Below are 72089 nucleotides of genomic sequence, written 5' to 3' on the forward strand. Positions count from 1 at the left end.
TGCGAAGGTCGAAACCGATTTTGACTGTATATATAATTATTTGTCAAAAACATTGCAGGAATGTAGCATATTATTTGTGGAACAATTATCTTGGAGGCCAATCAAACACACGTCCACTAGGAGATGCAATTCTAGATGGAATTGATTTTGATATAGAAAAAGGGACAACACAACATTGGGATGAATTAGCAAGAGCTCTATCACAATTTAGCCAACAAAGGAAAGTATACTTAACTGCAGCTCCACAATGTCCATTCCCAGATACATGGTTAAACGGGGCACTTTCCACTGGCTTATTTGACTATGTTTGGGTTCAATTTGACAATAATCCACCGTTTCAGTACTCCGGTGGGAGCGCGGACAATTTAAAAAATTACTGGAATCAGTAGAACGCGATTCAAGCTGGGAACATTTTTCTAGGATTGCCAGCAGCTCAAGGAGCAGCCGGAAGTGGTTTTATACCATCTGATGTTCTTGTTTCTCAGGTTTTACCATTAATTAATGGTTCACCAAAGTATGGGGGTGTTATGCTTTGGTTTAAATTTTATGACAATGGTTATAGCTCTGCTATTAAGGCTAATGTTTGAGATATATGATCATAGCTAGTCAGCTTGTATTAATATGATGACGTCAATAATGTTATATTATAAACTGTATAGTACTCAATAATAAGGCTTTGAAAGTTACTTATAAAAAAAAGTTACTTATTGTGTGGTGTGTTTTTACAAGATTGTGTTGTGTTACTTGTCTAAGTGTATGCATGACACACAAAAAGAAGAACTAAAAGAATTACCAAGTGTAACAAAAATCTCCGGTGTACGAAGCATCCCGAGTTCACACATGTCCGGAAAAGGGCGCACCCTAAGGGGTGTAATTACCAAGTGTAATAAATAATAATATAATCAAACCTCTATGTAACAACCTCTTTTGTTTCGGATTTTTTTGGCTGTTATAGTGAAGTGTTGTTATAGAGAGTATATATTACTCCCTCCTTTTCAATTTAGATGATGTAGTTTGACTTGACACAAAGTTTAAAAAGAAGAAGAAAAAAGACTTTTGAAACATGTGGTCCTAAAAGCTTAATGAGTAAAAGTTTGGGGGCCATAACATTTTTGTGGCTATAAAAACTTATCATTAAAGGTAAAGTGAGTAAAAAAAGTTAAATTGTTTCCAAATATAGGGTGTGTTTGGTATGAAGAAAAATGTTTTCCTAGAAAATAGTTTCATGAAAAATGAGCGATTTTATGACTTATTTTCCCTTGTTTGGTTGGTGAGTGAAAAACTTTTTTCGGAAAATATTTTCTAGTGTTTGGTTAGAGAGTTGAAAATATTTTTAAAATATTTTTTTATGCTACTATCCTCATTCACCCCCTTCCCCCAAGTCCTTATGTTCCTGTGCTCTCCCCCGCCAAATACCCAACGTTTTCAAAACTCTATTTTTCTTCAAGAATTTAATTATTCTTCTAAAAATTCACACAAACTCAAATACACTAAAGTGTTGCATTACTTTTTTACGCAAAAATAACGTCGAAATTTGTGCTCCATAACTAAAAAATAAAATACTCTTTTTTGGTTCAAAAAGAAAGTACTCTTTCTATAACATAAAAATAAATTATTTATTTTGTTGAAATGAAAGAATTATTTTTGTATCATGAAAAGAAAATACTCATTTTGTTTAAATGAAAGAAAATAATTTTTTTACATCATGAAAAGAAAATACTTTTTTTTGTTAAAATAAAAGAAAATATTTTTTTATACATCATGAGATTTTATATTTGTTGAAATGAAAGAAAATACTTTTTAGTACATCATTTTGTTGAAATGAAAGAAAATATTTTTTTTACATCATGAAAAGATAGTACTTTTTTTGTTAAAATAGGAAAACAAAAACCTATTTAAAAAGAAAGTACTCTATCTATTACATAAAAATAAAATACCATTAAGAATATTTCTATTTAGGGTAGGGTTAATATTCCTTTGCCTAGCTGCCCATTGCTGCGAGGTAGGGGTTGGGGCGAGGGTGGGTGGGGGTTGGGGCGGTTGGGTGGTGGGATGGGTGGGTGGGGATGACAAAGAGGGTGGGGAAGGTTAAAAAATAGTTTTGTAAAATATTTTCCCTTCTTGTGATAGAGAAAATATTTTTCTCCAGTTTGAGAAAAATAATTTCATAAAGAAAATATTTTCCAAAACATTTAAGCCAACCAAACATGGGAAAATTGGAAAATATTTTTCGATAAATATTTTCCTTCATACCAAACATATCCATATAAATATGTTATTATTTTGGAACGGACTAATAAGAAAAGTGTGTCATTTAAATTGAAACAAAGGGGGTATAACATAACATAACATAACAATTGGTTCCATAAAAACTATTCTTTTATAGTGAACAACTGTTATATAGTGATGTTGTTATAGAGAGGTCTCACTGTATAATAACTTTCAGGAGCAGAGCCAGAGTTGGAGTTGCCGTCTAATGATTGCTATTTTTTTTATTTTGATTTTTCATCAAGTGAGAACTAAGATGTTGAAGGCTTTAACAGTCCTCTGCCTATACTCATATACTCTTAGAGCTCGTTTGATTCGTGAACAAGTGTGATGACCCAAAAGGTTATCTTTAAATTTAATAATTTTTTATGTGTTATGAGACCTCAAATAGCGCTATTTATCATTCCTCGACTTGCGTGCGTAGTCTGTTTAATATTTCGGAAAGTTTTTATGTGAAAAATTGATTAAAATGTGAAATAGAGTCTTAAAACTCAATTAAGTTGACTTTGGTCAATATTTTTAGTAAATAGACCTGGATCAGTATTTTGACAGTTCCAGTAGGTCCGCCTCGTGATTTGGGACTTTGGCGTATGCCCGGAATTTAAATTGGAGTTCCCTAACTCAAGTTATAGCCACTTAACGGAAATTAGAAATTTAAAGGCTAAAGATTTTCAGTTTCACGGAGTTGACTTTTTGATATCGGGATCGGAATCCGATTCTGGAAGTTAGAATAGCTCTGTTATGTCATTTATGACTTATGTGCCAAATTTGAAGTCATTCCAGATTTATTTAACATGTTTCGGCACAAGCTTTGTAAATTGAAAAGTTTAAAACTCAAAAGTTCGAATCGAGAAGTGAATTGTAATTTCAGCGCTGTTTGACTTGATATGAAACCCCGAGTAAGTCTGTATTATGTTATGGGACTTGTTGGTATATTCGGACGGGATGCCGAGTACCCCGAGTGTGATTCGAATCAAAATCGGAATAAAACTTGGACTTAAGCAAAATCTGGAATTTTGCTGCTTCTGGTGCCGTCGCTTCTGCGAAGCCTTGGCCGCAGAAGCGAGAAATCCCTCGTAGAAGCGGCCTAGGCAAGCTGGGCAAAGAGCCACAGGTGCGGGACCTCGAACGCACTCACGCGTCCGCAAAATCGGACCCTTCGATCGCAGAAGCGAAAGGTAGCGCAAATGCGCATTTGCTTTCGCAGATGCGAGACCGCATGCACGGTCAAATCCACCGCAGAAGCGAAAATCCCTGGGCAATGTATAAATCGAAGAGTCCGAGATTTTTTCTTATTTTTAGACATTTCAAGCACGGATTTATGCGATTTCAAAGGGGGGTTTCACAACTTTGAACTGGGGAAGTGTTCTATAACCAAAAGTGATTACATTTCATAAATCCATATCTATATTCATCATTTTTTTCGGATTTAGATGGAAGAATTTGAAATTTTTGTAAAACTTTTCAAAAACGAAAAATTAAGATTTGAAAGTCTATTTGACATCGGAATTTGGTAATTTTAGTATGGTTGGACTCGTCTCGGAACGGGTGTTCAGATTTCGTAAGTTTTTTCGAGATTCGAGACGTGGGCTCCACTGCTGATTTTTGAGATGAATTTCAAATTTTAATCCGGAAAATTAGTAAATTCATATGGAATTAATTTCTACGATTTATATTGAGTATATTAATTGTTTATTAGTAGAATTAAGGATTTTGGACATGAATTCGCGAGGCAAAGGTTTATTGGATTCTTGAATTTGGTTGCAAAGCGAGGTAAGTGTCGTGGTTAACCTTGACTTGAGGGAGTAGGACTTATTTGTCTATTTGCTACGTGATTTAATGTATGGGTACAATGTATATGTGAGGTGACGAGTACTTATGCGTTATGGTTGAGTCCAAGCATGCAGGTGGAATTTGTTTATTGTGAACAGTTGCCTATTTAATTAAGATATTCCTGCTTAAGTTTATTATTGATTATTTGATTATTATTCGTGAAATGGTTATTTATTTAATTATTATTGAATATTTTGGAAGATGAAATCTGTATTCTGATGTTGAATTGATTGATAAGTGCTTATTCCCGCATTTAAATACTCTTCCAAATTTATATTATTATTTTCATGGTAAGGAAGAGTGTATAAAAATGAAGGATGATATCGTGCTATTTTTATTATTTATAATATTATTGTCATGGTAAGGAAGAGTGTAAAAGCACGAAGGGTGTTTACATGCCATTTGTGAGTGTAAAAGTACGAAGGATGATGCCGTGTCATTTTCAGAGAGTGTAAAAGCACGAAGGGTGATGCCGTGTCATTTTCAGAGAGTGTAAAAGCATGAAGGGTGATGCCGTGCCAAATGAGAGTAAAAGCACGAAGGGTGGTGCCGTGCCATTTTCATATCATCAGTTGCTCATTTTATTGTTGAGGAATTATTTTCATGCTAAGTGATAATTCTTCTGCTGAAATTATTATATCAACCCCCTTCGCATGGTCCCTCCCAAATTTATAAATCGTTAATTTATTGTTTCTTCGTATTTGTATATACTTGTACAAGTTGTTTACGTACGTGTCCTATCATAGCCTCGTCACTACTTCATCGAGGTTAAGCTCGACACTTACGGAGTACATGGGGTCGGTTGTACTCATACTATACTCTACACTTCTTGTGCAGATTTTGGAGTTGGTCCCATCGGCGTACCATAGACTTGCTCGGATTCAACTACACAGAGAAGACTTGAGGTATAACTGCACAACGTCCGCAGTTCTGAAGTCCCCTTCTATCTTATCTTAGCGGTGTATTATCTTTCAAACAGCTTTAATTTTATTCAGACCTTTATCTGTATTATCCTAGTAGCTCGTGCACTTGTGACACCAGATTCGGGGATGTATTTTAATAATTCGGTATTTATGGTCTTCTGCACTTTATTTCATTAATTGACTTCTATTTTATTTAAATTGCTTAAAAATAGTTAAGATTATTTTTAACGTTGGCTTGCCTAGCAAGTGAAATGTTAGGCGCCATCACGGTTCTGAAGGTGAGAATTTCGGGTCGTGACAGTTGGTATCAGACCACTAGGTTACTTAGGTCTTACGAGTCACAAGTAAGCTTAGTAGAGTCTGAAGGATCGGTACGGAGACGTCTATACTTATCTTTCAGAGGCTTTGAAGTTTAGGAACAATATCACTTCTTTCTTAATCTGTCGTGCGATCTTATTCTATCATCGATGATTGAACCATTCTATTCTTATTCTCTCGCAGATGGTGAGAACACGTAATATATCTACCGATGGACAGGGACCAGAGCCCCCGGTGGAAACTATGACCAGGGGTAGAGGTCGGGGCCGAGGTAGAGGTAGAGGTAGAGCTCATTCTAGAGCTCGAGCGGCAACACCTGTTGTAGAACCTCAAGTGGATCTTCAAGAGGAAGTTCCAGTTCAGACTGTACCAGTTGGACCAGTTCAGGTCCCGGAAGGATTCATAACTACTCTAGTGCTTCAGGACGCCCTAGTTCGTTTGGTGAGCCTTATGGAGGGTGTGGCCCAGAATGGTACATTTCCAGAAGCACCAGCTGTCTCACAGGCTGGAGGAGAAGCACAAACTCCCACTACTCCCGCTCCGGAGAAGATGTCTCCCTAGTATCAGGCTCCAACAACCCCGCCAGTTGGGTAGTTCAGCCAGTTGTTGTGGCACAGGATGGTGATAGGGCCGCCATGTCTTCTGAGGCCTTATTGAGACTGGATAAATTTACTAAACTCTTTCCAGTTCACTTCAGTGGTACACCTTCTGAGGACCCAAAGGATTATCTTGACCAATGCCATGAGGTGCTGCGGAACATGGGTATAGTTGAGACCAATGGGGTCGATTTTGCTGTATTTCAGATGACGGGTTCCGCCAAGAGGTGGTGGAGAGATTTTATGTTGACCAGACCAACTGGGCCACCTACGCTGACTTGGGAGCAGTTCTCACGGCTATTTATAGAGAAGTTCCTCCCTATCACATTGAGAGAGGATTTCCACTGGCAGTTTGAGCGTCTCCAGCAGGGAAGTATGATTGTTATTCAGTACGAGACCCGTTTTGTGGATCTAGCCCGTCATGCTCTCCTTTTACTTCCTACTGAGGGAGAGAGAGTGAGGAGGTTTATTAAGAGACTTACTCACCCTATCAGGCTTCAAATGACCAAGGAAACCGGAAGTGAGATTTCCTTTCAGGCGTCTGCTAATGTAGCTAGGAGGATCGAGATGGTTCTTGCGTAGGAAAGAGGGCAGGGGTCTGATAAGAGGCCTCGGTAGTTCGGTGTGTTCAGTGGTTCCTCGTCTCGAGGCAGGGGTAACTTTGGTAGGGGTCATCCTCCCAGGCCATTTCATTTAGCGCTCCAGGCATCCTAAAGTGCACCACCGGCTCTTATTAGTGCACCTCTGATCCATGGTTTCCAAGGTGGTTACTCCGGTCGACATGGATAATTTCAGGGTCAGTAGCCATAACAGCCGAGGTCTTGTTATACTTGTGGTGATTCGAGGCACATTGCTAGATTCTGCCCCAGGTCTTAGGGCAGCATGCAACAACAGGGTTCTCGTGCTATGATTCCAGCACCGGTTGCTTCACCGCCTGCTCAGCCAGCTAGAGGTAGGGGTCAGGTAGCTAGAGGTAGAGATCAGACCATTAGAGGTGGAGGTCAGGCCGTTAGAGGTGGAGGCCAGCCAGTTAGAGGCCATCCCATGGACGCAGTTCAGAGTGGTAGGGCTCAACCCCGATTTTATACTTTTCCAGCTAGGCCTGAGGCCGAGTCATCCGATGCGGTGATTACAGGTATTGTTCCAGTTTGCCATAGAGATGCTTCAGTTCTATTTGATCCAAGATCTACTTATTCCTATGTGTCCTCTTATTTTGCTTCATATCTGGTGATGCCTCGTGATTGTCTAAGTGCTCCTGTGTGTGTGACCACTCCGGTAGGAGATTCTATCGTGGTAGATCATGTCTATCATTTATTTGTGGTTACTATTGGGAGTCTTGAGACTAGTGTGGATATTCTACTTCTTGATATGGTAGATTTTGATGTCATTTTGGGTATGGATTGGCAGTCACCTTATCATGCTATATTGGATTGTCATGCCAAGACGGTGACCCTAGCCATGCCGGGGTTACCTCTGTTAGAGTGGAAAGGAACTCCTGGTCATTCTACCAGCAGGGTTATTTATTATATGAAGGCTCGGCGTATGGTCGAGAAAGGGTGTCTAGCTTATTTGGCTTATATTCGCGATTCTAGTATGGATGTTCCTTCTTTGGACTCAGTACCAGTTGTTCCTGAATTTCCAGAAATATTTCCTGCAGATGTACCGGGGATGCCACCCGATAGAGATATAGACTTTTGTATTGATTTGGCTTCGGACACTCAGCCTATTTCTATTCCACCATACCGTGTGGCCCTGCCAGAACTGAAAGAATTGAAGGAGCAGTTACAAGACTTGCTTGATCAAGGATTTATTAGACCTAGTGTCTCGCCCTAGGGAGCACCAGTATTATTTGTAAAGAAGAAATATGGTTCAATGCGAATGTGTATAGATTATCGGCAGTTGAATAAGGCTACCATCAAGAACAAGTATCCACGTCCAAGAATTGATGACTTATTCGATCAGCTTCAGGGTGCCAAGGTATTTTCAAAGATCGACTTGAGGTTCGGTTACCATCAATTGAATATTAGGGCATCTGATGTCCCTAAGACAGCTTTTCGGACTCGGTATGGGCATTACAAATTCCTAGTGATGTCATTTGGGTTGACAAATAGTCCAACAACTTTTATGGATTTGATGAATTGGGTGTTCAAGCCGTATTTAGATTATTTTGTGGTTGTATTCATTGATGATATCTTGATTTACTCCAGCAGTCGAGAGGAGCATGAGCAGCATCTTTGGAGTGTGCTTCAGACTTTGAAGAATAATCAGTTATATGCCAAATTTTCAAAATGTGAATTTTGGTTAGACTCAGTAGCCTTTTTGGGGCATGTTGTATCGGCAGAAGGCATAAAAGTAGATTCTAAGAAAATTGAGGTTGTTCAGAATTGGCCTAGACCTACTTTAGTTATAGAGATACGGAGTTTCCTGGGTTTGGCAGGTTATTATCGCCGGTTCGTGGAAGGGTTTTCATCTATAGCAAGCCCATTGATCAGACTGACCCAAAAAAGTGTTCTATTCGGATGGTCAGACGAGTGTGAGTTGAGCTTTCAGAAGCTCAAGACTGCTTTGACTACGGCGCCAGTGTTGGTATTACCCACAAGTTCAGGGTTTTATACGATGTATTGTGATGCATTTCGCGTTGGGTTTGGTGCAACATTGATGCAAGATGGCAGGGTGATTGCATATGCGTCGCGGAAGTTGAAAGTTCACGAGAAGAATTATCCTGTTCATGACTTAGAATTGGCAGCCATTGTTCACGCGCTGAAGATTTGGAGGCATTACCTTTACGGTGTCTCGTGTGAGGTATTTACTAATCATCATAGCATTCAGTATCTGTTCAAACAAAAAGATCTCAATTTGAGGCAGAGAAGATGGTTGGAGCTATTGAAGGACTATGATATCACTATTTTGTATCACCCCGAAAAGGCCAATGTGGTGGCCGATGCTTTGATTAGAAAGGTTGTGAGTATGGGCAGTCTTGCGTATATTCCGGTGGGTGAGAGACCGTTAGCGGCAGATGTTCAGACTTTGGCTAATCAATTCGTGAGGTTAGATGTTTCAGAACCCAGTCAGGTTCTAGCTTGCACAGTCGCTCGGTCTTCTTTATATGAGCGCATCATAGAGCGGCAATATGATGATACTCATTTACTTTCCTTAAGGACACGGTACGACACGGGGATGCCAAACAGGTTTCTGTGGGGGAAGATAGAGTTTTGCGAATGCAGGGTCGTATTTGTGTGCCTAATGTTGATGGGCTACGTGAACTAATTCTTGAAGAGGCACATAGTTCCCGATATTCATTTCATACGGGTGCCGCCAAAATGTATCAATAATAGTTGTTCATAATCAATTAGAGAATCGTCAATTAATTTCATGTTAACAAAATTCTCGTTTCAAACCTTCACAATACTGATAACGAGATGCGAGGCATGAAGACCTCATAATTATTTACCCGAATTAACGAGTTACATTTAACACCACCTGGGTGGGCACCTACCTCGTAGGTTAAAACTCAATAATTACAACACGAATTTGGCAAGTATGCATAGAGAATTTCATACAAGAATTTTCAAATAAGCCTAACAAGCATGACTCCCTATTATTGCTATAGTACAAATTTAATTTCATAAGGGAGAACTTAAACACAAGAATTTTCCTCACAAGGATCTCGTCCTTATATAACTTCCACCGCAGCTCGTAGCCCGGTTTAAACATATCAATTTATATTAAAATGCGAGGATCTCATCCTCAGTTCTGAATCACAAATAATATGCACATAGTGCCAATCGGAGATTTCCATTTTCTCCTTTTAAATAATTTCGGTTACACATAATAAACCTCACACCGATAGGGCATATAATTCATAATTTATAATTAATTATCCGAAAATTACATCAAAACTTACCGAAATGAGTAATGGAAAGCCACATTTAGCCTCGAAGCTCTTATTAGTGACCAACATGGAATGATAGGCGTAGTTATCTCCATAGAATTTCCCAAGAGGAGTAAACACATGTAGATTATAAAATTACGAAGCTCACTCATAAGTGGAGCATAATAGGAGGACTCGTCTCGATACTCAGAACCGAATCAAGTTAAGGAAATTATTCCTTTATATTAAATCGAGGTTGTACTTGTAACAACACCATCTGATGCATCGACCTCCGCCATACCATAAAACAAATATATCAACGGTTGGGCCTCCACCTATAGGACGCCTTCTACCCGCCTGTCCTCCACCCCTAACTAGTCATGTGGGTGGTGTAGTAACTGTAATGGGGCACTTATCCTGAGTGCTTTGATGAAATATGTCTCTCCCAAGTCTGGGACAATTTTCTCATGATGTGCCTAGTATCACCGCATTTATAACAACCCCTTTGCGGGTTTGGCTGCTCATACTGAGTCTGTGCCAAATAACTGGAATAACCATTCTAGGAAACTCATGTCGGTGGTGCATTAAAGAGCACCCCGAGTAATCCGATGTGCAGACTGGGCTGGCCGACTGCCCGAGCCCCCGCCATAATGATTTATACTCGCAAAGTAGAATCCACTGAATTCCCCAGAACTTCGAGATGTCTTGGTCTCCTTAGTTTCCTTTTTCCTCTCCCCGAACACGTTCTAATATCTTGGCAATTTCTACCACTAGTGGAAATGAAGTATCAACCTGTAGCTCCAGAGTCGTACAAAATTTTACGATCATAATTGAGTCCTTTAATGAGTTTGTGGACTCGCTCTCTGGCTGTAGGAAGCAAAGTAGGAGTATGACGGGTTAACCTATTGAACCTGATTGCATATTCTAACACCATCATGGTGACCTGACGCAACCGTTCAAACCCTATGCGCCACACATTACGGAGAGTCCAGGAAACAAACTCTTTCAAAAACGTTTCTAAGAACTGAGCCAAGTGGGCAGTGTTGCATTGGCTGGTCTACCCTCTTCATAGGCTTGCCACGAACACCGGTGGAGAATTATCTCTCCCAAGGCCAATTTCTTTTTTTGTTATGCTGACTCAACACTGCTGAGCTGACTCATTTCTTAAAATACTCTTCGATTCTTCTTTGGGGTAACCCTTATGCTTATTTATATACAAAGATCACAAAAGTAGAGCTCCATATAGACAAATCTTGGCACGAACCACATAATCCAGAATCTCGTCAACCACTGTAGTTCCTCCGAATCACACCAAAATCCGCAACTGTGACGTCCACGTTGAGTAGACCTTCTGTAAATTTAAAGTTGTTTCTCTAACTCCTTTGGTACTGAAGTATAGGATTATTAAGGAGGCGGACATACCGCAAGTACCAACCTTATCCTCTACAAAATCTCATGCCTTAAACATGTGTAAATTTTGGGGAACCTTTCAGTACTACATATACACATTTCAGGCCAAAACTGATATAACACATGACCCCACAATCCATCCATTGATAGTGGACTCCCCCACTCGGTGCGAAGTCATAGGTCACAAGTCTAACGATCCACAATATTAACCATCGCATCTCGTATAAATCAACCAGATGCCAAGGTCCGTTGTACCCCCCACATGATTCACTGGGTGATCTCTCAATACGTCCGCATCTTCAGTCGGAACCATACGGTGAGGCAATGTTTGAGCATCTCTGGCTCCTTCATAGTCCATTTGCGGCATCATGAACCATCGATGCACAACTAATACCGAGTGCGCAATATCATACACGAGTTGATACAAAGGAATATGAGATATATGTTTCAAGCTAAATCAATATCGCACGATAAAGAATGAAAGAAATGGAATTATTCCTAAACTCTGTAGCCTCTAGAAGATAAGTACAGACGTCTCCATACCGATCCTTCAGACTCTACTAAGCTTGCTCGTGACTCTTGAGACCTATGTAACCTAGTTCTCTGATACCAACTTGTCACGACCCAAAATTCCCACCTTCGGGACCGTGATGGTGCCTAACATTTCACTTGCTAGGCAAGCCAATGCTAGAATAATATTAGCCATTTTAAAATAATTTTTAAATTAATTAATAACAAAGAAACAAATGCGGAAGTAAAGTCTAAAATATAGTGAATAATCCATAATAATAGCGATGTCTAAATACCATCCCGGAATTGGTGTCACAAGTGCACGAGCTACTAGAATAATACAAATAAAGGTCTGAATGAAAATAAAGCTATCTGAAAGAACTACACAGGTATGATAAAGTGGAAGGGGACTTCAGAATTTTGAACGCCATGCAACTATACCTCAAGTCTCCTGCGAATAGCTGAATCCGAGCAAATCTATTATACGCCGCTGGGACTAACTCCGGTATCTGCACAAGAAGTGCACAGTGTAGTATGAGTACAACCGACCCAATGTACCTAGTAAGTGTCAAGCCTAACCTCGACGAAGTAGTGACGAGGCTAAGGCATGTCACTTATATTAACCTGTACGCTATAACAATAATAACAACAATAATAGAAATAAAATAAGTATCGCTTTTCAACAGTTGAAGCCAACTCAGCAGTCATAACTAATTATTATTTCAATCAGTTTCTGTTGCGGCGTGCAACCCGATCCCACAATATATACATATTCAATTCTGTTGCGGCGTGCAACCCGATCCCCATATATCGTTTTAATCAATTCTGTTGCAGCGTGCAACCCGCTCCTCCAATATATTCATTTCAATCAATTCTGTAGCGGCGTGCAACCTGCTCCTCCAATATATTCACTTTCATTTCCGTTGCGGCGTACAACCCGTTCCTCCAATATATTCATTTATCAATTCTTATAAAAGAAATTACTCCAATAAATACAACAATTAATATAAAATTATAAGACAACAAGCATACAATAATTATGATTTATTAGAAATTAGTGATAACAAGTAGCAATTAATTGTGAAAATTAAGGATGTAATAGGCATTTTAATTATTAGTATGCTAAACGTCAAGTGAAAGTTAAGTCACATAAATCAAATAATCATATAGCAATTATAGCATGGATTCAAGGCATGATATTGAGCAAAGAACAAGAGAGAAATAATTAATATAATAATTAATTCATCATTTAAAACGATTTATGATTTTTCAAATAATTATGTAAATAATTAATTTGATGACATATAGACACTCGTCACCTCACCTATACGTCGTTCACATGTATTTCACATAACAAATAATTTAAGAGTTATATACCCTCAAGTCAAGGTTAACCACGACACTTACCTCGTGTAACGACCCGGCCAGTCGTTTTGAGAATTTAAGTCCCGTTCGGTAACATAAGGCCTTGAGCAGCTTCGTATTATGTGTATTGACTTGCGTGCGTGGTTAAATTCAGTTACCAGATGATTCGGAGTGTTTTGGGATGCTTAGTCCCTTAAACGGAAGCTTAAGTCTTAGGATTTTTGACCGTAGTCGGAACTGTGTTAAGACGAATCCGGAATGGAGTTCTGTCAGTTCTGTTAGCTCCATTTGGTGATTTTGGACTTAGGAGCATGTCCGGACTGTGAATCTGAGGTATGTAGCTGATTTAGGATTGAAATGGCGAAAGTCGAATTTTTGAAGATTTTGACCGGAAGTGGACTTTTTGATATCGGGGTCGAAATATGATTCCGAGAGTTGGAACATCTCTGTTATGTTATTTGGGACTTGCATGCAAAATTTAACGTCATTCCGGGTTGGTTTGATAGGTTTCGGCGTCGTTTATAGAATTTGAAGTTTCAAGTTCTTTAAGTTTGAATTGGAGGGTGATTCGTGTTATTAGCGTTGTTTGTTGTGATTTAAGGGATCTACTAAGTTTATATGGTATTTTAGGACTTGCTGGTATGTTTGGTTGAGGTCCCGGGGGCCTCGAGTGTGTTTCAAATGCTTAACAGATTGAGTTTGGGACTTATGCAATAGCTGGAGCTGTTGCACCTGGTGTAATCGCACCTGCGCACTTTGGGCCGCAGGTGCGGCGCCGCATAAGTGTCCATGGAGCCGCAGAAGCGGTTTTGGCCCTGTCCGGCTGGGACCGCAGGTGCGGCCATAGATTCGCAGAAGCGGACGCGCAAAAGCAAAATAGGAGCGCAAATGCAGGCTCGCAGAAGTGGCCCTTGTTCGCAGATGCGGACTCAGTCCCCCTTAAGTGATTTTTGCACATGCGATGGGATTTTCGCAGGTGCGGTTGAAGGCTCGCAGGAGCGAGTTTATTGGGCAGAAAAGAGAAATTTGAGGGTTTGTTTCCCATTTCGATTTTAGGACATTGAGAGCTCGGAATTTGGCGATTTTTCGAGGGATTTTCAGAGGAAGCTTTGGGGTAATGATTCCTAACTCGTTTTTGGTTGTATTCCATTAATATATAGTTGTTTTCTCCATTTAATTTTGGATTTGGGGTTGAAAATGGGGGAAAAGTTCTTCAACCGATTTTCTGAGTTTTGATTGGGATTTAAACATCGGATTTGGATAATTTTGGTACGAGTGAACTCGTGAGTAAATGTGTGTTCGTATTTTGTGACTTTTACCCGATTTTGAGACGTGGGCCCGGGTAGACTTTTTAGGACGGATTTCGAAATTTTTATTAAAATCTTGATTTCATTAATTAGATTAGCCTATTATAGTTGTATTTATGATATGTAATTATTTTAGCTAGATTTGGGCCATTCAGGGTCGGATATTCGTGGGAAGGGCATTGCGACCGATTGATTGAGCTTGATTTGAGGTAAGTATCTTGCCTAAATTCGTGTGGGGGAACTACCCCTTACAATTTGAGTCTTCTATGTTGATTGCAGTCCGTGTACGCGAGGTGACGAGTGCGTGCTTGGACTTCTTTGTGGAAATTTGGCCTTTTAGTATTCTTAGGTCCTTGTATTCACTGAGTATAAAGTTGTTCTTGATATGGTTAAGTTCCTATTTACTAGTTTCACCTCTACATGCTTTGATTAGAATTAATTGCTTTAGGATTCACTCTTATTGCCTATTTGACTCTTATTTGACTTAACTGGAGATTTTACCCCTTCTCTGGTCATGCTATCTTTCCACAACTGCCTATCTCTATTTGAAATTATTTGACTCGTGTTATTTTCCTTGTTGTTGAATTATATATTATGGGATCATTGCTACATATTAGTTTTCCCTTGAGCTGTTCTCTTTACGCTTAGCATTCCTTACTGTGGTTATTCCTTGTGAACTGGTTCTATCGTTTCTTTGTGATTTAAAATTCTTGAGTTGATTTACTTGTCGTACCTTGTATTAGTATTATTATTGCTATTGTACTTGTTGTTCTTGCATATTTACTTTGGGACTACGGAACGGTATTCTGGGAGATCCCCCCGACTTGCATATTTACTTTGGGACTATGGAACGGTATTCCGGGAGATCCCCATGTCTTGCATATTTACTTTGGGACTAGAGGTGGTACCTTGGGAGATCCCCTGTTGAGAATTTACTTTTGGGACTACGAGACGGTATCTCGGGAGTGCCCTTTGTTGACATCTCTTTGTTATGGGGTTACACGAGGTTTCTGCCGTGCTATTGTTACTATTGATATTTGCACATGCGGCGTGACAATATATATATATATATATATATATATATATATATATATATATATATATATATATATATATATATATATGTGTGTGTGTGTGTGTGTGTGTGTGTGTGTGTGTGTGTGTGTGTGTGTGTGTGTGTGTGTGTGTGTGTGTGTGTGTGTGTGTGTGTGTGTGTGTGTGTGTGTGTGAGAGAGAGTGGGAATATTATTATGCATGTGTGGCGAGACAAGGCGGGCATTTACTTTACTATTGCACATGTGGCGAGACAAGGTGGGCTATGTCAGAGATTGATTTGTGATGATTTGTGATAGTCTGGGGGCATTCCTGTTGTTGATATTTGTGTAGTGGTACACTTACCTGTGTGAGCTTTATCTTGTGAAAGTTGTGAGAAAATATTCTATGTGTTGTCCGTTCTTTTTCTTATGCTTACCAGCTGGTATGAACTATGTTAGGACACTTGCACAAGCATACACGTAATTTAGCACTCTTATCGGATAAGAGGTTTTCTTGATATTGTTGAGTATAAATGCACACCCTTGCCTACTATGTGAAAATGGCTCTATTTGGCATGCGAGTCGTCAGTGCGGTTATGAGGTGTAATGAGGGCACATGATGCCAAGTGTTAGAGTTCAGGTATTGAGACTCGTGAGTTGTGAATTATCCGAGGTTCGGTACCTCGTGGAGTTTGTTAACAAAAACCTGATGTGAAAGCTGTCGTTGTTGCTGAGTTATTATTTGTTCTTGTTGTATTTGTGATTTCGGATTCAGGTTGTGTTCCATTCACTCTTCAGTGTCATTTTTATGGTATTCCGCTGATACTTGTTGTTTCCCTTCTTATTGCTATTACTGTATTGTGAGCTATATTGCATAGTCTTTATGTAGATATCATATTTCTACTGTTCATATACTTATACTTGCTCAGTTTATTTAGACCAGTGGGTGTATTGACTGTTCCTTGTCACTATTCCACCGAGGTTATTCTTGATACTTACAGGGCACAGCTGTGGTGTATTCATTCTACACTTCTGCACATTATTTTGCAGATCCAGGTATTTGTTCGTTAGTAGCTGTGCGGGTCGTTGCTGTGGAGACTCAAGGTAAACCTGCTGCTGCGTTCGCAGGCTTCGGAGTCACCTTCAAGTTTTCGTTTGCACTGTTTATTCTTATTTCTGGACAGTTGTATTTTTAAAAGTTTTCTAGTAGATACTCTGTAGAGCTTATGACTTGTACTACCAATTTTTGGGAATTGTAAGAGATTTCTATTTCATATTGTTAGATATTATTTAAAGAATATTATTGTTTCAATTAATGTTAGGCTTACCTAGTCCCTCGAACAAGTGGCATCACGATACCCAAACGGAGGGGAAATTGGGTCGATACACCTCGCTTTGCAAACAAATTTCAAGATTCCAATACACCTTTGCCTTGCGAATTCGTGTCTGAAAGCTTCAAATCTAGTCACAAACAATTCAATATACTCAATTCGAATCGTAGGAATTAATTTCATATGAAATTACTAATTTTCCAGATTAAAATCCGAAATTCATTTTAAAAATTGACAGTGGGACCCACATATCGAATCCAAGAAAAACTCACAAAATCTGAACACCTGTTCCGATACGAGTTCAACCATATAAAAATTATCGAATTCCGACATCGGATTGCCTTTCAAATCCTCAATTAAAGTTTTGTTTGAAGATTTCTACCATTTTCAATCCAATCTTGACCCATTTGAACTCAACAATCTACCCATAACCTTATTGGTACAAGCATGTATAACTAATACTCTCACATGTAAGAATCACACTCATAATCACCCATCTTTACCCAAACTCGAAATTGAAGAATAGGTGTTAGAACTTTACCTCTTGGGTGAAGATCTTGTGATAGTTTCTTGTTGGATTTCAAAGCTTGAACAAGATTTTTGATGAACAAAGCACTTGAGCTTCTTTATCTCTCTAAAACACTCTCACTTCTCTCTAAAATCATCACATAATTACCCCAAAATAAGCCCCAAAGTCTATTTATCAAAATGGGGTCGGGTTATAAAAATAGAAATATTAACCCTCCGAAATCGGGTCTGCGGTCGCATAATGGACCGCAGAATGGGTATGCGGGTCACACAATGCACCGCAGAATTGGTGCCCAGAAATGGGCTTCTCTGGACAGGTATGCGACTAGTTTTGCGGTCGTATAACCACTTCTGCGATCACATAATGGTTCTGCGATCGCAGATTTGGCAGCAGACTCGTATTTTACTAGCCTTTGGTAATTTAGTCATAACTTCTTGTAGGAGTGTCTAAATGATAAACGGTTTGAAGCGTTAGAAACTAGACTCTAATATCTTTCATTTTATAGGTAGATCATCACACAATTCGTTATATATAGGTAGATATGCTCATTCAAAGTATGGTATTATGCGTACCCATTTGAAACTTTAGTCTATTATGAAAATTTCCAACTTAACTTAGACTTAGACTTCTCCTTAGACCACACATCACTTATAATATGCCTCGTACACTTGTTATCATATCCAATTGGTATTCATAGTATTAATTATCCTCAAATGAGAAGTAGAGTCTTCCCCCAAACACATAACATAACTTATCTCTTCTTTCACCCATTTCAATTTCCCGAATTTTTACTAACTCCCAAAATTTTTAAAACTTTTGCCAGAGTTTCCTTTGAAACTGGGCCTATCCACCTGCCAGAGAATCCCAGAAACTAATCCTAACAATACATACATAATCCAATCAACATAACACAACATGAAAACAATACTAACAGTGGCATCATAAGCAATATATTACTAGAAAAGGAACGCCATTAACATCAACTATTCAGGTGATACGTAACTCATAGCAGGTAAGCTCTCGACATCTTCATAGTGCCAAATGAGAGTAAAAGCACGAAGGGTGGTGCCGTGCCATTTTCATATCATCAGTTGCTCATTTTATTGTTGAGGAATTATAATTCTCCTGCTGAAATTATTATATCAACTCCCTTCACATGTTCCCTCCCAAATTTATAAAGTGTTAATTTATTGTTTTATTGTTGCTTCGTATTTGTATATACTTGTACAGGTTGTTTACGTACGTGTCCTGTCATAGCCTCGTTACTACTTCATCGAGGTTAGGCTCGACACTTACGGAGTACATGGGGTCGGGTGTACTCATACTACACTCTGCAGAGTACCACAGACTTGCCCGGATTCAACTACCCAGAGGAGATTTGAGGTATAACTCCACAGCGTCCGCAATTCTGAAGTCCCCTTCTATCTTTTCTTAGTTGTGTATTATCTTTCAAACAACTTGAATTTTATTCTGACCTTTATCTGTATTGTCCTAGTAGCTCGTGCACTTGTGACACCAGATTCGGGGATGTATTTTGATAATTCGGTATTTATGGTCTTCCGCACTTTATTTCATTAATTGACTTCTATTTAATTTAAATTGCGTAAAAATGGTTAAGATTATTTTTAACGTTGGCTTGCCTAGCAAGTGAAATATTAGACGCCATCATGGTCCTGAAGGTGGGAATTTCGGGTCGTGACAATAAGTTATATTTGACTAACATAGTCAAATATAGAATAAAGTTACCATATACATACATACACACACACACACACACACACACACACACACACATATATATATATATATATATATATATATATATATATATATATATATATATATATATATATATATAATTTTGAATTTATAAATAAAGTTTTAAAATTTTGAATTGAAATTAAAAAAAATTATCTTTTGTTATCATGTTATCATACTTAATTCGGTTAATGATCATATGCAATCATATTAGAAACTTTTGTTATCTTAATTTAAATTATTTAAACACTACTTCGCCTCTGGCAAAAAAGAAAAAAAAATATTCCATATACCTATAAAACTCTTTTACATTTAAAATCTTATAATTATAGTTCTTTAAAATCATATAATTATAGCTCTTTAAAACACTATAGCTAAATTTGAATAAAGAGAATTTCTTTTCAAATAAATGTAATATATAGAGTACACGTCTATGTTTATCCAGATAACAAAAAAAAGTTTAAAAGTTGATAAAAATTTACTTACATATATAATGAAGTAAACCTACATGCTGGAGAAAGAAACATTACAAAAATCAGTCAATATTCAAAACAAGTTTTTTTTTATTTTTGAAAAATATTAGTTTGAAGAGTCACTTTGTATAAATGAATATTAAACAAATAATAAAACTTTGGCTATACAATTGCCATCATTAATTTCTATTTAACACCTTCTTGGAATTGAAGGATATAAGTCGAAACCTCTTCATTTAGTTGTAGTCAAACCAACATTGCAAGGGTATAGTATTTTTTCATTGAAGAATATTAGTTTTGAATCATTAGATTATATGAAAGATTTTTTTTCTCGAATTCAACAAGAGGGATATTGGTTCTAATTGATAGTTTCTATATCGATTTTCAAGTGTAACAAAAAGTATATTTAAAAAACATTGGTATGGCGTGAAATAGTTATTTTAAAAATGTAAAGAAATTATTTCAAAATGGGATTATTTTTTAAATTATAATATAATTATTAAAATAAAAGGTATGATTTTTTAAATTTTAGTAGAGAGTTTTTAAAATAATTATAATAGAAGTCATATCATGGATAAAATCAAGAAACCAAAATCTTATGGATTATTACATAAATATCCGGCTATATTTATTATTTACTTTTTATAGCTAATATACATAGATGATATACCGACAATACACGATTATACACCTGTTATATATGAATTATATATAAATTATAGCTTTATTTTATTTTTAATTTAAGTGGTTGGGTGAGCTCCTGTTTAGGTTGATAAGATAAAGCCAAAAGAAAAATATGACAGAATTTTAACCAAAGAAAAAAAATATAAATAAAGTTCTTATATAAACAATTTCTATTAAAACTCATCCTTTTATTATGAAATAAATTAATTTTGTGTAACAAAAGAAAGAAAAACATAAAAAAATAATATAAAAGAAAATAAATATAGACAAATGTATGAAAAAACTAGAAATCATAAATAAGAGACGACAATGAATTTCTTCTTTTGTTTCATCTTTATTCGGTTAATGATTATATGCAATCATATTAGGAACTTTTGTTATCTTAATTCAAATTATTTAAACACTATTTCGCCTCTGGCAAAAAAGAAAATAAAATACTCCATATAACTATAAAACTCTTTTACATTTAAAATCTTATAATTATAGTTCTTTAAAATCATATAATTATAGCTCTTTAAAACACTATAGCTAGATTTGAATAAAGCGAATTTCTTTTAAAATAAATGTAATATATAGGGTACACGTCTATGTTTATCCAGATAACCAAAAAAAGTTTAAAAGTTGATAAAAACTTACTTACATATATAATGAAGTAAACCTACATGCTGGAGAAAGAAACAATACAAAAATTAATCAATATTCAAAACAAGTTATTTTTTTTTCTTTTTGAAAAATGTGTGTTTGAAGAGTCACTTTGTATAAATGGACATCAAACAAATAACAAAACTTTGGCTATACAATTGCTATCATTAATTTCTATTTAACACTTTCTTGGAATTGAAGGGTATAAGCCGAAACCTCTTCATTTAGCTGTAGTCAAACCAACATTGTAAGGGTATAGTATTTTTTTCGTTGAAGAATATTAGTTTTGAATCATTAGATTATATGAAAGATTGTTTTTCTCGAATTCAACCAGAGGGATATTGGTTCTAATTGATAGTTTCTATAGCGATTTTTAAGTGTAACAAAAAGTATATTTAAAAACAATTGGTATGACGTGAAATAGTTATTTTAAAAATGTAAACAAATTATTTTGAAATGGGATTATTTTTTAAATTATAATATAATTTTTAAAATAAAAGATAAGATTTTTTAAATTTTAGTAGAGAGTTTTTAAAATAATTATAATAGAAGTCATATCATGGATAAAATCAAGAAACCGAAATCTTATGGATTATTACATAAATATCCGGATAGATTTATTATTTATTTTTTATAGCTAATATACATAGATGATATACCGACAATACACGATTATACACCCGTTATATATGAATTATATATAAATTACATATCCTTAACTTTTAAATTTACGTGATTGGGTGAGCACCTGTTTAGGTTGATAAGATAAAGCCAAAAGAAAAATATGACAAAATTTCAACCACAGACTAAATGTGTGAATATATATATAGTTTTTATGTAGACAATTTCTATTAAAACTCATCCTTTTATTACGAAATAAATTAATTTTTTTTAACAAAAGAAAGAAAGACATAAAAAATAAAATAAAAGAAAATAAATACAGAAAAAAATGTATGAAAAATCTAAAAATCAGAAATAAGAGACGATAATGAATTTTTTCTTATGTTTTATCTTTGTTGAGTGTAAAAATTTCGAAGCCGATCTCATCAATTTTAAATATTTATTTCAACTCAAATACATAGATTATAAGATAAGGATATCTTAGAATATTCTTTTATTTACATTGTGTGTCATTTTTAAAAAAATCACTATTACTAACAAACTGATATGATATTCGAATTTGAATTTAAATGCAATTTAAGTACTTTTCATTGAGGTTAAGCCAAGTATGGTGTCGAGAAAAAACTACTTGGCAATTTTAAGACAATATATGCAATGTTATATAATAACAATCAATTAATCTAATATTTAATGATTCAAAGAACCAAAAATATGTATATATAGTGTCACGACCCCAAATTCCCTCCGTAGAAGGTCGTGATGGCACCTAGTCTCTAAGACTAGGTAAGCCTATCAATGCGGAATAATAATAGATATCTGAAATAAATAAACTACAATTACAACTCCCAAAAACCCGGTAGAAATAAGTCACAAGCTTCTAAGAATTTATCCTCAATGTCTCTATATATATATCAAGGTCTAAAGAAAATAAGGAAGCAACATGATAATGATAGAAGGGGACTCCGGAGTATGCGGACGCTGGCAGATATACCTCGAAGTCTCCGTATACCGGCAACTCACTGATGTCTGGACTGGTAAGATGTACATGTATCTGCACAAAAAGATGTATAGAAGCGTAGTATGAGTACACCACAACGGTACCCAGTAAGTGCCAAGCCTAACCTCGGTAGAGTAGTGACAAGGTCATGTCAGGCCCTACTAAAAAAATAAATAATGGCATGGTAAAATGTTTAACAATATAATAAGATAAAATGACAATGAAAATGAGTCAAGTAGTATGTCACTATTTAATTATACCAAATAATGGCAATTAATACCTCGCGGAAATAAAATAAAATTCTTTTTAACTATAAGAAAATCACAACAATAATCAAAGGCAACTGCGGCCATAAATCAATATCAACAAGGGCACTCCCGTGGTACCGCCTCGTAGTCCCAAATCATAAATAAATTCACAATATCTCATTTTCTTATATAACCGCGGGAGCCTTCATAATTTATTTAAAGAAAATATTTTTTTTCCGAAATAGCATCCCGCGTTTTAGCCACCCTTATCACACCCCATGACTTCTAGTAGTTCTCTTACTAGCCACGCGTATCAAGCCACCCTTATTTCACCGCATGGGTTTCAATACCCAGACCTTATACCGCCGCATGCGTATCAATATCACAATATATCACAATTTGCACCTCAAGTGCCCAAATATTTTAATTTGCCAAAATAAATCAACAACAATATTTTTTCCATAATAAAGAGCTCACGGCTCATGCCAAAATAATTTAACAATAATATTTTTTCATAAGAAAGAGCTCACGGCTCATGCCAAAATAATTCAACAATAATATTTTTCCATAATAAAGAGCTCACGGCTCTATCACAATGAGTACGAAATCTCACAAAAATATTCGGGAATAAATAACTCAACAAAATAGTATTTCAAAATTTTAGTACGTTGCTTCAATACCAAATTTAAAATATCAAATAATTCATATTAAAAATAATTAATTTTAAAGAAAATCAACCTTCAATAATGCACAGAATAAAAGAAACCAAGTTTCAACTAAACAAGTAAAACAATTAACATGAAAAGGTCAAGCAAATTTAAAATAAAAATATTTAAATCAATGATGAAGGATATAACAAGGTAAAATTATTTAATTAATATGTAACAACGATCTACACAATTTAAAGACATAATCTTTCACATTTAGCCCGTGTACATACTCGTCACCTCGTGTATACGATTTTCAATACATTTTAATTTATCACATCAATATCAATCCTAGGAAAAATTTCTCCCACACAAGGTTATACAAGTCACTTACCTCGACTTGCTCCAATTTAACCAAGTAGTATGCCTCTTTCTCGACTTTTCGACTCCGATCGACTCGTATCAAATCATAATTAATTCGATACAGTCAATAAAAATTATAGAATCAATTCCATAAGAAAATACTATATTTTTAAATAAAATCCGAGATTAACTCAAAAATTGTCCGTGGGGTCCACGTTTCGAAATCCGGTGAAAGTTACGAAATATGAACACCCGTTCAACCACGAGCCTAACCATACCAAAATGACTAAATTCCAATAACAATTCGACCCTCAAATCCTCAAATCTATCCAAGAAGATTTTCAAAAATTTCCAACTTAAATCACCAATTAACTAATAAAAACAGTGATGGATTTGGGTAATCTAACCAAAATTGAGATAAAAACACTTACCCTGATATTTTCTCTGAAAATCTCCCAAAATTCGCCTCAATCCGAGTTCCAAATCGTTAAAAATCGAGTCCCATTTTCAGAACTTAAACTCTCTGCCCAGGCTTTTTCTCCTATGCGATCGTGGCCAAAGGCACGCGATCGCGAAGAACAAAATAAGGTTACCTAGAATTAAGCTTCTGCGATCGCGGATAACTCTATGCAATCGCGAAACACAACATTCCTAGACCTACGCGATCGCTGACGCATCCACGCGATCGCGAAGGGTTAAGCGTGTGGACCAAGTTCTGCCTCGGTTCCTCTTCACAAACACGGTCTTAGCCACGCGTTCGCATAACACAGCTTGCCAAACCTACGCGATCTCGCACTCGCCCACGCGATCGCTTAGCACAAATTTTCAGCTTCCCAATTAACCCTACGCGATCGCATACCTTCTCACACGATCGCGTAGAAGAAAATCAGAACCTGCAGAAACCAGAACTTCAGCTATCAAGCCAAGTCTAAAAATAATCTATTAGGCATCCGAAACTCACCCGAGCCCCTCGGAACCTCAACCAAATATACCAACAAGTCCTAATATATCATACGAACTTAGTCGAGTCTTCAAATCACATCCAACAACACTAAAAACACGAATCATACATAGATTCAAGCCTAATGAACTTTGAAACTTTTAATTTCTACAAAGGACGCCGGAACATATCAAATCAAGTCCGATTGACCTCAAATTTTGCATGCAAGTCATAAATGACATAACGGAGCTACAAAAATTTTCGGAATTGGATTCCGACCCCGATATCAAAAAGTCAACTCCCCGGCAAACTTTCAAACTTAAATTCCTATTTTAGCCATTTCAAACCTAATTTAACTACGGACTTCAAAATAAAATTTCGAACAAGCTCCTAAGTCCAAAATCACCATACGGAGCTGTTAGAATCATCAAAATATTATTCCGGGGTTATTTTCTCAAAATGTTGACCGAAGTCAAACTTAGCATTTTAAGGCCAACTCAAGGAACTAAGTGTTCCGATTTCAACCCGAACACTTCCAAATCCCGAACCAACCATCCCCGCAAATCATAAATTTATAAAAGTACATACGGGAGTTTTATTTAGGGGAATGAGGTTCTAAAAGTAAAAATGACCGATTGGGTCATTACATAAAGGAAAATTCAAAATTCAAAATCCGTGGCTAGAGATATCGACAAAATGGAGTCATACTGAAATAAATTTTCACCGGACAAAGAATCACTTAAATGTTTAGATAGCCGATTAAAGTGGATTTTAAATTAAGGATAATATCTTCACATGCATCATTATAAATATAATCATTATTGAAATGGATACTATAGTATTTTAGAAATTGAAATTTCAAAATAGAAATATTTTTTTAAACATAATAGCATACCAAATAAGAATTCAAGTCGTAGTAAAAGAGTCATGTCGTAATCAAGGAATCTTCATATTGTGCCAACCTTTATGCTTTGCCATAGCTCATAAATACGAGTTATTATTTCGCTTTGTGACTATTTTTAGGTTTCAATGACACCAATAAAAATGGTACAAAAATAAAATTATCACTACGAGATTTGAGAAAATGTTAGCCCTTTTACATGTAGTGTTTCTTTATTAATATCTAATGATTATCTATAATTATCTAGAAGGTTTAAATTTTAAGGATATTTATATATAATTCAAATATTTAACATGGTTAATGTCAAATATCAAATGGAGTCATACTAGGAAAAAAAATCATCGGCTAAAGAATTTTTTAAATTTTAGATAGCCGACTAAAAGGAGTTTTGAATTAAGGATAATATTTCACTTACATTATTATAAAAATAATTATTATTGAAAAATAAAGTTTTAGAAACTGAAATTTTAAAATAAAAATATATTTTGAAAAATATCAACACACCAAATAAGAGTTCAAGTAATAATAAAAGAGTCAAGTCGTATCCAAAGAGTCCTTAGTAGTTTCAACCTTTGATTGTGTTTGCCATAAATATGAGTTATTATTTTGCTCCCTCACTATTTTTTGAATCCAATGACAACGACGATAATGATACCAAAAAAATAAAATAAAATTATAACTAGAAGATTTGAGAAATGTTTAATCATTTTCATATAGTGTTTTTTAATTAATATCTAATGATTATCTATATTTATCGAGAAGGTTTGAATTTTAAGATTATTTACATATAATTTAAATAACTTAAATATTTAATATGGTTAGTGTCTACGCAGATAGGATACTAATACCAGTTAGTAGATTAAAACGATGACTAGACAACAAAAAGACATTGACTCGCAAGTCAAGCACACGGTATCAATTACTCCTTTAGTTAGTACAAACTTAGAAGCGTAGGACCAATTATTTAGAGGAATAGTTATCACAATTTGAAATAGTATCAAAAGAATATATATTTTTTTCGTTTTATTAATTATTCGCCTAACATTGTTTGATGGAAGATGAAATTTAAGGTGTTAACCACTTACTACATCCGTTTCAATTTACGTGACACATTTTTTTTATTAGTTCGTTCAAAAAATAATGACATATTTTTATAATTAGAAATAATTAAACTTTAAACTTTTTGTTTTACCATTTTACCCTTAATAAAAAGTTTTTATAACATGACCCCATAAAATTTTTATCCCTTAAGTTTTTATGATCACAAATTTCAAAATTCTCCCTCTTTTTTTGTTAAATTCTATGCGAGTCAAACTAACTCATTTAAATTAAAATAGAGGAAGAATATATTAGTAATGATGGAAAAAAATATTAAGTAGTGAACGGTGATTAACAAAAAGCAAACATCACATTAAAATTAAAGTGTAATAGTTTAATTAATTTAATTTTTTTTAAAATTGTGAAATTTGTACAAAATTATATTTCATTTTGAACCCAAAACGTCATAAGTGTAATGGATTCATTAATAAAAACTTCTAGGCCGAACCCAACAACAACAACGATTTAGTAAAATTTTACAAGTGGGGTCTGGAGAGGATAATGTGTACGCAGGCCTTAACCCTACCCTGATGGGACAGAGAGGTTGTTTCCGATAGACCATCGGCTTAGGAAGACGAAAAAAAAATAAGAAAAGATAATATATCAGTACCGTCAACAGAAACCATAAAAATAATTAACAGAAACCATAAAAATAATAACAACATCATAAAAATCAGAAAATAGATTAGGTGTACTTCGAGGCCGAACCCGTCAAACTAAAATCATAGACACGTCCCTGATGTCAGAGTGCGTATTTTTCACTCAATTTTGAGCGTGTGAAACCCGAAAAAAAGTGAAGAAATTTTAAGGAACCCTCTAAAGTTCCAAACTTTTTCAAGGCTTTGCCTATAAAACACATGTTGCATACTCCACATTACTCATCCAATTGAAAAATATAGGTTCTTCCCAATGAATTAAACAATGAGCATTAAGCTATCTTTACTTTTCATTCTACCAATATTCTTGCTTCTCCTAACCGGCAAATTAGTAGAAGCTGGAGATATTGTGGTCTATTGGGGCCAAGATGTAGGAGAAGGTAAATTGATTGACACATGCAACTCTGGTCTCTACAAAATTGTCAACATTGCCTTTTTATCTTCTTTTGGCAATTTCCAAACTCCTAAACTTAACTTAGCTGGCCATTGTGAACCATCTTCTGGTAGTTGCCAACAGTTGACAAACAGCATTAGACATTGTCAAAGCATAGGAATTAAAATCATGCTCTCCATTGGAGGTTCAACTCCTACCTACACATTATCCTCAGTTGATGATGCTAGGCAAGTTGCTGATTACCTATGGAACAATTTTCTCGGCGGCCAATCATCTTTTAGGCCACTTGGAGATGCTGTGCTAGATGGCATAGATTTTGACATTGAACTTGGCCAACCGCATTATATTGCACTTGCCAAGAGACTTTCAGAACATGGCCAACAAGGTATGTCAAACACACTTTTTTATTAAAGCCAAACAGAGGTGGAACCAGGATTTGAAACATATATGTTCAATATTCTGATTCTTTTAAGTTAATAATTTGTGCATAATTCAATAACTTTTTAAGACAAATACAGAGTTTGGACAAAAGTTACTGGGTTCAGTCGAACCCATACCCAAAGGGCTAGCTCCGCCCCTGAAGCCAAAGGATGGATATCATGATGTGTTGTAGAATAACCAAGAATTGCAGTATCCCATGTTAACCAAGCACAAAGAAAATAATTGTAATTTGGTTGTTGAATAGGTTGAAGGGGAGCCTTTGCGTAACTGGTAAAGTTGTTGTCACGTGACTAGGGGGTCATGAATTTGAGCCTTGGAAATAGCCTCTTGTAAAAATGCAGGGTGAGACTGTATACAATAGATCCTTGTGGTTCGACCCTTCTACCCCGCGCATTAGCGGGAGCTTAATGCACCGAGTTGTCTTTTTTTGTTGTTGTTGAATGCAACACTTTGGTTCAGTGGTAAGGACAGAACACGTGATGCATTGGTTAATTAGACGAACATCACTGGTTTGAACCCTGCCACAGAGATATTTGGTAATTAAGTTGGAAGAAGGGTAATAGGGCGAGTTCAAACACTGTGAGCCAACTGGTGTCGGGCCAGAAGCGCGCAGGGAATTTCTCCGGAAGAAATGTTCTCTGATATAAACTTGTGCACTAACTAATATCGTGCCAGAAGCCCACGATGGATTTCTCCAACATAAAATGAAAATGTCATTAAACATCAATTCTAGATTTTCAAGCCATTAGAGTGGCAAAACTCATTCCCTTATTATGTTTTTTACAGGTAAAAAAATATACTTAACTGCAGCACCACAATGTCCTTTTCCTGATAAACTTCTTAACGGTGCATTACAAACTGGCTTATTTGACTATGTTTGGGTCCAATTTTACAACAATCCCGAGTGCGAGTTTATGAGCAATTCAGAAAATTTCAAGAGGAGGTGGAATCAGTGGACATCAATCCCTGCAAAGAAGTTGTATATTGGACTTCCAGCAGCCAAGGCAGCCGCGGGTAGTGGCTATATTCCAAAGCAAGTGCTAATGTCACAAGTTTTACCATTTCTAAAGGGATCTTCAAAGTATGGAGGTGTCATGCTTTGGAATAGAAAATTTGATGTTCAAAGTGGCTATAGCTCTGCTATCAGGGGTGCTGTTTAAGTTCTGAATAAACGGGGCGCCCCTGTATCGCTCTAAACCATCTTTAAGACCTAAATAAATCAAGTTAATTTGTTGTTATCTGCCTAGAAAGTACATGTAAGAGTTAGAATTTTTACTGATGAAAATGTGAAGGTCATCTTATTTCCTTCTTGATAATAGTAGTATCTATGGTTCTCTTTATATTCTCTTTATAACAGTTATCCTTAGTAACAATACTTCACTATAATAGCCAAGTTTTCGTTGAAACCAATTTTTCATATTATATTATAATATATGTTTCTTATAATAACACTTTATTATAACAGACAAATAATATCGAAACAAACGAGACTATTATAAAAACGTTTGATTATTTTTCAGTCAAATAAAGGAACTTTAGAGGTTTCTTGATAATAGTATGAAGCCTGATTTCAAATTTGAACTATTGGAGTCATGTTAAGCAGCAAATAGAGAACAAAGGAGGGACGTTTCTTTTCATTTCATTTCTCATATGTATAAAGTTATTTAGAGAAGAACCAAGGCAAAGAATAATGGCATAACTGGATTTTGTTTTATACTATGGTTAGCTCTTAGGACTAATAAGTTATATTCTGTATACGAAAGTGAGAACAATTTTTCTTCCGGGCAACAGTAACATGTTAATAATTGAGCGTGAATTCTTCATTCTTACATTTGGAAAAGTTAGACAACAAAAATTGACTTCAAGTCAAGCAACAAAAGTACACCTATTCTGTTAACTCATACCAGACATTCAGACTTCACAAGTTGACTTCAAGTCAAGCAATGACAGTACACAGATTCAGTAGACTCAAAACACATTTTTTTAATCATGAGCTGCGTTTAACTTTAAGGAAGGGGAGCTTGGCGTAATTGGTAAAGTTATTGTCATGTGTTCGAACCGTGAAAATAATCTCTTGCAGAAATGCAGGGTAAGACTATGTACAACAGACTCTTGTGGTCCAGCCCTTCCCAGGGCCCGCATAGCGGGAGCTTAACTTTAAGGGCTAGTTGGGGCGTCAAATATCATATTAGTATTTTCAAATAATGAACTTCACTATCTGCAAATACTGGTTAGCCATCGGTACTTGTAAATAATGAAAGTATCGTTCTTTTTGGGAAAAATTTAAAAAGAAAGTGTATCGCATGAAATTGAGTACTAATCATACTAGTACTAGTACTAGGAGTATATTATAAGTGGGAATACCCCAAGTTGTAAAGTTGATTTACTAAAATGTCCATAAAAAACTGAATGACATTTTTAGCCCTCATCTATATATACTACTCCTATAATATTTTTGTACCAAATAGAAAATTTACCTTACGATAAGTGATAAATAAATCAAATTTAATGAGAAGTGGCATGATGCCAAGCATTTAATGTAGTCTATTCGTTTATGCACAATGAAGTTGGCTAATTAATTTGGATCTTATTAAATGGTAAGTGATGGCTACAAAACGTGAGAATTGGAATGAATTTCTTATCACCACATGAGCATTTTCAACTCCTACAAAAATAAATGCACAATGAAGTTGGTTAATTAATTTGGATCCTAAATGGTAAATAACGGCTACAAAAAGTTGGAACAGAAATGAATTTCTTATCACAGCTAGCATTTTCAACTTCCACCATTAACGTTAGCTACAAAGTGCTGTTAGTAAACTTTTGGTTTTCCCATGTTTTATCAATCATGATTCGGTTGAAACATTAATAAAGTCAATTGTTATCAAATTTAATTGCTAATTAATTAGTTTATTTGCTAAAGATGATTATTTAATGACCTTATATAAATGAATTTTAAATTAATAATATGCATAACCATCACCATTAGAAGAAACAGTAGAGAGAGTTTGTAGATTTACTAGGTAAACTTTTTTTCCTTTGTTACTTCCTATGAGTATTCATGAAATTGTATATTTTGGTTCTTGCTATGTTTTGCCAAGCAATACTCTCCACTGTTATTAATCATTTTTGTTGCGATTGATTATTAGAAACTTAAAGGTATTTTTTATTTGACTCTACACCTGAAACTTTATTGACAAACATGTTATGCGCCTAGGGGTGGCAAGTGGGCCGGGCCCGGTCTTAAGTGGGCTTCGCGGGCCCGGTCCTAAGTGGGCCGGCCCTATACAGTCCGGTCCTAAACGGTCCTGGGTTTCGCGGGCTTATTGCTGGAACCGGCTCGGGACCGGGACCACGAACTAACGGGCCCGGATTAAGTGGGCCGGTCCCAGGCCTAAACGGGCCCAACAGAAACTTTTTATTTTTAATTTTTTTTTATAGAAATTAGAGAAAAAAATAGTAATAAAGATATATAAGCTATATTCGATTTATATACTATATATACATCTTAAAATAAATATATATATACTATATTATATATACATAGTATACATCTTAAAATATACTATATATACATCTTAAGATATACTATATATATATATAGTATAGTATAGTAGATCTTAAGATATCTATATTCATATGCAATAACTAAATTTTCATACATGTAATTCCATCTAGTTGGACAAGGTTTAGGAACCTTTCTTTCTCTTAGGCCAAATTCATCGCATCTTTTAAAATATTCTCTAAGTCTACTTCTACGATTTGAATAAAAAAGCCAATTAAGAGCCATTTTAACTTTTTCAATTTCAACATTTAAAATTCGCATGCCATCACCCACAATTAAATGGTAAATATGACAAATACATCTAACATGAAAAATATTACTAAATACAGGACTTAGTATCGTGGTAAGCAAGGCTACAGCATTTGTGTTACTAGTAGCATTATCCATTGAAACTGATATTATTTTATCACTAATGCAAAAATATCTACAAATATCCGCAATCGTGCTAGAAATAAACTGCCCTGTGTGACGTGAATTAATTATTCTATAAGCAATAATGCGCTTTTGCATTATCCAATGCTCATCAATCCAATGACTGGTAACAGTAAGGTAATCACAGTCATTACCACTTCTACCAATATCAGTTGTAATAGCAAGACGACAATTTATATGAGTAAATAAATAGCGCAAATATTGTTCATATTCATGTTTATATTTATAAATATCACTCTTTACGGTTGTGTGAGGAAAACCTTTATAAGTAGGATTATAAATTTTTTTTAATATAATGCACAAAGTGGGGGTTAGAAGAAAAACTATAGGGTAAGCACATAACAGTGACCATTTTTGCCAATTCTTCCCGATCTTTTTTTGGATCATAATATAAAATATCACCGGTAACAGTGTTAATTCCCGGTTGAAATTGATTTGACCCGGTACTAAGGTCAGCCTGACTAGGTGCACTCGTCCCCTCAGCCAAAGCTTTCATACGAAAATATCTAGCTTTATCTTGAGGGTGTAGTAATATGTGTCTAGTCAAACTTCCCGTCCCCTCCCCTCTCCCCTCCCCCCCGGACTTCCAACATATTGAAAAACTAACTCTTTGCCACAAGTTTTACACTTAGCCCTATTTTTTTCTCTTAGTTGAGTAAAAAATTGCCAAACAAGAGATGTTTCTGCCCGTTTAGGAGGTTGTCTAGAAAAAGTAGGGGCACTAATAGGAGGGTCAGATGGGGGATCATCTAGATTATTATTAGTTGGGTTAACTTCAGGAGCAGGACTAGTGGGTGTATCATCATCCGGTTGCGTTTCATCAAAATCTATTTCTTCATCATCATTTTCATCAATAGTTGGATTACCATAAAGAGCATTCATATATTCATGGTTTAATTGTTCACCGGGTGCTATATTATGGAAAAATTGACTCTCGATAAATTGTAATAAACTATTATCGCTATCAAGAATAGGAGGTGTAGGACGGGTAACATGTTTGGGTCGGGGAGCCGGGGTAAGTGGAGGAGGAACATATTGGCCACTAGATTCACCACTCTTCGATTTTTTCTTATTTTTACTAAACATATTTTTTAAGGAATAAGCTATCTTAATTAATCAAGCAAAATAAATAAAACAAACAAAATTATAATATTAAAACTTAAGAGTTGGAACGAGTTTACCAAATTGACGAACAACTTGTTGGAAATTGATTATCGTTGAAGACTTCAATTCACCAACTTCACAATTGTTTCACAAATTGTAACAATAAAGTAAGCAATAGTAGAAGTAAATTAGAGAGAGATTGTGATAGATTGATGATTTTGTAAGAAAAAATGAAAGAATGATGGGGTATTTATAGTTGAAAATAGGGGAAAAGTGTAATTATAAAAAGTTTGGGATTAAAACAAAGTTGAGGGGTTAAATGGCTATTTCATAAATAGCCAACGGCTATTTTTGACAGCCCAACATTTTTTTTTTTTTTAAAAAAAAAAATTTAAAAAAAATAGCTGTTGGGCCCGCTAGGCCCGCTAAGGGACCGGGCCGGTGCCGGGCCCCTGGCGGGCCAAACGGTCCCGGGCCTGGCAGGCCCAATCATAGGACCGGCCCACGAGACCGGACCAGGCCCGCTAAAATCGGACCAAACGGTCCTGGCCCGTTTAGCCGTTTGGCTCGTCTGGCCCGCGGTCCTGGGCCGGTCCCGGGCCTGAACCGGCCCACTTACCAGGCCTATATGCGCCTATAGACTACTGTTTAACAAATTCCATGTTTAGCATCCAGTTCACTACTTAGTATGTTAGAAAATGTGCTTCCGTTTGCCTCAGTGTTTTTCTTCTATGATCAGCAGAATTATGTTTTAGTCCTATAGATGTCATGCTTTAAGTTTATATTGCATAAGAGATCATGCTAAAAGTTTATTTTTTTGGAGTTAAAATTTATGGGGTTCTTTTAAATTTGATTATCTGAGACATGGGTTTACAATTTGGTTTAGCCATTAAGAAGTTTCCCTTTGTTTCTGCTAATATGGAGGACGCTAATACATCCTTTAATGTGATTTAATATAAAAGGGAATATCCAGATGCGGATCCAGGATTTGAAGGTTGCGAGTGCCACCATGTTATGCATACAGTATACATGTTAGTAGCTACAAAGACAAATTAGGAATAATAGGTCGGTTCGCTTAGTTTTTGGTTAATTTGAATAGGCCTTTCATTCACAAAGCAAATAAGTTCGATTTTAGTTCAAATTTTTAACGCTTAATTTAAACACATTCTAAATAAAAATGCAAAAGAAAAATAACATTTTTCATGAAAGAGCGCCTCCAATATAAATATTTGCTTAAAGAGCACCTTAACTATACTATATATTCTTTGTTTGACTAGATTAATTTACTTGTATTGTTCTTTGTTTATTTTTCTATCTTAATTGTTGAGTTATATGACAATTATTTTCAAAGAAAAATCTTCAACATTCAACATATGATATTCGACTCAAAACGACTATCAATCAAGCCATTTAATTTTTTTTCAAAACCCAATAGAAGATATTGCTCAAATTATATTCCAATATATAAATTAATATCGTTTCATTAAAAATAAAAAAATTATATGCTAATTAAAATCAATTCAAATTACCTATAGAAAATAATTGTTCATAAAAGTAAGGTATAATGATAGAAACAAAATGAGGACAGAAAGTTAAAAAAATAAAGAAGAGAGACTTAGCAAGTAATAAAAGGAAGAAAAGGAGGGAAAGAGCCGAAAAAGAAGGAAAAGAGGTGAGGCCCTAGGCCCAGCTGAAAATAAAAAAAATCTTAATAAGTAGAAAAAATGAAAAATCAAAGGAGTTGTTCCAATGGGGAATCAAACTTACATTCATGAGGCCAAAGAAAGCCTTCAAAGGGAAGGCTAAACCAATGGCACCTGCTTCCACTTTGTGATTTTTGAGTGCCACTCTATTCATATATACGTTTCTTCACAGAGATATTATGTACATAGTAAGAATTTAGCGAAGCGAGCGGGTGCCGTGGTACCCATACCTCATAAGGTAGATCCGCCCCTGGGAATATCACAGATCATATTTGTGATGGCCCAAAATGTTATTTTTAAATTTAATGATTAATTATGTGATCTAAGAACTATTTACCATTACTCGACTTGAGTGTGCAGTCTGTAAAAAAATTTCGGAAAAGTTTTCAGGTGAAAAATAGATTAAAATATGAGTTAGAGCTTTAAAACTCAACTGAGTTGACTTTGGTCAACATTTTGAGCAAACAGACTCGGATCAGTATTTTGACAATTTTGGTAGGTCTGTATCGTGATTTGGGACTTAGGTGTATGCCCGGAATCAAATTCTGAGGTCCCTAGCCAGAGATATGGAATTTTGATGAAAAATTAAAAGTTTAAGTTCAAATAGTGACCGGATATCAAATTATGTGCAAACGACCCCTGAATAGAATTTTGATGATTCCAACAGCTCCGTATGGTGATTTTGGACTTAGGAGCGTGATCGCAATTTTATTTGAAAGTCCGTAGTAGAATTAGGCTTGAAATGCCGAAAGTTAAATTTTTGGGAAGTTTGACCGAGGGGTTGACTTTTTGATATCGGGGTCGAAATCCGATTCTGAAATTTTTTATAAATCCATTATGTTATTTATGACTTGTGTGCAAAATTTGAGGTCAATCGGAATTGATTTGATATGTTTCGGCGCAAAATATAGAAGTTGGAAGATTTGAAAACTCATAATTCGATTCGATGCGCGATTCGTAATTTTGGCGTTGTTTGGCATGGTTTGAAACCTCAACTAAGTTCATATTATATTTTGAGACATGTTGGTATATTTGGTTAAGGTACTGAGGGCCTCGGGCGGATTTCGGAAGGTTAACGGAATGAATTTCGGACAAAAAGGAGCTGCTGGAATATTTCTGCTGCAGAAGCTGTTTTTGGACAGCAACCGGTGCAATCGCAGAGCTGACTTTGAAAGCTTATATCTCGAAATTTATAAGGAATCTGAACATTTTTAAAACATAAAAGTTGTAGCCCTTTGATTCTAGTTTTCAGAATGATAAACCATTTATCATTCAGACATTTATACAAAATGTTATGATCGATTGACTGAAGCTACTACTGCAGATTTTTGCTACAGCAGTGTGCATCGCCAGAAATTTCTGCTGTACAGGGCTGACTTTAGGAGCTTATATCTCGCAATCTATAAGGAGTTGGGCGATGAGCAAAACATGAAAGTTGTAGTACTTTGTATCTAGTTTGCAGAACTTTTAACCATTTGGCAGTTGGAGTTGAGTACAAGAAGTTATGATTGATATATTACAGGCTGTCGAGGAAGAGTTTGATGTTTTCAACATAAGCATGTATTGATCCAAAAGTCCATTTTTAGTTCTAGAGATCGAAATTCGATTTCGAGACTTTCGACATTTTGATAATGAATTATAGGAGTGATCTGGAAAGTTTGATCTAATTTCATCAAGTCACGATTGAGTTTTAAACGCGAAATATGAGTTAATTGTTTAACGAGCGAAATTTGTATCACATTGAGTAAATGAGCTCCGAATTGAGTTTCGATTAAACGAATGGGTTCGTAGTTTTATTTGTGACTCATAGGAATAAGAATCGTCGAATTCCGAGTTCGAATGATAGAGTTAGAGCTTTTTTAGTGAAATAAAACTGTTGGTGTAAATAGTCCTGGTGTGCACCTTTAGCGACCAGATGTGACACTTTTAGTGACGGGATTGGACTTTTAGCGACCGGAATAGTGTTTTTGGGGCAGAAACTTAAGGACCAAAAATGGTCATTTCCTTCATTTCGTTTTGGAGTTTTGGAGCACGGTTCTTGGGCGATTTTGAGGATTTCTTCAAGATTTCAACTTGGGTAAGTGTCTTATATCCAAATGTGATTATATTTCATAAATCCATGGTCATATTCATCATTTATTTCGGATTTAAATGGAAGAAATCAAGATTTTTGCAAAATCTTCCAAAAATGAAAATTTAAGATTTGGAGGTCGAGTTTTTATCGGATTTTGGTAAAATTGGTACGGGTGGACTCGGAATAGAATGGGTTGTCGGATTTTTTAAGTTTCGCCGGAGTCCGAGATGTGGGCCCCATGGACAAATTTTGAGCTAATTTCGGATTTTAATGAAAATATAATATTTTCTTATGTAAGTGATTACTATAATTTTTGTTGACTGTATCAAATTAATTATGACTAGATACGAGTCGATCGGAGTCGGAAATTCGAGGAAAAAGCATAATACTTGGTTAAATTGAAACAAGTGAGGTAAGTGACTTGTCTAACCTTATGTGGGGGAAATTTTTCCTAGGATTGGTATTGATGTAATTATTAAAATGTGTTGAAAGTCGTGTGCACGAGGTGACGAGTGTGTACACGGGCTAAATTGCGAAAGATTATATTTTTAAATTGTGTAGATCACTATTGCGCATTTATTAAATTATTGTATCTTGTTATATTCTTCATCATTGATCTGAGATATATACTTCAAATTTGTTTGATCTTTTCTTACTAATTGTTTTACCTATTTAGTTGAAACTTGGTTTCTTTTATTCTGTGCATTATTTGAAGGTTGATTTTCTTTAAATTAAATATTATTAATATAAAGTATTTGACATTTTTAAACTTGATATTGAAGTAACGTAGTAAAGATTTTGAAATATTATTTTCCAAAATTATTTACTCCTGAATATTTTTATACTCATTGTGAGGGAGCCGTGAGCTCTTTATTGTTGAAGAATATTATTAATGAATTATTTTGACATGAGCTGTGAGCTCTTTATTGTGGAAAACTATTATTGATGATTTATTTTGGCATGAGCCGTGAGCTCTTTATTATAGCAAACTATTATTGATGATTTATTTTGGCATGAGCCGTGAGCTCTTTATTGTGGCAAACTATTATTGATGATTTATTTTGGCATGAGCTGTGAGCTCTTTATTGTGGAAAAATATTGTTATTGAATTGTTTTGGCAAGTTAAATTATTTGAGCACTTGAGGTGCAAATTGTGATATATTGTGATATTGATATGCATGCGGTGGTATAAGGTCTGGGTGTTGAAACACATGCGGTGAGATAAGGGTGGCTTGATACGCGTGGCTAGTAGGGGAACTACTAGAAGTCATGCGGTGTGATAAGGGTGGCTAAAACGCGGGATGCTATTTCGGAAAAAATATTTTCTTTAAATAAATTGTGAAGGCTCCCGCGGTGATATAAGGAAATGAGATATTTTGAATTTATTTATGATTTGGGACTACGAGGCGGTACCTCGGGAGTGCCCTTGTTGATATTGATTTATGGCCGTAGTTGCCTTTGATTATTATTGTGATTTTCATAAAGTTGAAGGAAATTCTGTTTTGATTTTCACGAGATATTATTTGCAATTATTTGATGTCATTAAATGTGACATACTATTTAATTTATTTTCACTGTCATTTTATTTTACTACATTAATAAATATTTTACCATACCATTATTATATTCCAGTAGGGGCTCACCTGACCTCGTCACTACTCTACTGAGGTTAGGCTTGACACTTACTGGGTACCGCTGTGGTATACTCATACTATGCTTCTGCACATCTTTTTGTGCAGATCCAGCTACATTTTACCAGCCTAGACGTCATTGAGTTACCTGCGCACGGAGACTTCGAGGTATATCTGCCAGCGTCCGCAGACTCCGGAGTCCCCTTCTATCATTTTATGTTGCTTCCTTATATTTTATCTAGACCTTGACATATAGAGACATTGAGAATAAATTCTTAGAAGCTTGTGACTTATTTCAACCGGGTTTTGGGAGTTGAAATTGTTTGAATTGTAGTTTATTTATTTCAGATATTTATTATTATTCCGCATTGATAGGCTTACCTAGTCTTAGAGACTAGGTTCCATCACGACATCCTACGGAGAGAATTTGGGGTCGTGACAATATTTCCTTTTGTTATAAAGATTTTAGAGTTATGTTCTAATAAGACTGTATAAGAATTGTGATTTAGGAACCTTGCTGATAATTGTACTAATTGAAATTAAAGTATAGCTTTTTAATCATAGATACACTGATCACTACCTTTTAACAAGATCTTTTACATATTTCATATGTTTATATCAATGTTCTTTGTTCGTGAATTGAAAACATAGCAAATGAGCTCTTCCTAACATAAAAGTTTTATTACTTTGTATGGGTATCAAACTTTTGATTTTATATTAAGGCTTAATTTTGTGTTACAATCGTTTTAACATGTTACTTGGATAGCTGCATCACAAAATCGGTAACAATTCTACACATTTACAATTACTTTTTTAAAGAAAGTTATTAAGATAGTGGTACATATACCAATTGAAATTGCTAGATTTTCCAATCGAACCACAATAATTAATCTTGTGTTTGTACCATTTTAGATTGCAAAAATTAGATAAGAAAAAAAATAGTTTGCACTATTTGTATGGGACTCACGTGCAACACACGTATCAAAAAATTAGTTTTTTTTAAGCTGCACAGTGGAAAAACCTTGTAACAATGTTGTAGGCATACAGGAAAGCGACAAAGTTTGTTTTCTATGTCCTATCACAGACATGAGATTACGTAGAACAGTATACTTCTACTCCATAATTTGGCAACTCTAGAAAACATTGTATTTGAAAAATTGCTTTTCAAAAAAATAACAGTTTGTGTTTGGCTAATCAATTTGAAAATTATTTTTGAACAATAATTTGTGTTTAGCCAAACTTTTCAAAAAGTACTTTTAAGTGTCAAATTATAAATAAGGACATGAAGATATTTGCTTAATAGTTAATATTATATAAGTAGATAAATAATTACAAATATTTATTATTAAAGATAATAATTAAGTTTTTTTATTTTATTTAAGTAAAATATAAAAATAAAATTGAAAAGTACTTTATTCTTTCAAGATAATTTAAATATATCAAAAAATCATTCAATAAATATGAAAGTTCATCCCAAAAGTCATTTTATATTACTTAATAGTTTAAACTAAGTAAGGTTATTTTGGTATATATAATATTTTGCAAAAGATATTTTTGGTAGGAGGAAAAGTCAAAATTGCTTCTACTTCTGCTTCTCGAGAGAAACTATTTTTTTTCTGCTTCTTCAAAACTACTTCTGCTTCTAGCTAAAAACACCTTTTTCCCAAAAAAAAAAGCTTGGCCAAACACCTAGAAAAAAAATACTTTTTTGAAAAAAAAAAGCACTTTTGGCATGGTAAGAAGCTTGGCTAAACAGGCTATAAATTTCATCCCAAACACAACTTCAACATCCAAATACTCTTTTTGAAACTTCAACTTCAGATACTCATTTTTTCCAACTTCAATCAAATATTGTCCAAACACCTACTTGTATAATCTTCAAGCTCAACCTACTACCAATGAAATATCTTCAAACAAAGAAAATAATTGCAGGATGCCATAGAGTTCTAAACAAGAAGTGTCAAAATAGCATCAGAACAAATAGCAGAATAGTAAATTCTCCAAAACTATTTTATGTGTTGGATATTATCACTACTTCTATGCAGGGAAATATTTCATTACAATTTGTGGAGAACATATTCAGCTAGAAAATAACTGCAAACTCAGTAGTAAGATATACTGTACAAAAATTTACAGCTGTAAAATTTTCAAACTCAGATGAGAAGTAGAAACCAGAAGACAAGAATGAACTCCAGATACATCGAGCTGACCCTGAAAGTTATATATAATATATATGTATAAATACGTAGAGCACTGGTGCAAGTCTGGAAACCAGCGCTAAGCTCCATCAAAACTTTTAGCACTTTGTCACAATGCTATTTTTGCTGTGATTCTTCCTCCTCATCTCTTTTAACGGAGGCTAAAATTGAACCAAGGTGAAGCCTGAACTCGGCAAATTTCTCCACTGGCATAATGTTATCCAGAGAATGGAACGAGATCTCAAAGAAAGTCGGCTTTGGTGTGGAGGGACAGCCGATATATCCAATTAATTCCTGCACAGCAAGTACATGGAACTTTTGGGGTCCATTCAGCGCAATGTTGTGAACCCGGTGCTCATAAATCTTCCCATCTTTGTCTAGTTTATACTCTGAAGTGCCATCAAATCGACCACGACTCTCCCATGGAACACGGGGAATGCCATGAACAGTCCATCGAACCATTATCATGCCTTCCACAGGCTGCCATACACTAACAATATCTATCCACAAAGCACTAAAGAACATCCTGCCATGGAATCGTAAAGCCCAAAAGATCGATTTATAGTTCTCGATGCCAGTAAAAGTATTGAGGGGATCTTTGAAGACTATATCATCCCTGTAGAGAAAGAAGAAAACCATCAACAACTAGAATTATTATATCACAATAATAACTCAAAATAACAGCAATAACAATTGCGTCTCCTGGAGCAAAGGAAAGCACGAGCAATCAGAAGCACAAGCAAAGGAGAACCACTTGCAGAGAGCTTTGCAAACACTTAGAGAACACAACCTATATGCCAAATTCTCTAACTGTGAGTTTTAGCTAGACGCGATGGCATTCTTAGGCCATATGAATCCTTTATGTTCATTCCGCTTTATTTGAGCTTGTTTCATTCCTGTATTTAATATTTGTCTTGATTATCTAAAACTAGAGGATCACCAATCTTACCTTATTCCTAGATTGACATACAACCATATATAAACTAATATAAGTGTGCTGATACAGCTAAATCTATATATAAACTAGTTGGCATCACATATATGGATCATTTGCTTTGATTATGTTCTGTTCTTCGTTAATCCACATGGATTTCTAGAGATTGTAAGTGTTATGAGGCAATTCATCTCTATGCGATTTTAGGTTTACCTCGTCCATTTACATCTGTCAGGTCAAAATTTAACGACAATAATATCAGCCTACCATTAAATTTCAACTAACAAAGCTAGAGCAACAACAGTTACATGTACAAGTAATTGCCGTAGCATCAAGGTAAAGAAAGATTGACATAATACCACAAAGAAAAAAGAAATTACTTCTTGAGATCAACTAAAAGATTGAATTCAATTAGTAATGCTTTAACATTTCTATATTTTTTAATGAAAAGTTTTTATAGCCACAAATATGTTAGAAAATGTTTAAAGATCACAACTTTCAAAAATCTTATAACAAGACAAATGTTATGGAATATTTAGCTCCATATATTTAAAAAGACTATTTTTTTCTTAAACAAATTATGCCAAACAAATGGAAACAAAAGGGATTAGCTGATTAGGATATTTTCTAAAGAGAATTCTTACCTGTAGATATCAAAGTTTAGCTCTTTATAGAAAAGCGCAGGAAACTCTTCTCTGAGAATCCGAATAGCGTAACCCGTATTCAGATAGTAATTCCGCTTCTGCTCTTCCTCCTTATCCAGCTTCGTAGACGACATCGTACTAACCTTCAACGGAGCTGATAATTGTCCGTTTGGAATAGCGAGTTTCTTTACATTTCTATGGTTTTCGCCGGAAAATATACTGGACGGACGGCGACCGGTGGAGAACGAGGAAATGTCCGGCGACGGTAAGAGAGTGGCCATATAACGTCAAAATTAGAGAATTGTGAAACTGGAAGTGAACATTTTAGTAAAAATTGTATGCGAATATTCGAGAGAGAGAGGATTTTGTTTGGTTGCTGAAAAATCTTATCGGAAAAAGACAGAGCAGGGGCAGAAAGTGAGAGGGAAGGAAATAAAGAAGGGAATTTGGATAAGTTTTTGTTTGGATTGGATAATTGAAATTATGGGTTCCAATTGGTGGATGAAATTGAACATGGAACAGTCAAATGTCTAATCAACATTATTGTAGGACTGATTTGAACTTTGCAGGTCTTCACATGTTTTTTCTCAATTTGTTTTCCTAAATAATATTTTAAACATAGCAAATATAAATGGGTAATTTGGTCAAATCGATATACTTTTACATTTTTGACAAATCAATTGTAGCCTGTTTGGCCAATTATTTTTTGGGTTAAAAGTAGAAAAAAAAAATACTTTAAAGTAGAAGTATCATGCGCGGGATTCAGGGAATAGCCGGACTACAAGGTAGCGTTAACTTATATTTCTGCAAGAGGCTTCTCTCCCAAAATGTTCATTACTTCATCACAATCAAGTAAACCATCAATTAACATTTCGTCAATATATTCTATTGTATCATTAATATGACAAAACGATAATAACCTGCTCTATTTTTTTATATAGTTTCTAAATATTCAAGTATTGATTGAGAAAATGATTAATTTAGTTCAATTGAATAAAAGCATCAGTTAAATTGATAGTTCATGAACAAAAAAAATAAAGTATATTGTAGCAATACGAGGTGTAGCGACGAAAAAGAAGGGTTTACCTTATATTAGCAAATAGCAATGTAATATTATAGCTACTAAAGGTCAAATACAATCTTTTACAACAAATTCTGAATACCATATATGACCTTAAAATTACTGGGGTCAAAGGTTAACTACTGAGCTGCCGCCTTAAGATAAAAAAGAGTAGAGGTGCAGATACAAATAGAAGGTTTTGCCTATAATCAAACTACCTAACAAAATTGCATATAATATAACTTAATAATCGAGTTCTTAACAAAACTATAATAGCCTGTTTTGTCAAGTTTCTAAAATTAGCTTATTTTTGAAAAATATTTTTCAAAAAAATATTTTTGATAAGACGTCTTTTGTGGTTGGCTAATGAATTTGAACAACAATTAGTGTTTTGTCAAGTTTTTAAAAAGTGATATTTTATAAAAAAATACTTTTCGATATAAGCTAATACTTTGAAAATCTCATCTCATACTGGGTCACGAACATACCCTCCTGGCATACCTGCTCGAAATGCCTATGTAACTCCTCCCTTCAGCTCGGTGGCACAAACTTCTCCAAGAAGAGAATGGAGAACTCGTGCCATGTAAGTGGTGCAGTTTCGGCTGGCCTGCTCCGATCATAGGCCTCCCACTATCTGAACGCTGCCCCCAACAACTGAAAAGTAGTAAATGAGACCCAACTAGTCTCCAGAATACCCGTTGTGCGAAGAATCTGCTGGCACCTATCCAAGAAGTCCGGAGAGTCCTCTAACTCAGCCCCACTGAATGATTATGGCTTGAGCCTCCCAAACCTCTCTAGTCTCTTCTGCTCCTCGTCACTCATAATGGGACCCACCTGGCCCTGAGCAACTGCAACCAACTGGGCTGGTAGTACCTCGGTGTCTGAAGCCCTTGCACCACCTGCTATAGGTACGGGCGGCGGGAGTCTGAGCACCTCCCCCGCCCTGAGAAGTGGCTAGTGCGGTCGGAACTGAAACCGCCTGAGCAAGGCTAGTACAAATAGTCAATATCTGGGCGAGAGCCTCCCGAAGGCCTAGAATCACAATAGGCACAACTGGTGTTTGAGCTGGTCCCACCGGCTCAACCACATCTGCAATCTGCTCATGAGCTGGAGCAACTAGTGGATCTATAAGTGCTGCTCTAGCTATTATACGAGCTGCACCTCGGCCTTTATCGCGGCCCCGACCTCTCGTGGCCCTAGCTGGTGGTACTGGTGGCCGTCCGCCCAATCCAGTAGCAAGTGTCCTCACCATCTATGAGAGAATAGAATAACAGAAGTTTTGTTTTCAGAATCAACAAATTCGCATGACAAGAATACAAGAAAGTAAAGTTTTTCTAATGGTTTGGAAGCTTCTCGAATATAAGTACAAACGTCTCCGTACCGACCCGCAAGACTCTACTAAACCTGCTGATGACTCATGAGTGTAACGACCCGACCGGTCATTTTGAGCCCTAGCGCGTCGTTCGGCAATTTGAGTCCATGTGCAGCTTCACTTCAGGTATTATGACTAGTACGCGTAATCGGAATTGAGATTGAGGGAGTTCAGAGTTGATTTGGAAAGGAAATCCTCATTTCAAAAGCTTTAAGTTGGAAGGATTGACTAAGGTCGAATTTTTGAGTAAACGATCTCGGAATCGGGATTTCAAGGTTCCAACAGGTTTGTATGATGATTTCGGACTTGGGCATATGTACGGAGCGAGTTTTGGATGACCCAGGAGCATTTCGACGCCTATTGTGGAAATTGACATTTTGGAAAAAATTCATAAATTTGGGTCGAGGTGTATTTCAATGTTATAGATGCCCGTTTGGAATTCCGAGTCTGAGAATAGCTCTGTATGGTGATTCTGGAATTGAGAGCGCTTCCGGAAGTGGATTCGGAGGTCCGTAGGTCATTTTGGAGTCATTTGGCTAAAGCTAGAAATTTGAAGGTTTTTGAAAAGTTTGACCGGAAGTGGACTTTTTGATATCGGGGTCGAAATCCGATTCCGGAAGTTAGCATAGGTCCGTAATGTCAAATGTGACTTGTGTGCAAAATTTGAGGTCAATCGGACGTGATTTGATAGGTTTTGACATCGAATGTAGAAATTTAAAAATTTTAAAGTTCATTAAGCTTGGAATGAGGTGCGATTCATGAATTCGGCATTGTTTGATGTAATTTGAGGTCTCTAGAAAGTCCGTGTTATGTTATGGAATAGGTTGGTGTGATTAGATGGGGTCCTGGGGGCCTCGGGTGTGTTTCGGGATGGTCTCGGACCATTTTTCTTAGTTTTATAATTGCTGGTTTCTGGTGTATCGGGTATGCATCGCGATCGCGGAATGGAGGACGCGATTGCGAATAGGAAATTGGACTGGAGGGGTCAGATGTTCTATGCAATAGCGGAAATGGACTCGCGATCGCGTAAGAGGGAGTTCTGAGCTGGGAAATCACGTCTTCGCGTTTGCGAAGTTTGGTCTGCGATCGCGTTATTCGGGATTGTTGTATATTGCGAACGCATAGGAAAGTTCGCGTTCGCGAAGAAGAAGCTTTTGGGTAGCTAGTTGTTGGCCTTCGCGATCACGAGGTAATTTCTGCGATCGCGAAGTGGAAGGGCCTGTGCAGTGTTCTTTTAAAATCGGGGATTTAGCTCCTTTTCACTTTATTTCTTCCATAGGAGGCAATTATTTAGCAATTTTGGAGTGTCATTTTCATCATCTACTATGGGGTAAGTGATTGTTTCTCATTGTGAGTTAAATACATGGTCTATATATGCATTTAGACATGAAAATTTGTAGGAATTTTGGGATTTGGAAGAAAACCTAGAAATTTATATTTTTGGATTTTGACCACGAATTTGGGCATGGAATTGAGAATAAATTATATATTTGAGTTCGTGGTGTTATGTGTAAAGTTTAGCTTCGAATGTTTTTGGGATCCGAGCACGTGGGCCCGATGGTGATTTTTATCGACTTTTCGATCGGGGTCAGAAATTGTTATAAATTGGAATATATTGAGTATATATTAATGGGTTTGCATAATTATTGACTAGTTTTGGGGCATTGTGCATCGATTCAAGTTGTTTGAAGGGCTCGTAAACTGATTGTGGAACTTCGGAGCGAGGTAAGTCTCCTTTCTAACCTTGTATGGGGAAATTAACCCCATAGGTGAACTAAATTATTGTGTGCTTCTATTTGTGGGGGCTAAGTACGCACGAGGTGACGAGAGTCTGTACGTAGCTACTAGCTATGCCTACGTCTGGGTAGTTTTAGGCTCACATAAGGGTGGCAAGTGGGCCAGTTCAGGCCTGGGACCGGCCCGGGATCGCGGGCCAAACAGGCCAGGACCGTTTGGCCCAGTTTTATTGGGCCTGGGCCGATCTCGTGGGTCGGTCCTATGATTTGGACCCGCCAGGCCCGGGACCATTTAACCCGCAAGGGACCGGTCCGGGACCAGACCGGTCCCTTAGCGGACCAAACGGTCCCAACGGCTATTCTTATTTTTAAATATAGCCTCCAACTTTGTTTTAATCCCAAACTTTTTATAATTACATTTTTTTTTCTATTTTCAACTATAAATACTCCATCATTCTTTCATTTTTCCTTACAAAATCATCAATCTATCACAATCTCTCTCTAATTTTCTTCTATAATTGCTACTATTGTTTACTTTATTGTTACAATTTGTAAAACAATTATGAAGTTGGTGAATTGAAGTCTTCAACGATAATCAATTTTTAACAAGTTGTTCGTCAATTCGGTAAACTCGTTCCAACTCTTAAGCTTTAATATTATAATTTTGTTTGTTTTATTTATTTTTTATTACTTTATTAATTAAGATGGCTTCGTTAAAAAAAAATTTTGGTAAAAATAAGGGAAAATCCAAGAGTGACGAATCTAGTGCTCAATCTATTCCTCCTCCACTGCCCCGGGCACCCCGAACCAAATTCCACATCCGTCCTACACATGCTATTCTTGATAGAAATAATAGTTTATTATAATTTACTGAAAGTCAATTTTGCCATAATATTAGAGCTGGTGAACAATTAGACCATGAATTAATGAATGCTCTTTATTCTAATCCAACTATTGATGAAAATGATGACGAGGAAATAGATTTGGATGAAACTTAACCGGATGATGATACACCAACTAGTCCTGCTCCCGATGTTAACCCAACTAGTGGTAACCTTGCTAATCCAAATGATGCCCCATTTGATACTCCTGTTACTACCCCTACTTTTTCTAGACAACCTAGCAAACGGACGGAAACATCTCCCGTTTGGCCATTTTTTACTCAACTAATTCCAGAAAATAAGGCTAAGTGTAAAACTTGTGGCACGGAGTTAGTTTTTAAATATTTGAGTTAGTTTTTAAATATTTTGGATCGCGGGGGAGGGGGGGTTTGGCTAGACACATAATTAAATACCCTCAAGATAGAGTGAGATATCTTCGTCTGAAAGCTTTGGCCGAGGGAAAAAGTCTACCTACTCCTAGTCAGGTTGACCCTAGTACCGGTTCAAATCAATTTCAACCGGGAATTAACACTGTTACCGGTGGTATTTTATATTATGATCCAAAAAAAATCGGGAAGAATTGGCAAAAATGGTAACTGTTATGTGTTTACTCTATGGTTTTCCTTCTGACCCTAACTTTGCGCATTATATTAGAAAATGTTTTAATCCTACTTATAAAGGATTTCCTCGCACAACCGTAAAGAGAGATATTTATAAATATAAACATGAATATGAACAATATTTGCGCTATTTATTTACTCATATAAATTGTCGTGTTTCTATTACAACTGATATTGGTAGAAGTGGTAACGACTGTGATTACCTTACTGTTACCAGTCAATGGATTGATGAGGATTGGATAATGCATAAGCACATTATTTCTTATAGAATAATTAATTCACGTCACACAGGGCAGTTTATTGCTAGCACAGTTACAGATATTTGTAAATATTTTTGCATTAGTGATAAAATAATATCAATTTCAATGGATAATGCTACTAGTAGCACAAATTCTATAGTTTTGCTTACCACTACGCTAAATCCTGCATTTAGTGATATTTTTCATGTGAGATGTATTTGTCATATTTACCATTTAATTATGGGTGATGGTATGAGAATTTTAAATATTGAAATTAAAAAGGCTAAAATGGCTCTTAACTGTCTTTTTTATTCAAACCGTAGAAGTAGACTTAGAGAATATTTTAAAAGATGCGATGAATTTGGCCTAAGAGAAAGAAAGGTTCCTAAACCTTGTCCAACTAGATGGAGTTATATGTATGAAAGTTTGGTTGTTGCATATGAATATAGAAACCCCATAAACTCAACATTTAATGCACATGTAAGTGATGATGATGAACACCTTACAAATGGGGATTGGGCTAATGTTAAAATACTTGTAGATTTTTTTAGAAAAATTTCATATTGCTACAAATGAATTTTCTGGGCAATATTATCCTACTATTTCTAACTGTTTAGTTTATATTGCAGAACTTGAAAATTTGTTTGATCATTTTTCAGAGGGTGGAGAAATTTATCAACTTGCTATTGATTCTATGAGAAAATAATTTAAAAAATATTTTTCCCTATTGCCCCTATTTATGGTGTTGCTGCATTGTTAATTTCTATTTAATTTTTTTAAAAATATCTATTGTGCCCACTTAGCCTATTTAGCCTGCGGGTCGGGACCATTTAGCCCGGGACCAAACGGTTCCGGTCCCGGGCCGGTCCATACAAAAAGACCGTTTAGCCCGTTTAATTTGGGACCGACCCGGGACCAGACCACTTAGCCCGTTTAGGCCCGGGACCGGCCCACTTGCCACCCTTAGGCTCACATCATGCCTTGTTTATATTGTTACTGATTTATATTTATTGTTTGCCATGAGAGGGAGCGAGATTGAGTCTGATTATTAAATATTTTGAAAGAAGTTGAAATTGAAGAACTTAAGATTTAAAAGGTTTCATTTGAACTTCGTAATTTCGAAAAGAATTGAGGAATACTATAACAACTGGATTTTCCCTTATTTTGAATAGAATCCAGAAAGCGATATGATTTTAAAGTTAAATTTATATTTGACCGCATCGCAAGTATGATCCGTGAGCGGGGTGATTTCTTAAATTTATGTTTGACCGCGTCGCACGTATGATTCGCGAGCGGGGTATTTCCTACTACTCTCATGGGAGCGGGTCGTTCGCCTCGGCAAATTAAATAGATGCATCTATTGTTCTCGCCATTCGACCCTCTGGCAGTGCACATATTAAATATTTATTGGATTGGGTCGGACGACCTCGGCATGATATGCGCATGCTTGTATTGCTTGCCTTGAAATTTTTAAATAATGATATTGCCTCCCTGGTCTGAGATAAATTGATAAATGATGAAATAGGAATTTGGAAATCTCTTACTAACAAAAGAATTGTTTACTCATTTCATGATATTGGGTTACAACCGCTCTTCGTGATCCATGCTTAAATTATATCATTGGTATATTAAATATAGCCCATAGTAAGTGTCTGACTCGACCCCTCGTCACTACTTCTTTGAGGTTAGGCGGGATACCTACTCGGTACGCATTGATTTACGTCCTCATACTACACTTGCTGCACATTTTGTTGTGCAGGCACATATATATTATTGGCCTTGTGGGCGCAGCAGCGTGGTTTATACCGGGAGTTAGGTGAGCTGCATTTTGTGAGACGATTCGCAGCCAGCAGAGTCTCCTTCAGAGTGTTTGTATTTTTCTTTTCTGTCCAAATTTGTATTTCGGACAGTTATTGTATTTTATTTTATCCCCTAATAAATGCTCATGCACTTGTGACACCGGGTTTTGGGATTGATATAGGCGTTCAGTATAGAAATTGATTAAAATATTATTATTTATTCTAAAAAATCTCATCCTTTACTATTTAATTTGAAGGAAATATGATTTCAAAAGCATTAAAGATGATGACCAAATCTAGTATTTATTGTTGGATTGCTTGATAGTGGTGTCCAGCGCCATCACGACCTTAATGGATTTTGGGTCGTGACAGTGAGACCTATGTAACCTAGGCTTTTATATCAACTTGTCACGATCCAAAATCTCACATATCGTGATGGCGCCTATCACAATGCTAGACAACCCGACAATTCACAAATAACCACGCATCCTTAATTTAAAAATACGAAAATAAGCTTAAGTAGTAAAAACCTCATAATTTACTAATAAGAAAAAAAGTATCGCGACTCAATACAAAATCCCCCAGAATCCAAGTGTCACTAATGTCGCACCCTGTTTTCTCGTGAAAGCGGGTTTCGACGTGTGACAACTCTTTTAAATGAGGTATTAAAATAGAAAAGTCGCCACTTAACGGTTTAAGGTGCGTTTGGGCACCTATTTGCATGTAACTCTGTTTTGACTAGTCAATATCACCAAAGATCGGGTAAGGGCTCAAATTACCTTGGAGAGAAGGTGTTAGGCACTCTTCGAGGTCCACAACTATGGGTCCTGGCCAAACTTTAAACTATGTGGATTATATAATTAGGCTAGGTGATCAAATAAATTGTAACAACCCGACCGGTCGGTTTGAGAGTATTAGCCCCGATCCCCTATTTATTGCTTCCCCCGTATCATTTTCTGCTTACGTGACTTGCCGGGAGGTTTTGTTGTGGTTTCAGAGTGATTTTGGACACTTAGTCCCTAAAACAGAAGCTTATGTCTTAAGATTTGACCGTAGTTGGAACTGTGTGAAAACGACTCTAGAATGGAGTTTTGTCAGTTCTGTTACCTCCGTTGGGTGATTTTGGAATTAGGAGCGTGTCTGGATTGTGTTTTGGAGGTCTGTAGCTAAATTAGGCTTGAAATGGCGAAAGTTGATTTTTTGGAAAGTTTGATCGGAAGTTGACCTTTTGATATCAGGGTCGGATTTCGATTCCGGAAGTTAGAGTAGGTCCGAAATTTCGAATATGATTTGTGTGCAAAATTTGAGGTCAATCGAACGCGGTGTGATAGGTTTTGGTATCAGTTGTGGAAGTTTGAAACTTTGAAGTTATTGGGCTTGAATCAATGTGTAATTCGTGTTTTAGCATTGTTTGATGTGATTTAAAGACTCGACTAAGATCGCATGGTGTTATAGGACTGGTTGGTATGTTTGGTTAAGGTCCCGGGGGCCTCAGATGAGTTTCAGATTCTTAACGGATTGAATTTGGACTTATGCAAATTGCTGAAGTTTTCTGGTTTCTGGTGTTTTCGCACCTGCAGTAGAGAGATCACAGGTGCGGACTCGCATGTGCGGAAGGAGAAGTGCAGATGCGGATTTGGGCAGCCATGCTGGGTTCGCAAGTGCGGATCTATTTGACCGCTTCTGCGGCGGGATGGTGCGCAGGAGTGGTGAGGGTCGCAGGTGCGGCTCCTTGGTCACAGGAGGGTCCGTAGGTGCGGTAACGCAGGTGTGATTATAGGCCCGCAGATGCGAAAATGCTGGACATAATACTTAAATGCAAGGGTTCGCGATTTTTGCTCATTTTAAATGTTTTAAGCTCGGGTTTGGCGATTTCTTGAGAGCATTTTTCTAGGGATGTCTTGAGGTAAGTCCCTTGTGCTTATTTTAGATCAATAATCTTGCTTCCCTATTTATTTTTCCACCTAGTTAGTGTGTATTTAAGGTGGAATTTGGGAGTTTGAGGCTAGGGATTTGGAGAGTTTGATTTGAGGATTTGAGGGTCGAGGTAATGTCGAATATTGGTAATTTTTGTATGGGTGAACTCATGGTCGAGTGGGTGTTCGTATTTTGTGATTGTTTTCCGATTTCGTGTCGTGGCCCAGGTCGACGTTTTGGGCCGAATTTTTAATTCTTTGCTAAAGTTGTAGATTCATTATTTAAATTAGTTTCTCGTAATTATATTCATGATATGTAATTGCTTTTGGCTAGATTTGGGCCATTCAGAGTCAGAAAACGAGGGAAAGGCATCCTTATCGATTGATTGAGCGAGATTTGAGGTAAGTGGCTTGCGTAACCTTATGTGGGGGGAAATCCCCTTAGGATTTGGTACTGTTATGATATGTGAGCGCTGTGTACGTGAGGTGACGAGTGCGTACACAAACTATTTGTTGTAAAACCCGATTTTTACTGAGTATTAACCTGTTTTTATTCTTAATTGAGTTATACCAATATGTGTAGTTATCCTGTTTAGTCTAATATCGCATGTCTACCTGCTTTAACTACTTATTTGAACTCTGTGCAACATGCCTAGTTGATTTCTTGTCTTTCCTTGTTCTTTATCAGTCTTAGCTATAGAATTCTTGTTGTTAAACTGTGGTATTTATCGGTTTGAGCGGTGTGTTTACTTTTGAGACTACGAGGCGGTTCCTCGAGAGTTCTCCCTGTACATTGACTTTTGAGACTACGAGGCTATACCTCGGGTGTTCTCCCTGCTCATTTACTTTTGAGATGACGAGGCGGTACCTCGGAATTTCTCCCTATATATTTACTTTTGAGACTACGAGGCGATACTTCGGGAGTTTTCCCTGCATATTTATTTTGGGACTACGAGACGGTATCTCGGGAGATCTCATGTTGTTTATCCTTGTGTGTTGTACTGTAATTTCATTGTGTTTTCCTTTTGTTAAATTCCAATCTTATTACACTATTATATTCTCTTGCTTGATTTATTATATACCCGTGGGACTGACCTGACCTCATCACTACTCTACCGAGGTTAGGCTTGATACTTACTGGGTACCGTTGTGGTGTACTCATGCTACTCTTCTGTACATGTTTTGTGTTCAGATCCAGGTGCTTCTTATCAACCTCGCTATTAGTTGAGGGTGTTTGTTGTTGTACGGAGACTTCAAGGTACATATGCCGCATTCGAAGACCTCATACTCCCCCTTTATTCTGTTTTATGTCAATTACCTTATGTACTTCTTTTATTAGACTATGGTGTATGGAGATACTAGTTTCCTTCTGTATCTTGTGACTTATGATATTCCGGGTTTTGGGAATACTGTGTATTACTAGAGTGTTAGTTATTGTACATGCCGAGCGACATTGTTACAAGTTATTTAGTTATCAGTTGCAGTTAGTTGTTAAGTTTTACTTCCATTTTTGTTACTTCCGCATTTTTGTTAGGCTTACCTTGTCATAGAGACTAGGTGCCCTTACGACCTCAAACAAAGGGAGAATTGAGTCGTGTCAAGTTGGTATCACAGCTCTAAGTTCATAGGTGTTGTGAGTCATAATCCGGTTCATTAGAGTCTCGCGAATCGATAAGGAGATGTGTGTACTTATCTTCGGGAGGCTATGGAACTGTTAGGAAAATTTCACTCCTTGATTTCCTTATCGAGCGAAAATTATTGACTTCAAAGATTCTTAACTTCTGTATTCTATTCTCTCACAGATGGTGAGGACACGTACAGGCGGATCTGATGACCAGGCACCCGTTTCTAGAGTCGTAATAGGCCAAGGTCGGGGTAGAGTTCGAGGACGTCCACGTGATGCAGCCAGAATACTCGCATGAGCTGCTACTGAGGAGCCTCCAATAGCTCCAGCTGGAGGGCAGACACCTGAGATACATGTTCTGCACCAGCCCTCCAGGAGACTCTAGCCCAGTTTATGAGCATGTTCATCACCTTGGCTCAGGTTGGATTGATTCCACTTTCTCCTGCCACATATCAGGCCGGGAGAGGGACACAATGTAATGACCCGACCGGTCATTTGAGCTCTAACGCGCCGTTCAGTGGTTTGAGGCCCTGAGCAACTTCACTTCAGGTATTATGACCTGCACATATGGTCAGAATTGAATTTTGGGAAGTTCTCGGCTGTTTTACATGGGAAATTTTAATTTCGAAAGCTATAAGTTGGAGGAATTGATTAATGTTTGACTTTTGAGTAAAGGAAATTGGAATCGGGATTTGAAGGTTCCAACAGGTTTGTATGATAATTTTAGACTTGGGTGTATGTCCATATCGGGTTTCGGACGACCCGGGATCGTTTCAGCGCCTATTGTGGATATTGGCATTTTGGAGAGATTTAATAAATTTGGGTTGAAGTGTATTTCAATGTTATCGATGTCATTTTGGGATTCCAAGTATGGAAATATCAATGTATGGTGATTCTGGTCTTAGGAGCGCGTCCGGATGTGGATTTGGAGGTCTGTAGGTCATTTCGGGGTCATTTGGCAAAAGTTGGAAATTTGAAAGTTTTTGAAACGTTTGACTGGGAGTGCACTTTTTGATATCCGGGTCGAATTCTGATTTTCGGAAGTTGGAGTAGGTCCGTAATGTCAATTGTGACTTGTGTGCAAAATTTGAGATCAATCAGACGTGATTTGATAGATTTTGGCATCGAAGGTAGAAGTTTGAAGTTCTAAAGTTCATTAAGCTCGAATTGGGGTGCGATTCATGATTTCGATGTTATGTGGCATGATTTGAGGGCTCGACTAAGTCCATATTGTGTTTTAGGACTTTTTGGTATATTTGATTGAGGTACCGAGGGCCTCGGGTGGATTCCGGATGGTTAACGGATCGAGTTTTGACTTGGAAGAAGTGCTAAGGTAGATGATATCTGGTGCAATAGCACCTGCGTGAAAAGGGCTGCAGGTGCGAGCCTGTAGGTGCGTCGATGTGGTCGCAAAAGCTACATTTGGACGGAGCTGGGATGGCCGTATATGCGGGGATGTTTTCGCATCCATGAGCCCGTAGATGCGAGGAAAGCTCCGCAGAAGCGGAATGCGAGCTGGCAGCTGGAGTGGCAGAAGCGGAAGGTCTCTGCATGTGTGAGACCGCAACGGCGAGTTTGGCACCGCAGATGCGGAGCTGTGCTGGGCAGAGGGTATGTGCAGGTGCGAGATTTTGGCCGCACCTGCAAGACATCAGATGCGATGAAGCGGCCGCATGTGCGGTAGTCGGGCTGGGCAGTGTTCCTTTTAAACAAAGGGGTTGGATCAATTACACTTCATTTCATCCATAGGAGCCAATTTTGGAGCAATTTTAGAGTGCCATCTTCATCAGCTATTATGGAGTAAGTGATTTCTTCACATTGTGAGTTAAATACATGATTTTTATATGGATTCAAGCATAGAAATTTGTAGATATTTGGGATTTTGAAGAAAAACCTAGAAATTGGCTTTTTTTTTGGATTTTGATCACGAATTTGGGCATGGAATTGAGAATAAATCATATCTTTGAGTTCGTAATGTTATGGGTAATGCTTATCTTTGAAAACTTTCTGAATCTGGGCACATGGGCTCGAGGGTCGCTTTATCAACTTTTTGAGCGGAGTGTGAATTTGTTTAAATTGATTTGTTGCGAGTATTAGAGTATAGTTTTATGGGTTTGCACATTGTTTGACTAGTTTTGGAGCGATGTGAATCGGTTTGAGGTGTTAGAGAGGCTTTGGAGCTGGTTATGAAATTTCAGAGCGTGGTAAGTCTCCTGTCTAACTCTGTGAGGGGGAAAATACCCCTAGGTGATATATTTGATATGTACAACTTGTTGCGGGGACTATGTACGCACGAGGTGACGAGCATCCGTACGTAGTTAGATTCATGTTATTGTCCGGGTAGACTTAGGTTCACACCATGTTATACTTGTACTATAGGGATTATCCTTGCTCGTTTATTTATTTTTATTTCTCAATATAACTTGAGACAAGACATGCGTAGAGTGATAGACTTGCTATTGCAGAGTTTTCGAGGGTTTCATGATTTTCCACTGAATAATGGTGTTCCTCTAACGGATTTCTCATGCGTCGTACATTTTTCTCGAACAATTTTTCTTAAAAGTTATAACTCACATGTTTATTTGTGAGTGTGGTCAAGGACCCGTTTAAAATTCTTACTCTTATGGAATCAGGCCATTCGCCTCGGCAGGATTTATGTACCATACTCTCATGGTAGCGGAACGTTCGCCTCGACAGTTTAATAGGTGCATCTATGGTTCGTGTCGTTCGACCCTCGGCAGTGCACCGTTTAATAATTATGTTGGATCGGGCCGTACGCCTCGGCATTTCTATAAAATATCCTCATGGAATCGTGCAAAATATTTGGCAAGAAGCCAGGGTATCTATAAATCTTTCCCTGATTCGAATTATAACAACCTATTTGGTGAGGTCCATTATACACATATATATGCTCCGGTTGAGGAGGAATTTGCTAATGAAGAGCTTGAGTTTATTGTAAGGAGGATAATTGTACCACATATTTACATTTGTTTATTTCATTTATTTAGTTTGCCTCATATTTGTTCACCTCCTTACTGTACTTGATATTATTGGACCACTAGTGAGTGTCGATGTCGACCCCTCGTCACTACTTCTCCGGTGTTAGGCTAGATACTTACTGGGTACACGTGGATTTACGTACTCATACTACATTTGCTGCACATTTTTGTGCAGGTACATATGTGACTAGTGGCCTTGTGAGAGCAGAGGCATGTATGCATGCGGGGAGTTACGTGAGATGCATTCCATATTGCGACCCGCAGCCGGCAGCGTCTCCTTCAGAGTATTTATATTTCTCTTGTCCAAAATTGTATTCCGAACAGACGCTGAATTTTATTTTACATTCCTAGCTGATGCTCATGCATTTATGACACCGGGTTTTGAGGTGATTATGGGTTGTCCTGTATTGAAATGGTTGAAAATATTATTATTTACTTTGTAAATTCCATCTTTTACTATTTAATTGAAGGAATTATGATTTCAAAAAAATATTAAAATGAGAACCAAATTAAGTATTTATTTTTGGCTTGCCTTACAGCGGTATCCGGCGCCATCATGACCTTTAATGGATTTTGGGTCATGACACACAGACTCCCATCGCTGGTACTCCAGAGCAGTGGGTTCAGGTCGACCAGGTTCCAGAGATTATACCGATAAAGCTAGTAGCTCCAGCTCAGCCTGAGGTTTGGGCAACAGTTTCTGAGGCGGAGCATCTCAAACTTGACAGGTATAAGAAGTACCACCCTCCCACCTTCAGTGGATTGGCGTTAGAGGATGCCACGATTTTCTGGAGGAGTGTCACCGTATTCTACGTACTATGGGTGTAGCGGAGTCGAGTGGCGTTTCTTTTACTACATTCCATCTTAAAGGAGCATCCTATCAGTGGTGGCGTGCTTATGATTTGGGTAGTCCGGATGTGGCGGCTTCAATTACATGGACTTAGTTCTCGGACACGTTTTTGAGTGAGTATGTTCCCCAGAGTCTCAAAGACACATGGCGTGCGGAGTTTGAGCAGTTGCGCCAGGGTGCTATGACTGTGTCAGAGTATGCAATTTGCTTCAGTGATTTGTTCTGACACGCACCAACCCTGATTGCCACAGTTCGAGAGAGGGTTCATCGGTTTATCGAGGTAGTCCACCCCAATATTAGGCTTAGCATGGCCCGGGAGTTGGAGATGGATATTTTTTACCAGTAGGTTATGATTATTGCCAAGAGATTGGGGGGTATGCTTGCTCGGGAGAGAGGGGAGAGGGAGGCCAAGAGGTCTCGAGAGTCTGGCACTTATAGTGGTACTCGTTCCTTAGCTGCAGTTGGTCATGGTAGGGGTTGTATGAGTCACCCCGTTCATTCAGCACTTCCAGCCGCCAGTGGTATTCTGGCCCCTCCTAGGCCCTAGGAGCCTTATTATTGACCGCCAGTATCTAGTGTGTCTCCTACACGGGGTGCTTTTAGCAGTCAGGCTAGCAGACCTAGCCCGAGCCAGTCACATCAGGCTTGCCCTCCGAGAGCTTGTTATGAGTGTGGTGACACTCACCATATGGCGAGGGTTTGCCCCAGACTTAGGAGTGGTGCACCTCCACAGACTTCTCAGCCAACGTGTGCTCCACCGGGTCCTCAGGCTATGATTACTGTACCATCTACCACCCCACCTTCTCAACCAGCTCGAGGTGGAGGTCGGGGAGATCGAGGTCGCCCTAGAGGGGGAGGCCAGGCTAGATATTATGCTTTTCCCGCTTGTACAGAGGCATTTGCTTCCGACTTTGTCACTACATGTATTGTTCCGGTGTCATAGAGATGCATCAATTTTATTTCATCCAGGCTCTACCTATTCCTGTGTGTCCTCTTATTTTGCTCCGTATTTGGGCATAGCCCGTGATTTCTTAAGTTCTCCTATTTATGTGTATACGCATGTGGGAGATTTTATTATTGTTGACCGTGTGCATCTGTCGTGTTTGGTTGTTCTTAGTGGTTTTGAGACCAGAGCCAATTTATTATTGCTCAGCATGGTAGACTTTGATATTATTTTAGGCATGGACTGGTTGTCGCCCCATTATGCTATTCTTGATTGCCACACCAAAACCGTGATGCTGGCTATGCCAGGATTACCGTGATTAGAGTGGGGAGGTACCTTAGAGTATACTCCCAACATAATTATTTCATTTCTTAAAGCTCAACAAATGGTTGAGAAGAGGTGTGACGCGTATCTAGCTTATGTGAGAGATGTCAGTATTGATACCCCTACATTTGAGTCATTCCCAGTAGTAAGGGATTTTCCAAATGTATTTCCAGCTGATCTTCCGGGCATGCCGCCAGACAGAGATATTGACTTTGGCATTGATTTGTTTCCAGGCACTCGGCCCATCTCTATTCCTCTATATCGTATGGCTCCTCCTGAGTTGAAGGAGTTGAAGGAGCAGTTACAGGAGTTTCTTGATAAGGGCTTCATTCGGCCTAGTGTGTCACCTTAGGGTGCTCCTGTCTTATTTGTGGAGAAGAAGGATGGTTCTATGATGATGTGTATTGATTACCGCCAGTTGAACAAAGTCACGGTGAAGAACAAGTATCCATTGCCTATTATTGATGACCTATTTGATCAGTTATAGGGTGCCAGAGTGTCTTTCAAGATTGACTTACGTTCAGGCTATCATCAGTTCAAGATTCGGGAGCCAGATATCCCAAAACCCACTTTCAGGACTCGGTATAGTCACTGCTAGTTTCTTGTGATGTCATTTGCGTTGACCAACGCCCCTCCAGTATTTATGCACTTGATGCACAGTATGTTCCGAACCTGTCTTGACTCATTCATCATTGTGTTTATTGATGACATTCTGGTGTACTCCCGGACTAGGGAGGATCATGAGCTACACCTGAGGACTGCGCTTCAGACCTTGAGAGAAAAGAAGTTATATGCAAAATTTTCAAAGTGTGAGTTTTGGCTAGACTCAGTAGCATTCTTGGGTCATATAGTATCGAGTGATGGGATCCGGTGGATCCGAAAAAGATTGAAGCAGTGCAGAGTTGGCCTAGACCGTCCTCAACTACGGAGATCTGGAGTTTTCTTGGTTTGGCGGGGTATTATTATCGATTTTTAGAGGGTTTATCATTTATTACAGCACTTATGACCAGGTTGACCCAGAAGGGTGCTCCATTCAGGTGGACAGAGGAATGTGAGGAAAGCTTTCAGAAGATGAAGACGGCTTTGACTACATCCCCAGTATTGGTATTGCCTACATGTTCGGGGTCTTATACTGTATATTGTGATGCCTCGCGGATTGATCTCGGCACTGTGTTGAGGAAGGATGACAGGATGATTGCCTACGCGTCCAGACAGTTGAAGGTGCATGAAAAGAACTATCATGTCCACGACCTTGAGTTAGCAGCTATTGTTCATGCCTTGAAGATTTGGCAGCACTATGTGTACGGTGTCCCTTATGAGATGTACACCGATCACCGGAGCTTGCAGCATCTGTTCAAACAGAATCATTTTAACTTACGTTAGCCGAGGTGGTTGGAGCTGCTTAAGGATTATGATATCACCATTTCGTTCCATCCCTGGAAGGCCAATGTGGTGGCTGATGCTTTGAGTCGCCGGGTGGAGAGTTTGGGGATCTTAGCATATCTATTACTAGCAGAGAGGCCATTGACATTGGATGTTCAGGCCTTAGCCAACCAGTTTGTTAGATTGGATATTTCTAAGCCGAGTCGAGTATTGGCTTGTGTAGTCTCTCGGTCTTCTCTTTATGATCGTATCAGGGAGCATCAGTATGATGACCTCATCTGCTTGTCCTTAAGGACACGATTCAGCACGGTGATGCTAAAAAGGTCACTATTGGAGATGATGGTGCACTGAGGATGCATGGCAGGCTATGTGTGACCAATGTAGATGGTCTGCGTGAGTTGATTCTCCAAGAGGCTCACAATTCACGGTACTCCATTCACCCGGGTGCCACAATGATGTATCGGGACTTGAGACAACATTACTGGTGGAGAAGAATGAATAAGGACATAGTGGAATATGTATCTCAGTGTCTGAATTGCCAGCAGGTAAAGTATGAGTATCAACGACTAGGTGGATTGCTTAAGAAGTTAGAGATTCCAGAGTGGAAATGGGAACGGATCACTATGGATTTCATTGTTGAGCTTCCACGGACTCAGCGGAAGTTTGATGCAGTTTGGGTGATTGTGGATAGGCTGAGCAAGTCAGATCATTTCACTCATGTGATGACTACCTATTCTTCCGAGTAGTTGGCTCGAATTTATATCCGCGAGATTGTCAGCCTTCATGGCGTATCGGTATCTATCATCTTTGATCGGGGTACGCAGTTTACATCACAGTTCTGGAGGGTTGTACAACAAGAGTTGGATACTCGGGTTGAGTTGAGCATAACATTTCACCCTCAGACGGGCAGACATGCCGAGCGCACTATTTAGATATTGGAGGATATGCTCCGTTCTTGTATGATAGATTTTAGGGGTGCTCGGGATCAATTCTTGCCACTAGCGGAGTTTTCTTACAATAATAGTTATCAGTCGAGCATTCAGATGGCACTGTTTGAGGCCTTATATGGGAGGCGGTGCCGGTCTCCGGTGGGTTGGTTCGAGCCTGACGAGGCTAGACTATTGGGTACAGACCTGGTTCAGGATGCTTTGGAAAAGGTTAAGTTGATTCGGGATCAACTTCGTACAGCTAAATCTAGACATAAGAGTTATATGGATCGAAAGGTTCGTGATGTTGCATTCATGGTTGGTGAATGGGACTTGCTCCGAGTTTTTCCCATGAAGGGTATTATGAGGTTTGGAAAGAAGGGAAAGTTGAGCCCTAGGTATATCGAGCCTTTAGAGATTCTTGATATGGTTGGAGAGGTGGCTTACAGACTTGGACTACCACCTAGTATCTCTGTAGTTCATCCAGTATTCCATGTTTCTATGCTCCGGAAGTATCACGACGATCCGTCCCATATGTTGGATTTCAGCTCAGTCCAGTTGGACAAGGATTTATCTTATGTTGAGGAGCCGGTGGCTATTTTGGACAGGAAGGTTCGAAAGCTAAGGTCAAAGAACATTGCTTCTGTGAAGGTTCAGTGGAGGGGTCAGCCGATGGAGGAGGCAACTTGGGAGACCGAGCATGATATGCGTAACCGCTATCCTCATCTTTTCACCACTTCAGGTATGTCTCTATGCTCGTTAGAGGAAAAATGATTGTTTTAAGAGGGGGAGAATTTAATGACCCGGCCGGTCGTTTTGAGAGTATTAGCCCCGATCCCTTTTTTACTGCTTCCCCCATATCTTTTTCTGCTTATGTGACTTGCCGGGAGGTTTTGTTATGGTTTCGGAGTGATTTGTGAACCGTAGTTGGAACTGTGTAAAGACGACTTCGGAATGGAGTTTCATCGGTTCTGTTAGCTTCGTTGGGTGATTTTGGACTTAGGAGCGTGTCCGGATTGTGTTTTGGAGGTCTGTAACTACATTAGACTTGAAATGGCAAAAGTTGAATTTTTGGGAAGTTTAACCGGAAGTGGAATTTTTTATATCAGGGTTGGATTTCGATTCCGAAATTTGGAGTAGGTCCGAAATGTCGAATATGACTTGTGTACAAAATATGAGGTCAATCGGATGTGGTTGGATAGGTTTCGGTATCGGTTGTGGAAGTTTGAAACTTTGAAGTTATTAGGCTTGAATCGATGTGTAACTCGTGTTTTAGCGTTGTTTGATGTGATTTAAAGACTTGACTAAATTCATATGGTGTTATAGGACTTGTTGGTATATTTGGTTGAGGTCCCGGGGGCCTCAGCTGTGTTTCAGATGCATAATGGATTGAATTTGGACTTATGCAAATTGTTGATGTGTTTATGGTGTTTTCACACTTCTGGTAGGGAGAACGCAAGTGCATACTCGCACGTGCGGAAGGAGGAGCGCAAACGCGGATTTGGGCAGCCAGGCTGGGTTCATATGTGCGGATCTATTTGCAGAGAAGCGGTCTCGCTTCTGCAGTGGGATGGTGTGCAGGAGCGATGAGGGTCACAGGTGCGGCTCCTAGGTCACAAAAGCGCATCCACAGGTGCAGCGCTTCTCTCGCAGATGCGGATCCAGGGGAGTTAAGTTAAGTCCGCACCTGCGATAGAATTTCTACAGGTGCTGTAGCGCAGTTGCAATTATCGGGCCGCAGAAGCGAAAATGCTGGACAGAACACTTAAATGCAAGGGTTCGCGATTTTTGCTCATTTTAAACGTTTTGAGCTCAGGTTTGGCGATTTCTTGAGAGCATTTTTGAGGGATTTCTTGAGGTAAGTCCCCTGTGCTTATGTTTTATCAATAATCATGTTTCCCCCATTTATTTCTCCACCTAGTTAGTGTGTATTTAATGTGGAATTTGGGAGTTTGAGGCTAGGGATTTGGAGAGTTTGATTTGAGGATTTGAGGGTCGAGTTGATGTCGGATATTGGTAAATTTTGTATGGGTGAACTCGTGGTCGGGTGGGTGTTTGTATTTTGTGATTTTGTTTCGATTCCGTGATGTGGGACTAGGTCGACCTTTTGGGCAGAATTTTCGATTCTTTGCTAAAGTCATAGATTCATTATTTAAATTAGTTTCTAGTAATTATATTCATGATATGTAATTACTTTTGGCTAGATTTGGGCCATTCGAAGTCGGAAAATTGAGGAAAAGGCATCCTTATCGATTCATTGAGTGATATTTGAGATAAATGTCTTGCCTAACCTGATGTGGGGGTAAATCCCCTTAGGATTTGGTACTGTTGTGATATGTGAGCGCCGTGTACGCGAGGTGACGAGTGCGTACACATGCTATTTTTTGTAAAATCCTATTTTTACTAAGTAGTAACCTGTTTTTCATTCTTAATTGAGTTATACAAATATGTGTAGTTATCCTGTTTAGTCTAATATCGTATGTCTACGTGCTTTAACTGCTTATTTGAACTCTGTGAAGCATGCCTAGTTGATTTCCTGTCTTTCCTTGTTCTTTATCAGTCTTAACTGTAGAATTCTTGCTGTTAAACTGTGGTATTTATCGGTTTGAGATGTGTGTTTACTTTTGAGACTATGAGGTTCCTTGGGAGTTCTCCCTGAACATTTACTTTTGAGATTACGAGGTGGTACCTCGGGAGTTCTCCTTGCACATTTACTTTTGAGACTACAAGGCGGTACCTTGGGAGTTCTCCCTACATATTTATTTTTGAGACTACGAGGCGGTACCTCGGGAGTTCTCCCTGTATATTTACTTTTGAGACAACGAGGCGGTACCTCGGGAGTTCTCCCTATATATTTACTTTTGAGACAATGAGGTGGTACCTCGGGAGTTCTCCCTGCATATTTATTTTGGGACCACGAGACGATATCTCGGGAGATTCCCTGTTGTTTATCCCTGTGTGTTGTACTGCTATTTCACTGTGTTTTCTTTTTGTTAAATTCTTATTTTATTATATTGTTAAACATTTTTCCATGCTATTATTATTTTCCAGTAGGGCCTGTCCTGACCTCGTCACTACTCTACCGAGGTTAGGCTTGGCACTTACTGGGTACCGTTGTGGTGTAGTCATGCTACTCTTCTGCGCCTGTATTGTGTGTATATCCAGGTGCTTCTTAACAGCCCCGCTATTAGCTGAGAGTGCATGCTATTGTACGGAGACTTCAAGGTACATATGCCGTATCCGCAGACCTTGGAGACCCCCTCTATTCTCTCCTATGTCAATTACCTTTTGTACTTCTTTTATTAGACTCTGGTGTATAGAGATACTAGTTTCCTTCTGTATCTTGTGACTTATGATGTTCCGGGTTTTGGGAATACTGTGTATTACTAGAGTGTTGGTTATTGTACATGCCGAGCGGCATTGTTACAAGTTATTTAGTTATCTGTTGCAGTTAGTTGTTAAGTTTTACTTCCATTTTTGTTCTTTCCACATTTTCATTAGGCTTACCTAATCATAGAGACTAGGTGCCGTCATGACGTCTTACGGAGGGAGAATTGAGTCGTGACATAAATAAAGAGAGATTAGAAGTTGAAAAGTCTAATTAAAACATATGAGGATCGGTACAAATCTTAGCATGACTATAAGGATACAACTACATTGGTCTATATTAAACGACTAATTGTGGGTGTCAAGTATGTAAGGAAAGGGGGTCCTAAGTTTCTTTAGCCTAAAGGATCACCCCGTGTAACATAAATAATACTTTGTAACTCCCTTTAGGAAGGAGTTGCTCATATTATTCGGCGGTCACAGACTATCATCTCTTGCTACCCGATTACTATGTTGAAGTTGTTTACCTAAAAGCATTCTAATTCAATTCTAAGTCATACCCTATGCGTGTGTTACTCGTCCTATGCCTATGGTCCAGGAGGCTTTAGACCTACTATTTGGGTGGTTTTAGACTTTACTTAGGTTGCTCAAAAAATGATAAAACGAAGCGACATTCAAAACATATAGGACTTCACATAAAGGCAATTAAAGGCCTAAGTTAGCCTCCACACATAATAACAAATGCACGCGGGCAGATTTCTGGTTATGCAGTAGATGATTTCAGAATTAAAACATATTTGGGTTGTCAAATCCTATAGGTATGGTTCCTATGTGATTCTGATTAATATTATCCAGACAGTACTGCAACGTATAGGCCGGTTAAAGCAGCGCAAGTCCTATAGGCATGATTTCTAATTGTTTACGCGATGAGGCAGTGAAGCGATATGAGTTACCAGATTACTAGTACTGATTTTATAAGCATGCTTCTTAGGCAGACGTCAATTTCCTATAGGCATGGTTTCTAATAGTTGAGAAAAGTTTTATATAATTATCCCTACATGCATGTCGTCTAAGTATGATAATAACAAAATGACTGAATAATTGATTAGAATCCATAGTCATGAAAACTAAAGGAGCAGCACACTAAAAGCAATAGAAGTAATTAATTGATCGATTAATTGAAAACCTATAGACATGGTATCTAGATGTGCAGTAGCAAATATGTGTTATTCATACCATAGACATGTTGTATAAGTGTTGAATAGTAGATATGGAAACAATGCAACAATTATTTGAGTCGACATATTTTGAAAAGTTAAATGAAGTGTCTCTGCGTGAGTCCTATAGACATGATTTCTATTAATGCGCAGAAATAGAGCAAGTTTAACAAAATAGCACATAAAGCACTTAGACCCTATAGGCATGTTTCATACAAATATTGGAATACTCAGCCCCCTTTTATTAACTTCCCCATAATTCGTCATTACAAGTTATTACATACCATATTAATGATTATAGACCTAAACATGAATACAGAATAACCGAGCAACATATCTGGGCCTTCAAATAGGCTTAGAACTTCATATGGACTGCAGGTCCATACTCCAAATGCAGACAATGCATCCCAGACTTCCAGTACCACGATAGGTCAAAGATACCAAGCCCAAATAAATGACTTACTTTACCCAAATGGATGTCAAGTTCAGCCATACAAGCGACAAACTATTTATAGAATTAATTGGACATCTTATACACTCAATTCTTAAAGCTATAGCTAACATCATCCCTAGTTAAGACATATAAATATGACTAGGCTAGATTGAAGGCGCACAAGATACATATGAGGCAAGTTGAGGCTTGTAATTTCAGAAAGAAAGTATAAGAATGATAGAATTGACCATTATAGGATAATGAACCATTCCAAAAAGAGTTTCAAAGTAAAGAATGACCCAAAATTAGCCTAAAGGACTTTAGACATATGAGCTTTACATGAAGGTCTAGCAGAATCAAGGATAGGAACAAGTGAAATAGCAGTCTACACATAAAAATTCTAACATGGGAGCCTAGTGAGCACAACAAATAGACTAGTGGGCATAGTCTACAATGGTTGACAAAAAATCATATGAGAAGACTTAACACGTTGAGCATCAGTCATAGTACCAAAGTTCAGAAACATTGCCAAAATTAACAGGATAGGTAGGCATCAAGACTTAGACTAGTTAAACATATATAAAGAAAAGGCTATGCATTGAAGTGTTTAGGAAATATTTGAGGAACACAAACTTGAACAAATACATTATGCTTTACAAGTAGCAAGGAAACATGTCATGTTGGTTCTGAAGTTCAAGAAATACTAGCATTTAAACGTTACATGCATAGATCGACCATAAAAATATTAACAAGATGTACAGGGATGACACAATAGGAAATAATACATTATTATAGATTCTAGGTATGAACTAATCTATCACAAGAATCTGAAACAAGCAGGGAGATGAACTCATGACAAGCAGAAGAATAGCATTCAGCCATACACAAACATACTAAGCTAAGCATGCTTAAGACAGTACGAAACTTAGAGCTTTAGGCAAGTTCTGATGCTAGGAAACATAAGGCTACTGGATAACTTCAAAGCAAAGAAGACCATAAACATAGTAGAATATTGGTTCATCAAAGTTTGACTGACATAGATATATAGAGCATGAACACAAGCACAAAAAAAATTGAAATTGTGAGAGTCAAAGGTACTTACCAGTTACAAATTAACGAACAAACAAATAAGAAGAGCAATTTCAAAGGTAATTCAATTAACAGTAACAAAGATCAGCAGAATCCCCAAAATTCCAGTGCGTCAGAGTTCCCATGGGTTTCGAATGAACCCCGGGCAGTGCTCGCACTGAGAAAGAACACAATCAAATTCGAATGGCCTTGTCTTTCAGCCGGCCAAGGTCTTATATTTTAGAGTATAACGAGTGAGAATGAAAGAATAATAGTGATTCAGGTCCCCCCAAAAGGAAATTGGGAGGGGTTTATATAGCATCAAAATTAAGTACCCAACAAGGAAAGACAGTAAATTAAACACAAATAAGGAAAACGTAACATGCAGAAATCAATTAAAATCAGTTTTAGGGCAAAATTCAAGAAACCCTAGTGTAGACAAAGAACAAAAATGACAAAAATATCACACTGGATCTGAGCCATGAGGCTTGGTAGTAGGTGTATATAGACGAAATATCATCTAAATCTTGAAAGTCTGGAGATATTTGCTTGATTTAGGATCGTATACTTGCCAAAGATAGGCACGTATTATGTGATACCAATACCATATAAATAATGGAGAGATAGAACATATATAGAAGGAAAATCGTGGGGAGATTCCACATTAGAACTGGAATTTGGGAAGATTTGAAGAGTCAGCTGTTAGGGTTTGAGAGGAGAAGAAGAGAGTAGAGAGGATTTTAGGGCGGCAGTTTAGAGGAAATGGGTAAGGGTTTTGGGGGTTGGCTAATTAAAAGGGTAGGGTGATTGTAGATCGTTGATCTTGAGAGATCAACGGTCAGGATCAAGGAATAGGCAGGGCGGGTCGTCCAACGAGTCACGACCGAGTTATTTTAAAGAGGGTCGTTTGGTTTGGGCTAGGGCATTATTGGGCTGAGGTGTGGGTATTTGGGCTATTGAAGTGGTCCGGAATTGGCTCCAAATTTTGACTATAAATTAAATTCATGAAATTATTTAAATAAAAATGATTAATAAGTAATAAAATAATACTTATGCAATAAAGTGATTGCAAAATAAATAGCTTAACATTGTAAAAAAATATTAAAATGCTATTTTAGCATGAATAATGTAATAATTATAATTATATATAGTGTACAAGCTATTATAGCAAAATTGTGTAAATAGCTTAAAAATACAAATGTAATTATGTGAAATAAAGTAAAAAATATAATAAAACATATATGTGGGTGTAAATAATAAATTTGGATGATTTATTAATCACAAAATAATTTGAAGGGATAATTAATAAATATTTGAATAATTTAAATACAAGAAAATTAATTTTACAGCTTTAAAAAGTATAAAAGAATTATAGAAAATACTTATACGACTCTTATAAATTAAATAATGATGCAAAATTCTATTTTGAAAGTATATATACTATTTGAAAAAATATGAGGGCAAAATTGCGTATCAACAGCTGCCCCTCTTTATCCGAAAAGGATGAAAGAGTTGTCGGGTAAAGAAAATGATGACGAATTTTGTCTGCAGTGAGTGAGGAATGATGTACTTTGAAAAAATGGGGGCCTAACCCTGGTTCTTGATTTGCCTACATATCCCTGGTTTTATGAGAATCAGGCCATGTGTAATTCTGGATCCACCGGCGAACAAAACCGATGGAGTTGTTATAGGAGTGGTCGTATGTTTCGAAAAGGTTCTTTTTTGGGTAGGATAGTGTTGTAAGTAACGGATAATTTTAGGTGGAGTCATGAATGCGAGTTTGGACATTACGGGTGTATCACAAGGCAAATATTTGATTGGTTATAGAGTACAAGATAGTCAATTACTGGTCGTAGGTTACATTTGAAGGTAGTCAAAGGACGTGAACGTTATGAAGGGAAACCGGAGCAAAGTTTGCTCTTGTTTATAAAATGGTTACCTTCCGAGTTACCTGCAAAACTTAAAATACGGTGCATGCAAATATATATAGGTTATTGAAAAAATTTAAACATGATGCAAATTCTCTTTGTACCATGAAGGTTGTCCTCGGACGATAAGGATGATGTCCTTGGACCATGACGTCCTGGGCCATGAAGCATATTGTAAGGGATTCGCAGGCCATGAAATGGTGTCCTCGGGCAATGAGGATGGTGCCTCTAGACTATGACGCCTTTGAACAATGATGTGTAGTTTCGAGAGATCCTTAGGCCATGGAATGGTGTATTCAGGCCATGAAGATGGTGCATGCGAGCTATGACGCCTTCGAACAATGTGGTAATGTTTTAGCCCATGAGATGCATAGATATGATCGTTTGATAGAGGAAACATGTGATGCTTAGTTATATATGAGGACGAGACAAGACAAGGCTTAGTCTTGTATGAGATGAGAGCAGTGCGTAACCCTATACGAAGAAGGGAGATAGTGCTTAACCTTATGCAGTGTAGCGGAGATAGTGTTTAGTCTCATGCAAAGAGAGGCAATGTTTAGTCTTATGCAAGGTGAGGGCATTCCTAGCCCTATGCAAAGAGTGGAGACAATGCTTAGTCTCATGCAAAGAAATGAGACAGTGCTTAGTCTCTGGCAAGGAAAGGCAATGCTTAGCCTTATGTGATAATGGAGGCAATGCTTAGCCTCATACAAGGAAATGAGACAATGCTTAGTATCTGGCAAGGAAAGGCAATACTTAGCCTTATTCAATAATGGAGGCAATGCTTAGCCTCATGTAAGGAATGGAGATAGTGTTTAGCCTCATGCGAAGAAAGGTGATGCTTAGCCTTATGCAAGGTGAGGGCAGTGCCTAGCCCTATGCAAGGAGTGGAGACAATGCTTAGTCTCATGTAAGGAGAGGCAATGTTTAAAATTATGCAATGGTGAGGGCAGTGTTTAACCTTATGCAAAGAGTGGAGACAATACTTAGTCTCATGCAAGGAAATGAGACAATGCTTAGTCTCTTGAAAGGAAAGGCAATGCTTAGCCTTATGGCAATGCTTAGCCTTATGCAATAATGGAGGCAAATCTTAGCATCATGTAAGGAGTGGAGATAATTCTTAGTCTCATGCAATAAAAGCAATGAATAGATGCGAGAGAGTAAAGTATTTCTTAGCTTGATGTGTTTGCGTTTGGCAACTTTGTCGTTATGAAGGTAGTGATTTTGATGTGTGTATGTATTTCCGAATATTCCTGTCGTGTTCATTGTGCCTGCATCCAAAGAAACATTGTGAGTTTTGTGGGGGAACACTTGGTTCGTGCTCTCGATTTACTTGCTTTGCCTTTTGCCTTGAGACCCTGCTCGAGTTATCCTGGGTAATGTTTGGCTGCCATAGAAATGAATTTTCAAAAAACGTGCATGCATTTGACAAAGTATTATTTTCAGAAATCCAAGTAAACCAAATGGCAGCCTCTCGTGCCTGTTTGTAATTGTCCACCATTTCCCTCAATATCTTCTTGATGTTCTTGTTGGTGGCTTCTACGACTCTGTTCATTTGCGACATGTATGCTATGGAGTTCCTATGCTTGATCTTGAATGTTTCACACATAGATTTCATCAAATAACTGTTAAGATTGAAAGTATTATCAGTAATAATTGACCCCGATACTCCAAATCGACAAACAATGAGGTCCTGAACAAAATTCGCTACAACCTTCTTAGTTACAGCTTTATAAGATGCATCTTCAACCCATTTTGTGAAATAGTCTATGGCCACCCGAATGAACCTAATGTAATGACCCGACCGGTCGTTTTGAGTATTACAACCTTGCTTCCCCCATTACTGCTAAAATTGGGCTTTATAGTTGTTGTGTGACTTGTCGGGGCAATTGGTTCAGGTCCAGTGAGATTTTGGAATGAATTGGAACATCTAGTTCCAAGGTTTAAAGCTTAAGTTAAAAATAATGACCGGATGTTGACTTATGTGTAAACGACCTCGGATTCGAATTTTGATGATTCCAATAGCTCCGTATGGTGATTTTGGACTTAGGAGCGTGTCCGAAAAATTATTTGGAGGTCCGTAATGGAATTAGGCTTGAAATGCCGAAAGTTGAATTTTTGGGAAGGTTGACCGGGGTTTCACTTTTTGATATCGAGGTCGGAATCATATTTTTGAAATTGGAACAGCTTTGTTATTCCATTTATGACTTGTACGCAAAATGTGAGTTCATTCCGGATTGATTTGCTATGTTTCGGCATCGAACCTAGAATGTTCGATGTCGATTCTTCAAGAATATGTGGTATCACATCAAGAAAATGAGCTCCAAATTCGGTTTTGATTGAAGTATTAGATCCGTATTGAAATTACGGAGCCATAGCAAAAAGAATCATTGAATTCGGACATCGTATGAGAGAGTTATGCCTATTTCTGTGTCGGGAATGATTTTACGTCGCCGCGAGCGCCCAGGGTAGCGTGGGGTGCTAGCCCTGGCGCTGGGAATTTTGGGATGCTGGAAACTGCGCCACAGGCAGCGCCCCACGCTACCTGTGATGCCCGAAACAGCTGAGGGTCTATAAAACGGGGTTCTTGCCATTTTTACTCATTTTTGAGTTTATGGAGCTCGGTTTAGGCGATTTCTGGGCGATTTTCACGGGAAAATATTGGGGTAAGTGTTCCTTATCCTATATTGATTATATTTCATGATTCTATACTCATTTACATCATGAATCCGTGAATTTGTGGAAGAAAAATCAGATTCTTATAAAATCTTTCAAAAATGTAAAATGAAGATTTGAAGGTCAATCCGAAGTTGGAATTTGATAATTTTTGTATGGTTGGACTCGTATCGGAACGGGTGTTCAAATTCTGTAACTTTTGTCGGGTTCCGAGACGTGGGTCCCATGGGCAATTTTTGAACTAAATTTTGGATTTTTATGGAAAAATTAGCATTTTCATATGGAATTGATTTCTATACCTCGTGTTGATTGTATCAAATTATTT

At 37.4% G+C, this 72089-nt stretch overlaps 2 protein-coding genes and 1 pseudogene across 2 annotated transcripts; 2 read left to right on the forward strand and 1 right to left on the reverse strand.

Moving 5' to 3' along the window:
• The window catches only part of LOC107825582 (acidic endochitinase-like), a 3312-nt pseudogene extending 2665 nt beyond the window's left edge, over positions 1–647 (forward strand).
• Positions 648–27536: 26889 nt separating this feature from the next.
• Positions 27537–29471, forward strand: LOC107813808 (basic endochitinase-like). Its single transcript, XM_016639116.2, has 2 exons — positions 27537–28102; positions 28945–29471. Exons 1-2 carry the CDS (start codon positions 27589–27591, stop codon positions 29316–29318), a joined length of 888 nt encoding a protein of 295 aa, XP_016494602.2. The 5' UTR covers positions 27537–27588; the 3' UTR covers positions 29319–29471.
• Positions 29472–40705: 11234 nt separating this feature from the next.
• On the reverse strand, positions 40706–42857 carry LOC107825583 (uncharacterized). The gene is made up of 2 exons (XM_016652453.2): positions 42444–42857; positions 40706–41481 (listed from the first exon to the last, which is right to left on the reverse strand). Exons 1-2 carry the CDS (start codon positions 42722–42724, stop codon positions 40983–40985), a joined length of 780 nt encoding a protein of 259 aa, XP_016507939.1. The 5' UTR covers positions 42725–42857; the 3' UTR covers positions 40706–40982.
• Positions 42858–72089: the final 29232 nt, after the last annotated feature.

This window comes from Nicotiana tabacum, chromosome 13 (assembly GCF_000715075.1).
Source record: "Nicotiana tabacum cultivar K326 chromosome 13, ASM71507v2, whole genome shotgun sequence".
Lineage (NCBI taxonomy): Eukaryota > Viridiplantae > Streptophyta > Magnoliopsida > Solanales > Solanaceae > Nicotiana > Nicotiana tabacum.

Coding starts and splice junctions, on each gene's coding strand:
- LOC107813808 (XM_016639116.2), top strand. CDS start 27,589: ATGAGCATTAAGCTATCTTTACTTTTCATTCTACCAATATTCTTGCTT. Junction 28,103..28,944: donor TTCAGAACATGGCCAACAAG/GTATGTCAAACA, acceptor TGTTTTTTACAG/GTAAAAAAATATACTTAACT.
- LOC107825583 (XM_016652453.2), bottom strand. CDS start 42,724: ATGGCCACTCTCTTACCGTCGCCGGACATTTCCTCGTTCTCCACCGGT. Junction 41,482..42,443: donor CTAAACTTTGATATCTACAG/GTAAGAATTCTC, acceptor CTTTCTCTACAG/GGATGATATAGTCTTCAAAG.